The 71,600-nt window shown below is 44.6% G+C and overlaps 2 protein-coding genes across 2 annotated transcripts; one reads left to right on the forward strand and one right to left on the reverse strand.

Annotated features, from left to right (window-relative positions):
• Window positions 1-32,776: 32,776 nt before the first annotated feature.
• On the reverse strand, window positions 32,777-38,179 carry IRX2 (iroquois homeobox 2). Its single transcript, XM_037062966.1, has 5 exons — window positions 37,682-38,179; window positions 35,906-36,308; window positions 34,879-35,592; window positions 34,041-34,116; window positions 32,777-33,377 (listed from the first exon to the last, which is right to left on the reverse strand). The coding sequence occupies exons 1-4, from the start codon at window positions 37,928-37,930 to the stop codon at window positions 34,064-34,066; spliced, it is 1,419 nt and encodes a 472-aa protein (XP_036918861.1). The 5' UTR covers window positions 37,931-38,179; the 3' UTR covers window positions 32,777-33,377; window positions 34,041-34,063.
• Window positions 38,180-38,395: 216 nt separating this feature from the next.
• Window positions 38,396-41,821, forward strand: LOC118998664 (uncharacterized). Its single transcript, XM_037062967.1, has 4 exons — window positions 38,396-39,010; window positions 39,178-39,263; window positions 39,578-39,798; window positions 40,216-41,821. Exons 1-4 carry the CDS (start codon window positions 38,622-38,624, stop codon window positions 40,261-40,263), a joined length of 744 nt encoding a protein of 247 aa, XP_036918862.1. The 5' UTR covers window positions 38,396-38,621; the 3' UTR covers window positions 40,264-41,821.
• Window positions 41,822-71,600: the final 29,779 nt, after the last annotated feature.

Below are 71,600 nucleotides of genomic sequence, written 5' to 3' on the forward strand. Positions count from 1 at the left end.
AACCACAGGAAAATGTCTAATAGGAAAGTGTTCCTATTAGACAGGGTTAACGGGAGGAGTGTGTGTTTTGCTGGGATAATCTGGGTTGTGTGCGTTCATCACTAATGGGTTTGAAGATGCTTGCGGTTCCTGGGGAACGTTTGCTTCTTCCGTACCTGGGTGCGCCCTGGTGTCACACGAGGCAGTTGGGGGGCGGGGGGAAGGCAGTGCAGGCCAGGTGCCTTGTAGATGGAGCCTTGTGGTATGACAACACCTCAAACTTATGTTTTAAAGCTTAAATTTTGATGACACAGAAGCAAAATGGGTCTATATTTTTAACAAATGACTGGGCCCTGCCTAAGACAGCCTCATGGCCATGGTTAAAGTCCCTTACCAGGCTCTGTGACCTGCTCCCCCACTGAAGCGAGCACTGTCTCAGGGCACACAAAGTGGTCCCCACACCACAGAAGCCCCCAACCAGCCCTTGGCCAACACGGAGGGAGGGGACAACACATGGGTCTCAGCTTCTTTGCTGGAAGGACATGCCTCACAAGTAGCCGGGGAACCAGATAATACGCACAAAACCCTGAGAGAATACGTATTCTCTCAGGAGGCATGGGTCTAATGCACACATTCAGCCATGTGGAGGCAAATCTGTTAATGACATGAAGCACAGGCACTTCTAGGGACAGCCTGCCCATCGGGGAGAAGGCAAAAGAAGCCTGGCAGAGAGGGCTGGAAGGAGTGCAGAGCAGGAAGAGGGGAGGAATCCCGGAACTGCCAGTGGGCAGCCCTCAGTGGGGCGCTCTGCAGACAGCCGGACACACTGCAAATGGTGATCCCACTGCACAAACTGGGACACCCTGTGGATGTTTCAGATAGAGAGAGAAGCAGCCTCTAGACTTCACAACAAAGCAGTTCAACAGGGAGCAGGATTGACTTGAGGGGACTAAGGTGTCGTGGGACAATGAGGGTCCAGACATCAGTGCAGACCACCCCTTCCAGGACCTGGCAGAGAAAGGAGGGAAACTAGGTGGCAGTCTGGGGCATGCAGGGCCAGGAGAACGTTGAGGATAACTGATCCTGCTATAAGGTAAGGACAATAACTTGTGAAGGAAGGTGGCATACAGGGACAAGGTCTATGGGAGCCTGGGGACAGGGGACCCTCAGCCCACTTTGGAGGCCACTTGTGCAGGAGGTTTTGTTCTTGCCAAAGGCTTCAGGCCCTTTTCTTTCTTCCCACAAGGTGCCTGAAGCCAGTGGGGTTGGGGATCCGTGAATAAATACCCCAAGTCGCTCACCTACTGTGGGCTCCACAGAGCCTCATCCCCAGGAGAACCCTTCTTGCTCTCCTGAACATGCCTCTGGGGCCACACCCTAGACAAACTTCCCACCCCCCAGCTCTTTCTCAAGCTGCTTTGGGGCAGCCCAGTGTGAGGTTTTGAAGCAAGGATGAGGGCATTTGTGGGAACTGTTGTTAAAATACCTGCTGGGAAAAAACCCAAAAGGGTCAGTACAGGGAGTATAGACACAGGGTGAGGAAGATGAGGGGTGTCTCTCTGGGGAGAATTCAGGGGTAGCCCTGGCAGGGTGGGCGGTCAGAGCAGTGGGAGGAGGTCGGAGCAGAGAGGACCTTCGAGAATACCCCTTTTGTGACATTTAAAGAATTACAATAATGATGATGATGAGAAGAAGGTATGAGAAATGCTATTGAAGTAGTCAAGATTACCAAAACATGATCTTATTAATAATAAGAAAGGAGTTTGGGTTAGACCAGATTCAGGACACGTAGCCTTTTATGACATCTACACACTTTGACTGGTGAGTAACATACTTACTCTTCCATCCAATCACCCTACATGTTAAGAGAAACAATCACTGTTTCCCCCTCTCTCTGGATGTATTCCTAATGAGTTTGTTGTTGTTGTTTTGTTTTTTTAATTAGAAGACACTCTCAACCTCCACATCATCCCCCAACTTAATGAGCTCCTCCAGATGTTTAATGGGAAACAAAAAACCACAGGAAAAAAAAAACAGCTGGACATTAAATAGAGCGAGAATTACCAACAGCTTATTTTGGAAACCAATCCACATTCTCACATTTTCTAAGTAACCGCTGGTGTGACATTTCCCCCTCTAGCCCTCATCCGCAAGTGGCCTGGGCACGTGGCAGGAAACCCGAGCGCGGTTCCTGTGTCTCCTTCCTGGTGGCGGCATTCCTCCGCCCGGCCGGCAGCTGCCCCAGCATGTGTAAGACCTGACTGCATTTCTGGCTCCGCTGATGATGTTGCCCAGATTTCTCCCTTTCAGTCACGAACACTGACCTCCTTCCTCCACCAGGCGTAGGGGGATTTGCCACGGTTTATCTAAGAATCTCAGCTCTTTTGGGTGACTCCTCCCTTCGAGAAAAGAAGGGCCAGCGTGTGTGGTCAGTACTGATGACCAGCTTGCGCTGCTGCGAAAGTCTGGAGGGAAGAACCCCTGCAGCACAGGGCACCCCAACATCCACGCTGCAACCGCGACAGCTCTTCAAGGGTGCTCAGTGACTGCCAGTGACTGTGTGAGTGCGGGACCTTCCTCCTCCCCCTCAGATGGAGACCAGCTGGGATCCACAATAGATGCGCAGTGCCTCTAAGGCCTTAGTGACTGCTCACATGGAGCTTTCTATACCGAGAACCCCTGGTCCAAGAAGACAAGGAGTGCTCTGGGGGTTACTGTTAATGTCACTTCAGCAGATACTCATGAGGCACTGCAGTGCCAGCGTGGGGACATCACAACATGTGGACACCTCGGCCAATTAGGGTACAAAAAAACTCTATCGTTCATAAGATAAATAAAGCAAAACATATGACAAATGCAACCAAAAACATATTTTCATAGTTTTCACATATATATATATATATTAATAATAAGTATGTGTACATTAGCCTTGGCTGGTGCGGCACAGTGGGCTGAGCGCTGGCCTGCAAACCAAAAGCTTGCTAGTTCAATTCCCAGTTAAGGGCACATACCTGGGTTGCAGGCAAGGTCCCTGGTTTGGGATGTGTGAGAGGCAACCACACATTGATGTTTCTCTCCCTCTCTTTCTTCCTCCCTCCCCCTCTCTCTAAAACTTAACAAAATCTGCCCTGGCTGGTGTAGCTCAGTGGATTGAGCACGGGCCTGTGAAGCAAAGGATCGCCAGTTCGATTCCCAGTCAAGGCGCATGCCTGGGTTGCAGGCCAGTTCCCCCTTCGGGGACACACAAGAGGCAACCACACTTTGATGTTTCTCTCCCACTCTTTTTCCTTCTTCCTTCCCTTCCCTTCTCTCTAAAAAATAAATCAATAAAATATTTTAAATTTTTTTTTAAATCTTTAAAATACATAAATAAATATGTATAAATAAACATATAATAAATATGTATCAAAATGTTCAAGTTTCATTGAGGGCATGGTCATAAATAAAGCCATTCATTACAAAAAAATTGAAAAATAAAATCACTTGTGTGATTTGACTAGGTCTTAATTTTAATGGTTTAGATCAGTAATTTTCAACCTTTTGCATCTCATGGCACACATAAAATAATTATTAAAATTCTGTGGCAAACCAAAAATATATCTTTGCCTATCTGACAAAAAACAGGTATAATTTTGATTCATTCACACTGGACGGCTATTGTTGCGTTGGCTGTTGTCATTTTTTTTATTCGACAGTCTCAGGGAAAAGAGGTCAGTGCTCCTGAATAAATAGTCAGACATTGCATGGCTTAAATTTCTTATGGCACAATGATTGAAAATCACTGATTTAGATATTCTACTTCAGTCTTTTTCTATATATGTACATTCTTTAATGAAATTAAGTTGATGGTTTGTATGATTTCATGTTTCATTCCTTTTACTTACTCTTAAAATAAAATTATATGTTTGGCCTTGGCCACTTATTTTTGACTTAAAAAATGTCTGAAGTTTGCTGTCTTTTGCTATCTCAATAATTTTTAGTTTACTTTTTTGTGGGAATCTGCAGGATATATTTATTCTGCCTTCAATTCTTCATATGATTAAATTAAGAGATTTCTTATTTCATATTTTTATTATTAAAGTCAAAAATTAAAGTGAATAAAATAAAAAAATTATTGGATTTCAGGAAAAAATAACCTTATTCATAACCATGACAGAATCCCACAGGAGTACATGAAATACACCTATGTGCACACACACAAATGAACCTGTGAGGTCAATACCATTCCCCACTCCTGGCCAGAGCGAAGCTCTCTCTGCCCAGTCTGCACCCCCGTCACTGTGACGTCGTCCCCTAAGCCCCGCTGCCCCGCCTTCTTGGCCAGCTTGTTGCAGGCTGCTTCATAGTGGGCATCGATGCTGGGATTCTCTTCCTGGCTCTAGATCTTCCCATCCTCAAAGCAGGACAAGGTGAAGTTCATAGCTTCTTCTGGTGTAAAGACATTGAAGAGATAAAATCTCAGTCTATTTTTTGCCATCTTCCAACATCCTAGCTTTTCCAGATGAAACTTGAGAGCTGACACACATACCACCCTCCTTTGAAAAACCAGGTTTTCCATCTCGTTGTGTTGGCCACCACCCCTCCAGCAGCATTTTGTATTTACTTGATGCTACTTCCTAATACCTTCTGCAGAGTCTTGGCCTGTCCACCCCAATCCAGTTGGCTGCGATACCCACTCTTAGGCATGTTAAAGAGTTTTGTTTTCAAACAAGGCTGTCAAGTCGCATGTTGTGTGAGCCATGTGTTTGTGTCAATGGGAGGCTTCTGGCTATAACAGCAGAACACCTGACTCCAACAGGCTGGAACAATGGCTATGTTAGTTTCCCACGGCTGTTAGGACAAAGCACTGCAAGCTGGCTGGCCAGAAACAGCACAAATCAAGATGTGGGCAGGGCTGTGCTCCCTCCAGAGGCTTCAGTGGAGGGTCCTACCTGCCTCTTCCAGATTCTGGTGGCCCCGAGTGTTCCTGGGCTGCTGGCCTCATCCCTCCAATCTCTGCCTCTGGCTTCATATGGCCTCCCCCCTGGGCTCACTTTCTCCCCTTTCTGTCTAATCTCCCTCTGTCTCACTCTCAGAAGGACACTCTCAGAAGGACACATTTTTATTTAACTAATGACCCATTGCTCTCTGTCCCTAGATTTAGGGTTCACCCCGGTAATCCAGGATAAGCACCTCATTACAAGACCCCTCACCTAATTACATCTACAAAGTCTCTCTTTCCACATAGGGTCCCATCACCAGTTCTGGGAGAGAGGATGCGGACCATCTTTTGGAGGCCACCATCCAACTCACAACAGTTGGTGATGTTCAATTGCTTGACATACCAAGCTGTGCCTTGTATATGTGGCACTTCACATTTACAGAGTGTTCACAGGTAAAGGGTAGTTGCCTGTGTAGTTTTGCTAGAGTACCCAAACCTCTCCACAGGGTGACATTTCTCTTAGCACAAATGGCATTGAACATCTACGCAGTTTTTAAAAGCAATTTGCATGTGTTCTCAATAAAGTGTCTTTCCTTGTTGTTTGTACATTTTTCCATTGAGTGTTTTGGTCTTTTTTTTTTTCTTGATTGTTTAAAACATCTTGTAGATCAGGGTTTTTAACAGACCATGCTCAAATTAGGGTTTTTAGCCGTTATACTAGGTAAGGTAAGAACTGTTAATATTTTCCTCAGTTTGCCATTGTTTTTGATCATGGTGTTCTGAGAGGGCAGAAGGCAAATATTTATATATTATTGATTTTATTAGATTTTCTTTATTTAATTGCATCTTTATTTCAGTCTTAGTTGGAAGATTTTCACTACTAAGGTTAAAAAATTGTTGATGTGTTCTTGTAATATGCTTGTGGTTTTATTTTAAATTTTTATGAATCTCTTATCCATTTGGACTTTATTCTGTTGTCTGGAGTGAGATATATGTCCAATTTTGTTGTTTTCCAAATGCCCGTTTAGTTCCCTTGATGTCATTGACTTTTGCCTTGATGATACGAGGTGCCATGTTCATCACAAACTAAAGTCCTGTGTTCTCTCCATCTGTTTCTTCCTCCTCTGTCTCACTGGCCCATTTATCCAGCCACGCTCCAGAATCAGTGAGAAAGACTTTATGACATGCTTTTATTTCTGGCTGGCTTGCTCCTTGCTCATCTTTTATAGAGATTTTATCAATATTCTTGCACAATTACTTGTCCATATAAACTTAAGGATCAACTGCAGAGCTGTGACAAATATTTACTGGCAGGTGTGTTGTGGTCATGTTCAATTCGTATGTTAACTCAGATAGAACTGAGTCTTCCTGTCCAAGAGCAAGGGGCACCTTCCCATTGGTTCAAGTCTACCCTGTAGATTTTTAAAAGTATTTGAAACTTTCTCCACATAGATTTTGCAGTTGATTATCAAGTTGATTTATAAGAAGTTCATGTTCTTCGTTGCTGTTTTAACTGATTTTCTCTTTTCTTATGTGTTCTAAGTGGTTGTTGTGGGTGCATAGCAAGACTGTTAATTTTTTTGTATGTCACTTGCACATCCTCCTAAATGTTTCTAGAGACAATTTTTAATTATTTAAATACCTTCCTCGTATCTGAAGGACATGTTGATGAATGGAGTTCTCCTTAGAAGCAGTAGACACATAGGCACAGACACCAAACACCAAAAACAATCTCTATAATTTACATTTTAGACTAAAAAACAATTTATACTCCTCCTTCTAAAAAGTGTATTTTATCAGCTGTTTTTTGAAGAGCAAAACAAAGAAAATATTATGCAAAAAAAGGAGAAGCACAATTCTCTTTCATTGTTCATGCATAAAATATTTTGTGAAGGTGTGTGTGTGGTAGGCAGTGCCATTAGCATACTTAAAATATGCTTTTTCAGAGGTGGCAACTCAGCCAGGGGCCCTCCTCTCTTCCACAGGCACTAGAGGACCACTGGCAGCAGAATCACTTGGCAATTGCTTACAGACTCTATTCAAGAGCATGATATTAAAGTTGAGATTCTGCCTCTGCCCTTAGTGTTATTTGCAGATTTAAAATAACAAAGTGTTAAAAATATATATTATAACAAGTAACTCCCAACCATAAATGCATCAAGGCAACTGGAACTGACTATATTTAAGGAATTAAAATTGAAGTTGGTGGTGACGACCCCACATTATTCATTACATCAAATGGAGATGCCTTTAAATTTATATTAAATTCAATTTAAATGCCATCAAAACCATGGTTGACAAAGTCCTGACAGATGAATATTTTAGTGTGATTCAACTGCAGTAAACTTTATTTTCTCACCTCGAGGCAAGGTGATGCCACTTTAGATGCAGTGGGGTGAGCTGGATTTGTAGTGACACGGCTTACGATTTCCATAAAATAAAATTTTATCTTTAAAAAGTGATTTGAAAGGGTTTAAGTCTTGAACTCTGAAAACATTTCTTCAGGGTGCTTCTTGCTTTACTCATTACTTTATCCTATGAAATCCAATAGCTCCCTTAGACCACTTTTCAAAAGATCTTCTCATTTAAAATGAACAATTAGTTGTTTTAAAGATTTTATGTTTGATGTTGACATTCAGTAATGTTTCACTTTGACTTTTCCACTTACAGATCTTGATCATACAAAGAAAACTGCCTTACTCAGAAATTCACTTGTCACTGGTGTTGAATGCCTAGGTGTTATATGAATGAATGAAATGATTAATTAATTGGTTAGGAATCTCTGTAACTGTTTCCAAAAAAACAGCCTCCTATCTGTCCACTAGAGTAGTTCTTGGCATAAGAGTTTACAGGCCTCATTACAAAAGGACACAACCAGCCTCTCTAAAGTTAGGGCTACATATTGATTCTATATCAATATAGGGCAATAGCTGACCATCTCTGCAATGAGCTCTCCAGCCTGTGGCTCTAGATGTTTCCACTGAAGCTCTGAGACTGCAGTCGAGGATTTTCTCTCGATAACTGGTTCCTAGAACTGAGAGTTCTGACTTTCCAGTCTGTTGTCTTTACTGGACATTTTCAAAAGCTCCCAGGGTAGGATCACATCCTGCAAAATATACTTAATGTGCTGTGATTTTTGTTAGCCCATGGTATTTTCAACTCCTGTGCATTTTTATTTAACTAATGACCCATTGCTCTCTGTACCAAGGCAGCTGCAGTGTTAGTCAGGACAAAGTTGGAAATCAAGAAGCCATTGCTTACCTATGACTTTCAAATAGTTTTTTTTTTAAGTTCTTGAGGAAGAAGAGGATTTCATGAACTCCAAAGATTTCCACGAAACACCAAGGACCCAAGTCTTGTGGCACAGGACACAGAGGGCACCCCAGAGGTGGACACAATGCAAAGTATCTTTGCCACCAACACAGGGAAGAAAAAGGCTGAAGTTAGGGGCCCTATGCAACCCTGGCCCCAGCTACCAGAGATCTCCCCGGACCTGCAGACAGGAGGGGACAGATCTGGAGCTGCACAGCCCAGAGTGCCCTGGAGGGAGCTGAGAGCCATAGCTGGCCCGCTCACCTACGTTGGGATGGGCTCTGAAGTCAGGAATCCCGTGTACTCAGAGGTTGGCCAAACAGAACAGCAACCTGAGTTAGGAGGGATGAGTTATGGGTGAGATGTAGGGGACGAGATGTGAAGACACACATGCCAGCTGCAGAGGCTTCCAGGACAGAGACAGAGAAAGCAAGGGGAGTGAGAAAGTGACAGACCCTCTGAGAGTCTCTGATGTCCTAAAAGAGTCTGGAGTCTTGGTTAACCCAGCAATGACTGAAAACAACCCACACTCAAAAGTTACTCTCCCACCTACCCACCCATATTTTCTGGCCCCCAGCAAGAGAAAAGCAGCTCCTAAGGCAGTTGATCTGCTACCGAGAGTGAAGCTCCCTATCTGCTCAATGGGACAGTGACTGCTAATTTTAACTAAAAAGCTGAAATGTGAAAAAGAGATGGCTCCTTGCTTTTGGTCTTATCTTTCTCGTGAAGGTAGGCAGTACAGAGGCCCCCACTGATGAAATGTCAGGTACAGGTGGAAACCAGAGTGAAAGAGGATGAGCAGATACCTTCATACCCAAACATTCCTTTGCATTTGTATCATGACGCCCAGCGGCCCATACGTGACACGCTGGTGGTGTGCCCTGCTCACGGATGTCCTGGCCTCATCTTAGAGGAAAAGATTTCCCCTGTGGGGGCCTCATCACCAACTTCAAACAGAGCTATTTCAGAGACAGTAGAGAAAAGGAGGCAGAGCTAAGTTTGTTCATTTGCTCAAAAGTATTTCCTGAACACCCTTGGGCAAAGCGATGTGTGAAGGGGACAAACAGAGCATCAGACCACGTTTCAATTCATCATATACAGGATGTGCCATGTCCTCTACCTGTTCTCATCAAGGCCCTTTCATAGTGACCTGGGACTCAGCTTTTGCAGACTCTATGGAAAGAAGGGAGGGAGTCACTGAGGATAAGGAGGTGTCTGATGATGCCGGCCACAATACTCTTGCAAGCTGTGTGTGGCCCTGTAAAAGTGCCAGCCCAAGTAGTGGCCACAGGTGCCTGCCTAGGGTTCAGCCAGTGCCCCAATGGGCCTGGCACCGTGTCTCTCCCTGTGCCACACGGACAGCCTCCCTGGTAGTGAAAGTCTGACCACTTTATGGAGACACTAACAGAGTGGCTTGTATTTTAATCCTTCTCTGGACTACTTAGGAACGCCTCCTCCTGCCAATAAGTTATCAAGGTCATTGTTGTAGTTAGCATCATCCATGAGTTCATCTCCAGAATGGAGAGGTGGGTGCTGGTGGCCCCAAGGCAGATTTTTGGTTCTCAAGGTCGATACTGTTTTCAGCACTAATCCAGAGGGCTGCCGGGGCAAAAGAGCTGCTGCTGATCCAGCACACCTCCCAGTGGTGCCCATTTCCAGGGCTTTATTTTGATTGTCCTATTGTTTTTATAAAAAATTAGAAATTTTATTCTAAAATATTTTAAAATTAATCCAAAATGGGTCAATTAAAAAAACTGTAGTAGGAGAGAAGAATTCATGTGGAAAGACGTTCAGTTGCCACACAAAATCAATCATTTCTGGGGAGAAGACCAAGATTTGTGTCCCAGTCAAAGAGAGAAACAGGAAAGAAATTTCATAATGTGTTTTGTCTGCGTCTTGGCTCTGCAGTACCCAATGGAGACTCTGAAATGAAAATAACTTCATGATGTGATGCTTTGCCTAAAATATTGCATTTCGCAAAGTTTCCCCTGATTAATTTAGAATAAAGTTACTATGTGATTATACATATTTACATATTATTTGTCAAATCAAAATTATATCTATTTTTAAAGGAATGTCTATCTTTCCGTGGATCAGAATCAGGTATACACACTTATTAAGTTAATTACAAATTTTATTTCATACTTTTGAATCATCTTAGTACCCAAAGGCTATAGAGAGACTCAGAAACTTAATGATTCTGGGTAGAATGTCCATGCTTGTGCATTTAAAAATAGAACCCATCACATTTTCTAAATTTTGTCAAATTGCAAATAAGTGAGTGGAGTAAAGCGTGACTGATGAGTCAGTGCTGACTCAGCTCCTAGAACATTCTCAACCCCAGCACGTGTCAGAGAGCTATCTTGTGGCCGCACCCTGAGTCAGACACATGCAAGGGGGCACCCTCTGGTCTGGCGCAGAGCTCCCAGCCTCTGGTAGGCACAGGGTGCTCAGACCTCACTCAGCTGGGCAGGCACCTAGGTCAGTGTCATCCACGCATTCTCAAGTATCTTTGGGAAAAACCAGCGGTGCCTAGCCCCTAAAGATTCCTAGTTGAAACAAACAAACAAACAAATCCTCAGTCATATTTAAGTTGGTTACCTACCATATCTCCCTGCCCAGGCCCAAGGGAGGTGGCCTTTGGGTGACCCAGCACTAGGAAGATTTGCTTTACACATTCACACTCTTACACAAAGAGAGGATGTCTCCCTCCCAGGCAGAATCTTAAGAAAACCAAAGGCTGTTTGCTCCACAGCCAGGGCTCAATGTAAAATCCCAGGAAATGAAATTTTGTGAATTATTCTTATATCATAAAACTCCTAAGTCAGAAGACCACAGGCAGCACTGCTCTGTATTATTCAGGAAAAAACCCAAAGAGTTATTATTAATTACATAATTAATCATTTCTTCTCCGTGTTCAGATTCATTGGCTAGTTAAGCTCCTGTGGTCACAGTAGTAGCAGAATCCTAGCATTGCTGTTGGGAATGTGACCATGAGCAATTCTGTGACTGCACCTGTGGCAGTGGGTGTTGGGGACAATCACGGAAGGTGGCAGGTGAGATGAGCGAGGCACTGCTGGCTCTGCCTTTATGGACCCTGAATTGCCGCCCCTCCCCACGCACCTGCTCTATCACGTTTGCGGTTCAGGTGGGGCTGAGCCCACTCCAGGTGTGACACATGTGGCGGGCATGTCAGCCCACGGAAAGGGTCCCTTGTTCAGGGGCTGGTTTGTGGCTTGGCACATGGCACAGGCCAGGTGATCAGCACAGCCCCATCTCTCAATGACCACAATGATTGTCCACAAATGAGCGTCCCCAGGACAGCCCACTTAGTGACCATAGCTGGATGCTTGCTTCAACCTCCTCTCCACCATCTCTTATCCCACCTCTCTTTAAAACATCAAGGAAAGGTGGACCATGCACCTACTTCCTGTGCAGACTAGCAGACAGATGCATGTAAGAAATGTCCTTCCTTTCTGCTGGAGGGACCAGCACTGGGTGCTAAGGGGCTAGGTCAAGGAAGGAAGCTGCCACCTGAGCAGTGGGAAGCTGGGCTCATCCCTCATCCAGGAGCCACGCCCCCTGACTAGATGCATCAACACCTTGCCCTCCGCAAGATACCCCATAGTCAGAGCCCCATGCAGTCCCCACCATCCTGTTCTAAGTGAGTGACCTGCTCTTAACCAGCCAGGTGCTGAAGGCCCAAGAAACATCATTCTCCATCTGGTGGTTACTGTTAGGACATTTATTGGGTTTTTAGTTGTAGGTAATTATAAGTAATTATAGCCTGCTCCTCTTTCACTCAGAGTGAGAAAAGTCTTGCCTGCCCCCATCTTCACTAGGGCATCACAAGTCAGGCAGGAGACCCTCATTTACTTAATACTGATCCCTAATTCAGAGGAACAGCCAGGTTAAAGAGACGTAGCCTTCACCACAGCAGCTCATTCCCTATTAAAACAGAAACAGGGAGCCAAGGTCCCCTGCACTAAGGTCATTCCCTCTTGCGATATGCATAGTGCCCACTAATGGGTCTGAACAGGAGAAAAGAGTGAACAGAATTCACCTGTGGAAAATAAGATGGGCACCTATAGGCAGGGAGACCTGAGTCCCATCACTCCATCACTCTGGGATGAGTCCCTGCCCTGGGGAACAGGCCTGTCTTACATCCTGATTACCTCTGGGTTCACAGGTACACCAGCAACACCACGCTCCAGTGCATGTGAGCCATTGATTTACTGCTTTAGACAATCAGAAACACCCTGTTCAGCCATTCTGTAACAGTAGCCAGAGATAAAGTCCCACTGCACAGTGAGCATCAGGGCAACATTTTCGGAGGGAAAGCATCTTCCACATTCTAAAATAAAGTGAAAGAGAAGATTCCACCGCCTCTCACAGACACAGGACATGTGAAGGAGTCATCAGTTACACATGTATTTAGCTTGCTGGTTGCTACGGCTTCTCTCTCTAACCATCCCGGGACTTCAAGTTTAATGGACTTTAAATGTACTTGACAAAACAAAGACTTAGCTGGAAATAATTTGCACAATCTCCAGAACTTCATTGTGCGTGATACGCATTAAAGAGTGTCACATTAAGCCCACAAGTCACAGACGTGCTCCTGGGTGCAGGGTTTGAAATGAACCAATAAAAGTGTGATTACATGTCAAAGCTGCACTACAACCATGGCGAGGCCTGAGCTTCTTCCTTGTCACCTTGTCCTCCGCCAAGTGGCAGGAAACAGCTGGTCGGAATTTCTGAGTGCCCTTAATGAAGAGGGTTCTTCCTTGTTTGGATCTGCTGATTAAATGGAGTCAGACTAATATTCCTTGGTGGTCTCCTGAAAGAAGCTTACCTGGGAAGACAGTTGAGTCTCCACACAGATCCAGGGTCTCTCAGGGGGCAAGGGAAGAAACCACACTTGGAAATTAAATTTCGAATCACTTTTGGTCTTTGTGTGCTGTTTTTTTTTCTTCCTACATATCTTGAGCGTGTTTCTTAGACTCAACTCAGAGGGTCTGGGCTATTTTACTTGTTGGGACTTCTGTCCTCAGGACACAATGCCAGGGATTTGTATGACGGTCTCCCCTGCGGCACTCGAGGAATGACGGAGTGAACCCACAGAGTGCTTGAGGTGGAAACGGGCAGTCTGGAACCTTCCAGAAACAAGGTCTCCCACAAAGGCACCAAGAAGACATTCCCAGGCCTTGTCAAACATGGTTTGGACACCAGAAGCCTTCTCTCTGTAGCAAGAAAAGACTTGATAGTCATGGGTTATTGTTAGCAGTTTGAAACCCTTAACCGTCTGCTGAGACCAGGAACCAATCACCAAGGCCCCAGCTTTTTCACCTGATTAGTTTGTTTCACTCATCTCTTTGGGAACATTTACTCTTTTTATTGATAGGCAGGTACTATGCCCACCTCCTGGCTATAAAGGCAGAGCCGGAGACCAGTAGGGGTAGACGGGCTGCCCACCACATGCAGGAAATGGCAGAAGGTAGACTTGTCTTTAGGCTTGTTGGCCCTGGAGCCTGGCATGCTGGCTTGCTGCACTGAGTCCCACAGAAGGGAGGGCCCATGCAGAGCACGACAACGTCCTGACCAGCTATAGAGAAGCCCGAATAACTGGTTACTCGCAGATCCACCAATGGCTTCCAAAGCGTCCACCACAGCCCTTGGAAAGAAACATACTTTATAGCTACACGCACACATACACACACGACTGAAATACAAGTTCACAAACACTCCTAGCTGCCCAATTATATTTTCTGTTGTACCTATCTTATCTAGCGAAAATTGCCGATTGATCTTATAATATGCTATGGGTTTCAACCAACAATTTGAAAATAAAACTAAATCACCAAGTCCATCTCAAATATCTACAAACACTACAGACCCGTGGTCAGAGCATGTTTCCATGCAGCAGTTTCTACAGGGGGAGGAGATAATTCTGTTCTTACAGCTACACCCTGTCTTATGTCAAGAAGACACACTGACTGGATCGCTATGTAAGGAAACCTATGACTTGGCCTGTTATCCAAGGTAATTTAAACAACTTAATAAGACAAATGGGTGTTATTGGTGAACTTCATACAGGGCGTTCTTTGTTGAAGGAGCTTTTACTACCTCAAAAAATCACCCAGAGGACCTTGAGATGATGAATTCTTGGATCTAGAAGGGATTGCATTGATCCTCCTTCCCAGTTCTTATTTACTAGACTAAAAGGAAAACACCTACTAAAGGGTTAAGTTGGACTCCAGCATCTGAAGCACAGTAAGTGAAATAACGTGAGTTGGATTAACGAATATGCTGACATGGGCAAGGCCCGGGCCACACTGTGGGCCCTACACTGAGGACAATATATCTTACCTGAGCTGGTGCATGCGGGGCGTTCTGTGTTTGTCCTCTGGGTGTCCATGTCCAAGTGTGCCTTCACCCCCAGGAAGGAGCTGCTCGCCCATGGTCAAAGGCACTCCTAATAGAATTGGTGGAGTCACGGCTACTCTGGACTGTCTGTAAATTCTCACTTAGTCTCCAGACCTCTGTGCTGAGAGATAAGGTGGTTATCAGGGCTATCAAAATGATTTCATCTTGTTCTAAACTCAGAAAGAAGTCAAACCCACAAGCTTAATCTCATTAGTTCTATGTTTTAATGAGGCTAGATTGGGACAAAAAAAAGCAAAACAAGAAACAGTTTTTTTAAAAAAAAATCTCAGTTCACACCCATAAAATGGCATCCCCAAGGAAAGTTAAAATAAGACTTTGAAATTAAAATTGCCTAAGAAGGGCCATGCAAATTATATAAAAGGGTTGGAACCCACGGGGACCCTTCTGCCTAATTCTCACCCCTGGATGTGGTTGGGACAATTGTTCATTTGTAAAATCCAAGGTCATTCCAGTCATTGGTGACATGCTTGTGAAGGATTATTAATAAAATTTTTGAACAACACTGCTCAAGCAGAGTCGTGATCTATATGCCCAAGACAAGTGCTGTGTGAAAGATTCTGAGAGGTTTGGATAACAATAGCTGGTTTTCCTCATATAAATGGAGCTCCTGTCAGCTCTTCCAATAGAGAACTTCCACTCCGAGCATACTAAACTCTTCCTTACCTGCCTGCCATCGCCCTGCCATCTGGGAAAGGTATTTTTAACGTCTTTCAATCTGTTTCATTCCTTCCAAGCGCAGCAGAAACAGTCTGTCCATGAGTGAAGTGCTCCCTCCTCCAACCTGACGCAAAGTCCGTGAGCATTTTAGAGGTGGCAAGCTATCACCCTGATCCCTGTTGCGTTTTTTCTTCAAAATCACTTCATGAGCATGTTGCAGTATGGGAAAGGGGGGCTGCTCTCAATGGGGAAAACGTAGGATTCTTGTTCAGATTGCACAGTATACCCTGTGACCCCATGTGCTGTCAGGGACGGCAGTCATGGCTCCTCTCCAGCTCCGTGAGAGGTGCCTGTGACCTCAAAGAAATCACAGCCTCTCTGGGACACCGTTTCTGGAAGAGCCCCCCATGGCTGTTGGTACACTAATGAATTGATATTTGTGAAGTACAGTGAGGGTCTCAGAGGACGGGAATCCCATTCCCCCCCTCTCAGACTGCAGACACATGGAGAAGGGGCATGTAGACACAAATCTGGCCACCACACTGCCCTTGCGTTGTAAGCTACAAATCCCCACTGGTGCACTTTCTCCCTTGAGATCGGCACTCTCAGATGGCCTGCCTAGAACAGGGACATGGAAATTCATGGGCCCACCTGGGATATCAAAGCAAACAATTCGCTAATATTGCATTTCTACTGTGTCAGCGACAAAGCCTCTAAGTCAATGGAGCTCACACCAACTTTCTTTCCAACACTATAGCATCTTCTGTAATTTCTCTCTTCCTTTCTACGTTAGAGAACACACCACTGTGGGAGGGTTGCACTTCTTTCTTTTTTAAACATTTCCTTTTAGGTTTGGAGTCACATTTATGAACAGTATACCCAACAACCATTTCCAGTCTAGAAGCTTTGTGAACCATTCTAAGTTATTTCTCTAGTAAAAAATTCTATAAGTAGTAAATAGAGTTAATAGTATTTAATGATTGAATAACATATTAAAATTGTTAAAAATATTATCAAAGCTGAGTTCTGTGTGTCTCACATACACATCGTTTTAAACACAACATTTTCTAAAGAAAATGATCCTAGATTTGTTACAACAATGCTTACTTCTCAGCTAAGAAGGTCTGCAATTAAAACATTTCATTTAGATAGTAAATTAATTGCTTCGTCACCCGATATTTTTTAAGTTTTGTAGGAGTGTCTAGCAGCCTACCCTGAGAAAGAAATAGAGCTGTAGAGCTTCATTCCGAATACAGCTTTAGGGATGGTTCTGTGCAACCCTCTCCAGGCACAGGCGAAGCAGGTGAGGCTGGGGAGGTTAAAGGACATGGCCTCTGGAGCTGAAAGGCGGGCGGTCTGACTCTACGTCCAATCTGCTCTTCCCACAGCTTCTTAGATTACAAGACACCAATGAATATACATTGAAAATTCAGTGTTCAAAATCTTCACTCTAAGAATTTTTTCAGAACACATATGCCTGGCACTGTGCAGAGAGTGGAGCCATGTGGCTGGGTCATGGGCAGTCCCTTCTGGACACTTAACAGTTCAGTCAGAAGGAGAACCCTGCACAGAGGCTCGCTGTCACCTGGTGGTGACCAATTGAGCTATTACACAGGCTAGGCAGTGCAGCAAGGGTCCAACTTGGTGAGGGTGGATCCCATGAGAGGCCTGTGAGAGGGGCAGTGAGGTCACACAGCCAGTGGTGGGCACACATCAGCAGGAGAACATGCTCAAGAAGAACCTCCCACATTGCTCGTCACTCTGCCAAAAGCAACTTGCTTATTGACCCTCAAACAATAGCTTTACTCTTCATCCTAAACTTGACCTACTTACTTTTCAAAACCTGGAGATGTGCGCCCACTGCAACTCTGCATGTGGGTACCTCTTGACCAGCTCTAGGTGTATTTGAGAGAGACGGACTAACGGGGGGAAAGAGGCTCCACTGTGCCTTGCAATTTTCTCTAGGCAGCTGGTGCAAGACAGAATGTGCCAACTTGCTGACTGGTGATGAGTGACAGTCCCAAAATATTCCTAAAATACACGGTCAACTTGATACGTCTTGCTTAAGGGTTGTTAATCCATGAGAAATAACGTAGACAGAACTCCTGCTCCAAAATTAGATTGTGCAGGCGAAGCAGGAATCACAGGAGATGAGCCTCAGTGTTCAATTAGGGGGAACGCTGGGGTCTCCTCCAGGAACTGCGTGTGTATGTGTGTGTGTGTGTGTGTGTGTGTGAGAGAGAGAGAGAGAGAGAGATAGAAAGAGAGAGAGGCAAAGGGGAGCAGAGAGGGAGGGAGAGAGGGAGAAAGAAAGAGAGCAAGTAAAAGGCAAAAGTACTGTGCATGATTTTTAACATTTAAGTAACTTCATCGTTTGAGCCAAGCGAGCTGAGTTGAAAATAGGGAAAGGAGTTTGATAGAAAGTGCGAGACAGGACGTGTTTACTGTGGGGTGTGTCCTCAGTTCAGTGTGAACACAAGAACCTGGCTGATGTCCTATAAAATTTGAGGCAGTGAGAAGCCAACAGTGCACTCATTACAAGAGAGTAAATGAAAAGAAAGGTTGGCATAGACCACTGCTCCATAGCTCATCTCCCTTTCAGATTTTCAGAGTTATTCTCAGAAATTTAAATTCACTGTGGGAGGGGGAAGAGAGAGAGATGAGAGAAATTGAGAAGTTAATAAAAGCAGAAAAGGGAAGATCTCAGGAAAGAAACCAAGGGCTGAGATTTTAGTTTCAGATTCCAGAAGAACAAAGGCCAGAGCACTGTCTCACACTTCATTCTGGCTGAGCGTGGGTTCTCTCCCAGCAGCATCCCTGCCCCAACAAGCACCCCTAAAGGGCAGTGATGGCAGCCACCTTGGCCTGAGAGCTGAGGCAACCAGCATTGCTACCCTTTTGCCCGACAATGGTTTTGTATGATAAGGTTTGTCTGCGTTTTTTAAAAACTAAACCCTTCCTGTGAAGTTGCTGTAGAGTAATTTAAGAAGAACTGATGCCAGCAGCTAGCTACTGCACTGGAGTCAGGATGGACTTTCCACCATTCTCAATCTGTAGGATTGAGCCTGGTTCAATTTCCTTTGCTGTAAGTTCACACAAATTTATAAGTGAGCATTTACTAAGATAATTCCCATTGGTCCTGAGAGCTTGGGGAATCCTCAACTGCACAACCATAGGCTGGGTCAGATCCGTTGCCTTTGTATTCGTTACATTCACTTGCCCAAAGGCCCATTAGCAGCAAGGACAGCTGAGGATGGGGCCATGAAGAGTATGGCACAGAGGAGAAATTAGTCTGGAGGAGCAGACTTTGGGTGGAGGACTGGCTGGGTTGTGTAGGGAGCCTGGGTACTGTGGCTGCCCCGCAGCAGAATCTAGAGCACGTGCCTTGCCCTGGGTTTATCTGGGCAAGTGGCAAGCCTCAGTTTTCTCACCTGGAGAATGGAGATGATAGCTATCACTGTGTTGTAGCATTGTTGTAAAGTGAAGATTAGATGAGATAATCCATACTAAGTACACACAGTAATCACGAAGTGAATGCTGCAGTTACTGCCTTTCTTACAAGTTAAGTGTCCTTAATCACTCAGAGCTTCAGTGTTCTCCTGCGTGAAAGTGAAGTAATATCAACTCAGACACATAATGGGTTTGTATTAAGTTTAAATCAGATATGGATGTGAGATGCTAAGTAAATAATCTACTGCTAAATTTTGGCTAATCCCTCAATTTGTATCAACTCTTGCTCTTTATCAACACTGTTGTGAACCATCTCAAGCCAAAAGCCCCCTCCCCAGTGTAAGTTACATGAGGGACCCTGCTTTTCCAAAATGCTGAACAAAACCCAGCCTTCTCAACTTCATTCTGTACACTGGAATTAACTCAGGTCTCGACATAGCCATAAAAGGGGTGTGTGTGTGTGCGCGTGTGCACACATGTGCATGTGCGTTTAAATTAATGAACCTGTTTGTTTCACAGAAACTGTGACAAAACAAATGATGGAATGGCTGTGCCCCACTGTGATGTGACCATGATGCTGAATGAACACTTTCCTGCTTCACTGACAGCTGTCCATCAATCCAATCTCTGTCCTTAGAGACTCCTCCCACCCCACTTACTAAGTCAAGGAAGCCTGGGGCCAACCAGTTAGCAGAAGCACAGCTTAGTTTCACCATAATTATGCCTTCCCATACCCCCAACACAACCATGCCACCATCATCACCCCAAAACAAAATGTTCTTGGAAACCAACACCTAAACACGAGTGTAATCTATTCCTTTCCCAGCCCACAGAATCTTGCCTCAGTTATGATGCAAATGATATTCAGAGCCACTAGTCAAACAAATAAAATATTAGGTTGAGAGTAAATTTTTCAAATGCACTTACTTATTGAACTCTTTCAAGGCCACTCTTTCATTTGTAAAATGAACAGCAGTTAATGCTAAGAAAAATGGTTTTGGATTTCAAGAGTTTCTTTTTCTTCTTTGAGTCTCCTACCCAATCAAAAAGTCTCTGTGCTGAGTCTTATGAGCTGGGAAGAGAGTATGGAAAATGATACCGTCTTTCAAGGGGAGCTCACAAGCAGACATGCTCATGCTTGCACACACATCTGCACACAGAGACATGCACACACTGCTCCCAGCCATTTAAAATTTTTGACTATAACATATACATAATGCATTTATAAGCACAGTTGTCAACTTAATTGATGCCATTGCTAAAAAACCATCCCTTATTCTGTGGCAGTTAAAAGCTCATAAATTCCATGAAGTAGTAATTAAACTTGTTCTACCAACCTAAGTTCTCTTTGCATTTGTACCTAACAGGGATTCAGCACTTCTCACAGAGAGAATTACTAGAAGACATCCAGTTAAGGAGGCGTGTTTTCTGCACACTCCCTGCATAACGAAGAGCTGGAGGCACCACAGTGATGGCAAGTTAATTAACTGTGAGGAGCTGTCAGCGAGTGGAGGGATGGGGACTCGAACCCCAGCTGCTGTTTCCCCTTCCCCATTGCTCCCTGGCAGTACGTCTTCTGCTTCTCACCCCACACATATTTTAGCCAGAGTATGGTGTTTCGAAATGCCATGATTATTTAACATGTATTAATATGAACACATACTTAGAATAAACTCTAATCATCTGCAGCTAATTTAAATTGCACAAGAGAGCAGTTGAGGCAGTTTCATGGGAACAGGGTCCAATCATATTTAGGTTGGAGTTGCACAGGTTTCTTGAGAAAGAGAGAGGACAAGAATCATGAGTATGAGGGTCCAGCCGCCTGCACCTGACTGTCTACACAAAGCCCCTGAAGGTTGTTGTCTACACAAATGTCTCAAAGCCGTCTGTCTGTCTTCACAAGTCCTCAGAAGACCGCTGTCTATGCTGAGTACGTGCTGCTAGCAGTCTACACAGTACCCCGACACAAAGATGTGTTTTTGAACAAGAACCAGCTAGGAAAGACAAGGGCAATTATGCGGGAGTTTGGCAAGCCCCATGTCCTTCAGCTGAGGGCTGAGAATCTCTGATTCTGAAGGCAGGGGGGACCCCTGTGTCCCCTTGATCAGGCCAGTGTCAGACATGCAAACTACTTGAGGAAGACGTTTTGGAGTCTTGGTGTGGAATGGCTCGGTGACGCGTCTTGGAGGCAGGAGACCAGTGTTTGGAGGGTATAGTGGGGAGGTGGCAGAATGAGGGCCAAAGGGAGGCCGTAACAGGAGATAGGACAGGCAAGGAAAGAGGACAGAGAAGGAAAACATCTAGGCATTGCTTTTTTAATTATCATGTGTCTTCCCTTCAAAACAATTAAAGTGAAAATATTCAATTTTATGTGTGTTCATGGCTTAGTGCATCTTCTGTTTCTTCTTAGTAGAAGTTTCTGCTTAGGACATAAATTACTATTTAAAAGTCACATTCTCTATGAACAAACTCTGGTGTTTTTCCAAAGACCTATGTAGGCCACAGTGCAGGCACAGTCAATGAGGAATGAGCAGAGCAGTGCGCTGCATGGTGGACCAAAGACCAAAGTTCAGTTGTCTTCCAATACACAACCTCAAACATACACAGTGATTCAAACCCACTGAAGCTAACAGGAGGCTCCTAAGAATATTGTATCCCCCATAGGATTTTAAGGAGCTCATTGATAACACACCTGGATTCATGAGTGGGGTTGCACAGCATTATAATGGAATACAAGAAAAAATTATTGAAAACCTCAGCATCTCTGGATTTCAGTTACTGTTGAACTGAAAAGTAGGCACCTAAAAGGAACCCTAACCCATTACCAGCACCTGGCAACTTCACACAATGGATTAGAACATAGCTTGTGTAGGTGACTACACTTCAAGACTACACATCTTGAGGAAAACCTCATGATCAAAACTATGGCTTTGATTGCATCATATTGTTTCTCGACATCACTGCAAACCCAGCAGTGTTTCTGCCACTAGGACACATAGTCTGGTAAACCAACCCAGCTCCTGAGAAGAGGCCAGGGCCTGGATTTGGATGTTGTTGTCCTTTCTTCCTGCTGAGTGTGGGGAAGGGTGGCTGTGGGCCCATCGCTGAGTCAGGGGTAAGGAGGTTTTCAGCACCAGGAATCGCAACCTGCAAGAGGCAGACATTTCTCCTGCTCCTGGTAGAAACCAAAGGGCTTTCTGACAACCAGTGATGGCCAGGCTAAGCCACCTCAGCCCCAACTGTCAATGGATACCTCCACTGGCAGGACTTTAGGGTTGTCTGGAGATTTCTGGCTCTTTCTAGAGGGTTCAGGTCATCATATCCCAGACCCACCCTAGAAGTTATATTACCATTGCTGCAAAGGCCCATCTCTAATCCATTTGATTCCACCACTTGAGTGCTGTCTGAATTTTCACTTCAGGCATTTAGTTATTTTCTCAGCCTCAGTCCAGAGCCTTTTTAGAAAATACCATTATTGCCTGAGCCTGTGCCAGACCGACTGACCCCAAACCTCTCTTCAGGTGACTCTGATGCCATCCTGACTTAAGGACCATTGAATTAAATATCATAAAGTCACTTAACATGAAATATAAATGCCGTGAACATAGGTGACTATCAATAAATCCATGCTAAGTTAAAGTTGGCTATTTTATTTTTCTTTCTTCACAATAAGTTTTGTAGTTGTAACTTTTGTTCAAATTATTATATGATCATAGTTTGTAGTCTAACCAATGTGACTTTATTAAGCCTTCTTAAAGTACCATTAATGTCAATGTGGCTCAATTTCTGCTTCAATTTTCCTTTGCTCATATCATCTGTTGGTGCCCCAAACTCAAAACCATGTTCCTCAAAATAATCAACATGCAGATCACTTATTTAAAACAAAGAGTTTCCTCTTTCAAATGGCTCAAATATTTTGTATTTACTATAAAATTGATTTAAAAATAGAATTGTGAAACTTCCCCTGATGAATCTCTATTATAGTTATTTAAAGAATATATATATATATATTCTTTATATATATATGTATATATATATATATGTATGTATGTGTGCATCTATATGTGTGTATGTATATATGACTTTAACATTGATGTGGGCATAAATCAGTCAGTTCGGTGACAGACTCCATGTGAATGTTCCCCAGATCATTGTCCCTACTCTGTGCATCTGTCCCTCTGTGGCTGACTGCCTCCTCTGTCCCCATGTCTCAGCCTACAGCACTTCTCTCGCTGAACCATCTGCCTGGCGGTGAAATGAGCATTTACTTATGAGACAAGTATGTGGTTTGAGAACAAGTTTTCATGGAGAGAGGAGAGATGGGAAGTTTTAGAGAGTGGTCAAAGCAGAGGAGAAATCTTGAAATGATTGTTGGGGTTTCTGTGTAAAGGCAAGTTTCACCCACTCCCTGTCTTATCATAGGGTGACAGTGACTTGAACAAAAGCCATCTTACACCCACAACTCCTTCCATGAACAGCCACTAAACTGAGTTGTGTGAATCCAGCCTCAATGTCTCCCTCCCACACTTTTCTGTTCCGAGCCATAGATGAAAAAGAGGTTCCATTTGACAAATGTTTCTGTAATGTGTCTTATCAATATTAGGGTTGCCAGGTTTAGCAAATATAAATAAAGAAAGCCTAGTTACATTTAAATTTCAGATAACTGATAACACGTTTTAGAGTAACTATGTCCTAAAGATTGCAGAGGACATACTTATTCCGCAAAAACCAAATTGTTTATCTAAAAATCCAAAGATAACTAGATGTCTTGTTTTTTATTTAGCAATTATGTTATTTGACCTATTTATATATTCATGTGTTCATTCTATCATATTTTATTGTACTTATTGATTGGTTGGAGCAATTATTTTTCTCAGAGGTCTAAGAGACACCTCTGAGGTCAGGAAGAGGTCTATTTTTGTACAATATGACATCAAACAGCATGACATTGTACATTTATCAAAACCCATAGAATGTGCAATGAAAGAGTGAACCCTAATGTAAATTAGGAACTTAAGTTAACAGTAATGGGTCAGTGGTGGATCACCAGGTGTGACAAATGCACCACACTAGTGCAAGATGTAAATAAGAGGGAAAACTGGGGGTTGGGGGCAGAGAAACTCTCTGCATTTGCTGTGCAGATTTTTATAAGCCTAAAACTACTCCAAAATACAGAATATATTTAAAAATCAAACATTCAAGTTGTACAGGTGCTACATTGATGTAGCACACCTTATCTATATGATGTGAACAGCACAATGTGTGAACAGGTCTAGCTTCCTGTGTGTGAAGTTAGCAGAAAGTTGAGAATTTGGCTATCAGAGGCTACCTTTCCACTTACACCCCTGATCAGCTGGTGATAGGTGCTCCTGCAGAGGCAGTGGTATTTGGTCATCATGGGTGAGGCGGGCTCAAAACTCAGAAGCCTTGAGTGTCCCAAAAGGTGCCCCCGAGTGTGGCTATACTGTGGCCGGGCCAACAGCTGTTGACCTCCAAGGAAAAAAGTGAACTCGAGGCCCTCTCCACAGGACCCTTCCCCCTTGTAGATCATTACTGGGGTCTTTCTCTGCTTCTTGGCCTCAGATTACCTGAAATTACCTGTGGCCCACCTAGCCCACAACCCACTGATGTCCAACACCAGGTATCCTGGAAGCCACTTTCCGGGTCTTGCTCCCAATATTCCTGCTACACCTTGGCATTCCATCTTCCCCACAGCCCCAGTGAACTGGCTTCCCATATGCAGAAGGGCACAAGGAGGCTCAGCAGGGGTAACCATAGACTTGCTCTCTGCTGGGCCCTCCCAGAACGCCTCCGTAGGGCTGAGGACCAGACCCCAGACCTTCCACCCTGCCTTCTTCACTACCTCTTCTCCCACTGTGGGCTCCTCAAACCATTTCCTCTTGGGGATCAAAGTTTACATAGTACAACCTTGTAGTTTCATTTTTAATGTTTTTATATAAAAGTTTGATATTTATAAATTATAATGTATACTTCGCCTTTCAATTTTAATAGATAGCTTAGAATATTTTAGAAGAAGTTATATCTTTTGGAAAAAGGTCGCTGTTATGCAGCCCACTGTCTGATGCTCCTTTGCCCAGCTGTCCCCACCTTCAGAATGCCGCTTCTGCAGGACCACTGCTCAGGGACAGGGGTAGGGCCTGGCCAAGGAAGCCACCTGGCCTATATACTCCATCTCACTGAGACATACTCCAGGCGATGACCTCACTGTAGAAGCCAGCATCTGCCCCCAAGCATCCTGGCTCAGGCTGCTAGTGTCAGAGGGACATGCTTCTCTGGGCCTCCTAACACCAGATGATTTAGGACCATCACTGGTTTTCTACCAGTGGCATTTTCAAGCTCAGAGTAACAGACTGAATGTCGCAGGCCTGAGGACAGCAGCCCTGCAGCCCCAGCCCCTACCCTTGCTCACTGTGCCTGGTTTGCACCGTGCACCTGAACATTTGAAGATTATAAAATCAGTAGAAAGTTGACCCTGTGTGGATTTGTCTTTAACCCAGCCCCTTCCATTACAAAATGTCCAGTCCCACTGAAACGGTAAACTGAATCTCTCATCAGGGCTTGCGCTCAACCTTAAGCTCCCTCCCTCCAGCCAGAGGAGTCCTTTTGAAGGAGGTGAATGAATACACACGGTTGGGCCCTTCAGTAACCCCTGTTTACATCTTTGCCCATTACCACCACCTCACTTTTATTTGAGGGGCTGAGTATCACATAATCATTATGAAACAAATTGTTTTTCCACTGCTTGAAAGCCAGGAAGAATAAACCTGGAACTGGCCTGTGCCTCCTGTTTAAATAAACTACCCTCGTCCCTTGGTAGGCCAGGAAACTGATCTGCCTCTGCATGGGAGCTGAGCAGCCAGGCCAGCAGGCCTTGGGGAGCTGGTCCCAGAGCACCCATCTGTCCCTCATTCTTCCATCTTGGCTGCCCGGAACTCCGGGATCTGTTGCCCCCAGGTATTGTTGGGAGGGAGGATAGAGCTGAGTTGCCTCGGGGCCACAACTTCCCACAGATCAACAACAGAGCTCCAACCCCCAAAGGTTACAAAGCACATCATCAGTCCTCATCTGCCCCAGTCCTACCCCGGGGGCCTCCCCTGTGGCCTCTTACAGGTTCTTGGATCAAAGATGCTATTTGGCCTGTGGGAGGCAGAGGCTCCTGGGGTTCTGCACATGAGATACCAGACCTGACCCCCCAGGTCAAAACCACCAGTGGCTGAATGAGGACAAGGGCCACAGCCGGGTCTGCCAACACAGGCCCCAGAAAAGAAGGGGTCTGGGCAAGGCTGGGCTGGAGAATCTCCCCTGATTCTGTAACCTGCCCAGCGGGGCTGTAGTAGAACAAAACCCTGGCAACCTAGAGTGCTCTCGGGCGCCCCCATCCAGGCCTTGGACTGTGCTCGGCCAGGTTGACTCAGTCACCGCCTCCAGGCAGCCTTCCTGCCGGTTTTTTAGGAAGAGCGTGTGTGTGGGGGGGGGGGGGGCAGTGTCGAGGAGACTAACTTCATTGTCGAGCCCTGACTTGTCTGCAAAATTTCCTTAAAGAGAGAAATTTCGCAGATCACTTGCCTGAGGGAAGTCGTGCGGAGACACCACCGGCTTCCTTCTCGCCTGTCCCCGGGACTATCGCTCCATTTGTCCACGGGAGTCCCAGCAGGTGCAGTTCACTAGGCTGGCCGGGACGCTGGGCTCCTCTGGGGTTCCGGGGGCGGAGGCTGGACTGCGGGATCCCCGCGGTCACCGCCTGCTTGCGGGCCCATTGGGGCGTTCAGCAAGGGAAAGTGCGACCCGCAGCCAGCCGCGAGAATGTGTTGTGCCACCAGCTCCACGAAATGGGGTGTGTGCAGAAGGGGGTCCGGGAAGGAAGGACGCAAAGGGGAAGGGGGGAGGCCAAGCATCTGGCTCCTGGACACTGTCAAGTCTGCGGAGGACAGCTGCCCCTCCAACCGGCGTGACCCTCCATGTCCCAAACTAAGAGACTACGCTTTCGGTTTGCGGATGCGGCCTCACGGGGTCTCCACGCCGCGTACCCCACCCTTTGCTGAGCAGGGCAGGCTTACTCCACCAGCACTAACGAGAGAGGGTGCAGACCCCCGAGCCTGCTCCAGGAGCCTGGAGGCCGGGAAGCTGGAGAGACTTGCTGAGCGGAGGGAACAGGTGGGGCCGGGGAGAGGGGAACATGGAAAGGAGCCTGCCTGGGGCCAGGAGCTGGGGTGAGGAAACCTGAAGAGGGCCGGGATGAGGCCACCTGAGTGGGGGGATGGGCCCTCATCCAGGGGCTGCTGGGTTGTTGCTCGGTCCTGGAGGCTGGTCAGTGGAGGGAGCCTGGGCACCTGAGACACTCTCTCCCCTGGAAGGGAAGGCGCCTGAAAGTGGCGGGATTACGTTAGCAGGAGGCTGGACCTGGGCCTCCCTGTCCGTGGAGGGATGGGGGCGCAGCCCCGTGAGGATATTCCCAGGCTCAGGCTCTTCCCTCTCCTCCACGCCCCACCTCCCCTGGCCAAGTGCTCCCAGCTCTGACCTTGGGCCGACGAGAGTCAGGTGGTCCACTCTCCCTTGACCTGCTGCAGCTCTGGTCACCCGCCTAAGTCCAGATCGCTGCCTTTTAGGGCCTCGGTATAACCAATGAAGTGCACAGGTGGTGGCGCTGCACTGGAGGAGCGCAGGAAAAAAATGAGTCTGGGGCTGTCCACTGAAGGATGCCCCATCTCGGCTGGCCCAGGGAACTGGAGAGAGTGGGGGGAAAGTTTCCTGTAGAAATGATTACAGTTGTGCCAGGGCGAAATACGTGTGCTCAGATCTGAGACTGGCGGGGCCTTTAAGTGCAGTAAGAGCTTCGGGCCCCAGGGCTCCCTGGGAGAAGGCGGGCGGGGAGCAGACCCACTGAGGTCCCAGGGCTCCTGTGGCTGGCACACCTTTGCCCAGGGCCTCTGGCGTCCGAAAGGCGCAGGGAGATCGCAGTGACAACCCGGTTCTCCTTCCGCGCGGCGGAGCGGTTCCCCGGCTGACACTGACTCTCCACTCCACACTTCTCGGGCACTGAGCAGCTGCTCCGCTTCCAAGGCCACCTACTAGTTCCCACCTAACCTCCTAACTCATCTCCCAACCTTTCGGGGCCAAGGAATCCCTGCCCGCTGCCCAGAGCAGCTGCAGGGGTTGGGAGTGGAGTGCACTCCAGATCCGCACCCGCGCTGGGCGAAGGCGTAGCGCCCTTCCCATCCCCAGGCCAGACCCGCCGTCCTGCGGGTGCTGGCACAGCCTGCAAACGGGGTTCTCCCAGGCCCACCACTCCCCTGTTCGAACAAATCAGGCGTTAAATGTCCGCTTTGCCCTTTCTCTTGATCTTGGAGGGGAAAGCAAGAACTGCCGGCAGCTTTCTGGACCTGGGACCTGAGCTGTTGCAAGCAGTCTCAGTCCCTCTAACTTTGATCAGTCTTATGAATCCCAGCTGCGCCCTGTTTGTTTGTCATTTTCCCCTTTTCCTCTGGAATCATCATATCTGGCAGGGTGCGGGGCGGGGAACGTGGTTGAACGAGGCCGGCCGGCCGAGGATGTCTGAGAACAGGAGGGGAATGTTGAGTGTTGAGGGCTCGGTCTCTGAGTTCAGTACTCAAGAGCATTAACTAATTACCGGATCAGAGAAATGAAAAATAAATATTAAAATAACCAAAGGTAATTATAACCCTGTTGTTGACACTAAGGATTAATAATTGATCAAGACTTACCCGAGATAAATTGACGGTTTATCTCCCCACAAAGACGCATGTGCCGGTGTAGCGCTGTTTCGCGTCTTCCCTGTGGGCATGTCCCACGGAGATGGACTCTGTTCCCACTGCGGGGAGGCCCCAAACCTCCCAGTCACTTTTTTAAGAGCATTAGGTTTAATTTGCCTTCAGTTCGACATAGAACAAAGTACTTTGGGACACCTTAAAAAGAACTTATCCTTAATATCTTGGGGCCAGACTTACACAAACAAAAACATTCTTCCTCTTTCCTTGTACCTGGGATTGCAAGGAACAGATGACAGAGATTTCCTCACTCACTCCATTTTTATTATATTACCAGGACGTCTTCCTTCGTAACACCTTCTGTTTCTTTCTTAGAAAGTGGGGGACCGCTCTGTCCTCTGGAGAGGGAACACAAGCCTGTTCTGTGTAAGTGGGGGTGGGGTCGGAAGTGTTCCACAGGAGATTCAGGTGAAGCGTGCAAATGGGGGGGTTGCACCCATGGTAAAACTGGGGTCAGAAGTTTCTTCTCTTCCTCTCACCAATGGCTGAAGTCCAAGTGTGTACCATCGGATACCAGTTACCTAGAGTTCGAGCCAAACCGAAGGTGAGGGCTGGCCTGTGCTGTCATTGTGACCAGTAGAAAGTAATTTTCAGCAACTGGGAAATTATGTTGTCATAGATTACTTCTCCTTCTACTAAGTCTTGAAAATATCAGTAGGGATTTGTCACTTACTTAAAGTTTTGAAAATACATCAAAGGGACGTGTTCCCTTTGCAATTTGTAGAAATCCAAATGACGTTAATCACAACATCCACCTTATCACCGCAGATGTGTGTTGTCCCCAAATTTGCCTCTGGGGTTGACAGATTTTTAAAATGTTTAAAGTGTTGGGGTTTTTGTAAAAGTAGTTAAAAACATATTTACAAGATCTACTTACATCCTTAATTTGGAGTTAAAATGAATGTTTTCCTTGGAAATTCAACGGCCTGTTTAACAAAAGAAAAACTGGGTGGTGGATAATGATTGTATATTGTTACCTGGAAGAAACTTCCTAAAAATTCCATGTATTTAAATTTTAAAAGGGTTGACTCTAAGTCAACTTCTAAGAGAAGTTGGTTTTGAATGATTTTTTCAAACTTTTTTTTCTGTCTACTTCAACCCTAGCAGTGGAAGTTTAGAGCACATTTAAACATCACGTTAAAATAACGAAAGGTCCACTTCACTCTTAGCTTTTTTAACAAACAACTTAAGGCAATTTTAAATGACCCTGAAACGCACGCGGGTTTCGCGCGCGGCTACTGCATTCCAGTGTTTGTGTGCGTTGGTCTGCACGGCGCAGTCTGCAGACGTACGATGAACGAGTGCAGCGCGCAGCCGGGTGCAGACCCGGCCCCTCTCACCTCCGGAACGAGCTCGGGCGGCCCGGGTGGGGGTGCAGGCGGGCGCCCCCAGGACCGTAGGCAGCGCAGCCGAAGCCCACGTCCTCGCCCTCCGCTCCACCCCTCCTGCCTCACAGCAGACAAAGGTGGATGAAGTTCTTTTCAAGTTTCAAAGGCAGTGGCTGGGCAGCTTTGCAGAAACAATAACTCTTTTATTGGGAACAAATGTTGACATTTGACGGGCACTGGAGGCCCGGCCGCCGGGCAAGCGCTCCCGGTGCTCTCGGCAGTCTCCGGCCTCCCGGCCCACCTGAGATTAAAGCGCGAATTCCGATAAATCAGCTCTAATGAACCCCGGGCCGAGAGGGCTGCGGGGCCGCCGCGGGGCCGCGGAGCCGCGGAGCCAGGAGCGCGCACAAGCCAGCACCCAGCCGCTCGTGTGGCTCCGGGGTACCCCCTGTGCCCCCTCCGGGAACAACTGCACATGGCTGTTGTAGGCGACGACTTTACTTTTAATTAACTAGATTTTAAAGCAAAAAGAAAATCATGCTCCATTAAGTCCTTCCCCGATGAAAGATACCTCCCCCCATGTCATCTTAACTAACGATCTGCACGATGAAGAGCTCATAAATCATTCTGCATTTCTTTAAAAAGAAACCTCTAAGCACCTGCAGGTTTTCTGTTCTCAGTGTACATTTAAAAATCTCGTTCTCCAGAAATAAATCCAGGTCGGGAGGCAGCGTGTGTAAGTTATGGAAATCTTTGATAATTTGTTGGGCATCGCAACATCAAAGAAGATTCGTGAGCCCGGGCTAATCTCCTGAGCTGCTTTGAGTTTCCACCAACTGAAAGGTGCAGGTTGTCCCCGAGACCCGGTCTGTCTGGGGTGTGTGCCTGTGTGGGGGGATGTATCGCATGTCCAGGGAACACAATCTTCCGTTCCACAGGGAGGCAGCTTTTATCCAGGCTTCAATTTCTGAACATATGCACGGAGATCAATTTTTGCTTGGATTTTGTCCTCACACACTTTACACTTTACAGGATGGAGTGTCTTAGGTGCAGTATCTTAATTGGTGTGTCTGGTCTTTCAGTGTTTAATTTGTTAAATATTGTTAACTTTCATCCTTTTCACTGAAGTCTTCAAAATACAACATATAACTGATATTGCTGCCATGTGCGGTGCATTCCCTGCTGATTTAGGGAACGTGGCGTCTGCTAATAAAAGCAAACGATCAGCTTCACGTTGTAATCTGAAATGCTATCTGCAGGTGAAAAAATCATTACCTTCACAGCAATTCTCTGAGGTTTCATGTGTAAAACAAAAAGAAGCAAAGAAGCTCCCGGCTCCCTTTCACGTGCAGACTGGCATTTGTTTTCCTCCCGACTGGTGGCCAGTGTCCAGGCTCCCATGAGACAGAGCTCAGCTCCCAACCCCACCGTGTCTGTTACTGAAGGAGGCAGGAAGGAGAGGAAAACAGTTCTCTACCCCAAAGACTCACTGTAAGTCTGACCTCCAAATGGTTACATATCTGAAACCAACAAAATACCTAAGAAGTCATGGGAAACCACAAGCCGAATCTGCTCCTTTTCACCACAACCTCTGCACCCCACAACCCCACTGTGTCCAGTTTACAGCCCCGTGGCGTTGCCTCAAGTACCTAAGATTACTTTCAAATACCCTTCCTAACAAGACCCCAGCAAGAGGCCACTAATTTCCACGGCACAAAAAGCCACTGGAGAGAGATCCGTTTGTCAATATCAACTGGTCCAGCAATTTCCATCCTCAGACACATGGGCCTATCTGAGCTGGCAGATGTTTAGACAAGATTTTATAAATTGTTCAATATCAGCCCATAATGAACCCCAACTGACCATTCCAAAGCAGCTAAAAGCAACCGGGACGTCCCCCGCTGGGATGCAATAATGTGCTCATGCTGCAGCATTATTAATCACGGGATAAAATAGATGAACCTCTTGAAAAATAAGTGTATGATTGATTAAAGGGCAATCTGAGGAGCTATTATTCTTGTTTTATAACCGTAAGTTATATTCACTCAATTTATCTTTGCAGAGGAAATAAATGATTGTTCATTTCTTTTCTGAAATTATATTATATGGATATCCATATAATTTTGCTGAAAATTAAAGTGACAGGTTTCCTGCTTTTATGATACTAATCAAAGGAAATACGTTACTTGACTACAAATTCTAGACTTGTCCTATAATTAGATAGTGAGTAACACAGTAACGAGGCAATAGTCTAAGGGCGTTTAAGCTTTTCTTTCCCCCAGGGTGAGGGTGAGAGCCACTGAGAGGAAAATAAATCTCTCCTCCCAGGTTTTGCCTTGTGTTTAATGTGAGTTATATGAAAAGGAGAGTTAAGAAGTCACTCGATAAATCTGCACAATCTATGCTAATTTGGATAATTCAGGCTTTAACATAAACAATTATTTCCATCAGGAATTTATGATGGGAGTGTAACTCTCGATTACCCATGTTACCACAATTTTCCAGTTTACTTTGCTGAGAAGGTTCAATAAACGAGGGTCAGAAATAAATGTTAAATGGATTCTAAAGCATAGTGGTGTCAGGTCATTTTATTTTGTTGCATTTAAAAAGAAATTACACTAACAAGAATTTTGCATATGTAGGACACAAAATTTTAATTTTCTTGTAGTATATGTGTATATAATCTAAAGTCATAGCATCTCCCTTATTGCTTATTTCTCTTCTATCTTCCCTTTTTTTTAATGAGCAGGAGGGGAGATTACTTTACACATTATCATTAAAAGTCCTGTTTGAAGTCAGGTCACCTGGGGGAGGGAGTGCTCTCACTGGGCTCTCTACCCAAACCAGTCTTTTAAGAAAAAGGAGCCCCAAACACCGTATTGCTGTAGTCTAGTCGGTTTTTATTTACAATTTAAGATATAAATTAGTAAAGAGTTATTGTTAAACAACCAACAAAGATTGTATAACCAGCAATGTTCAAATAAAAACCAGGCAGAATTTATTTACAAAAAGTTTAGATTCCATTGCAATACAACTTGCATAAATTACTAGAAGCTTTATATCATTATAAAAATAAATATCAAATTTGTTTCCACTTTTTAAGTACTCAAGTTCTTCAATCACGTTTTATTTCTACTGTGTACATCTTTTACAAATAAATTTTACAGTAAATCCTATCACACCTATAGCATATATACCGTGGCAATGAAGTGATCAATTCAAGATATCCTGAGAAAAAAGATGGTTTTCAAAAGTCACACATACATTGGGGAAGCTATACTATGCCAACAAATTCACGTACATCCAACAAAAAGTCTGTTCCGTTAGTCTGGGTTGACAGTGCTCTGTGGCTCCTTCTTTAACAGTGGCACGAGATGCGGTCCCGGTGAGAGAGCGGCTTTTTATATCTGTGTATTTATTAACTTGGGAAGAGAGAATGGCCTGCTGACTTTTTTTTTCCAAAGCAATTGTGACACCTACCTGTGGACCAAGGAAAAAACCAAATCATCCCAAATCCTTCAGTTCCCCACCAACATCATCGCATTATAAAAAGGTTTCAGCCTCTTTCCCACCTTCTAGATGGGTAAGAAGTGACTTTGTCTATTTGTAAGACAGCTATTTTTTTGAAATATTACTATGAGCCAGATGATCTACAGGGTCCTATCTGGTCCATCTGGTCACGGGGGATGGGCCTGCTAAACAGTGAGTGCTTCTTGTCTATCAGTCTGACTCTGCAGGCACCAGCAAGAAAGGCTTCCGGTACCAAGTTTCAGCCACACGAACTCATCACAGCAAGTGTGTTCTCTGTGTTTAGCAGAGTAGAGACACTTCATATTGCACACAAATTCCAAAATCCCAGGTTGAGAAAACAGTGTGTGTGTGTGTGTGTGTGTGTATACTCATTCCATTCCAGTTAAAGAAGTAATTCTTCAAAGCAGAACTTGAAGAAAAAATTTTTAAAAACCCTCTATAAAAGAGATCAAATCCTCTCCCACTTAAAGGAAAGAAGACCAAGAAGACTGCGATGCTGTCCTCAGATCCCAGGACAAAAAGCAAGAAATAAGACATCAAGCAAGTTTACAAGGGCAATTGGTGCAGGAAGGCTCCCCCAGGGTGGGCAGAAACACCGAGGTGCCCACTTACTTGCATTGCTGTGTTCGGCCCTTCTATAGGTAGGGCTGGACGCCCCCACCAACCACGGTGCAGCCCTCACTGGCATCTGTCAGGGGAGGGGGCAGTTAGTCAGAACCAACCCCACAGCCATCTGTCTCCCAGACAGCAGCACAGCCACCAGCCCGCACACCCAGGAATGCTCCCTGCATCCGGCAAACAGTTCGAGGAGCCCGACTGTCCACCCGGCTGTCCTGAAGCAGACTTTGGCCACACTTCTTACCCCGATGAGCTCCTTTTACAGGTCTTACCAGCTCAAGCCCAAATTATGAGTAACAGAGGCATTATAGAGAAAGGGAGAGAAAGGAAAAAGGTTCTGGTTTTCTATTTTGGAGAACTAAAGCCTCTGGGAATAACTGGAACGTTTTGTTTCCCTCCAGTCAAAGGCAGAAGGAGAGACTCTATTAACAAGAAAACACAGGAAGCTGAAGCTCAGTCAGTGTGGGGACAAACTGTAATTTGCATTTTGTGGCAGTTTGTCTTTGCCAAACTAAAACTGCCATGAGAGGATGGAGATCATAATAAATAAATAAATAGCGGGCACATAATAATGCGGTGGGTCTCCTGGCCAGGCAAGGGTCTCCTCGCCCATCCCACCCCTCTTTTTGGAGTCATCATTCCCATCACTTATAATTTTTAGGTAAAGCATGGTGCACTCACTCTTTTTTCGTTTCTCCTTTAAGTGACAAACATTTCTCCCGCGTATCCATGGGTCAGGTCTCCAGATCCCTTCCCCGGGTTTCTTGGGAGTGCTGACTAACTAGCCCTGCTGGCTGTTCCTCCCAGAGGACCCGAAGCCGCAGCAGCCTACCTTTCTTGGGCTCGTAGCCGCTGCCGGGGGGCCTGTAGTGGGGCTCGAGTGGATGCGTGCCTGCCTTGCCCGCGTCGCTGGCCGCTTTGGGCGCGGAGTGCAGCGCCTCTCCAGGGCCTGCCGCAGCTGCGTTGTATCGAAGGAGCCCCTGGCCCTGCAGTGCTGCGTTCAAGTTCCCGTAGTTTGTGTAGTTGCCATAGAAGGGAGACGTGTAGTAGAGGTGGCGGCCGAGAAGCGGGGACGCAGGATAGGGCGAGCCGCCTGGAGGAGCCCCATTCGAGGAGGGAGCTGCGGCTGCCGGCAGCCCCGGTGGCATGCAGCCCGGGCCCACGCTAGGTTGCTTGAGGTCCGAAGTGGCGATCTCGGCCAAAGACCACAGCTTGGGTTTGCTGGCGGGCTGAGGCGTGCCCGGGGACGTCCGGCTGCCCAGGGGCGTCTTGCCACTGCCGCCAACACGGGGCACAGCATCGGGCTGGGGGCTCAGCAATGGGGCCTCCACGCCAGTGAGTGGCGAAGAGGTCACGGCCTTGGATGGCGCCAAGTCCCGCTCGCCCTCCTCCTCCTCGTCTTCGTCATCCTCCAGGTCGTCATACTTATCCTTGCACTCCGAGCCCGATTCGCACAAGGGGTCCCCAGCACGGCATGGTAGCTTCTCCCCATCCGACTCGGCCGAGCACGAGTGATCAGTGAGCGAGTCGACATGCAGGCTGATCCCTGAAGGGGCGCGGGCACTGTCTTTGGCGCGTGGAACAGCGCAGGCACCCAGGGCCCCTCTGCCCCACATCGAGGTATACCAGGCCCTCCCTCACCTCCACCCAGAGCCTGCCACAGCCTAGGGGGAGCATGGCATTCCGGGAAGCACACCGAGGAGTCTCTAGGCCCACTCCTACCAGGAAGGCAGAGGCTGTCCAGGCTGGAACCTGGCCTGTGGGGCCCAGAGCGTCCTCCCCTCCCTCAGGTCTGCACCCCGCCTAGGAAGAAAACTCCCCGCGACCTAGAGCCAGCCAAAGCCTTGCTCACAGCTCACCTTCGTCCTCTGCCGATGTCTCTGTGCCCTCCTGCGCTTTATCCGGACTCTCCTTGCTTCTTGTCGCGTCACCTTCCTCCTCGTCCTCGTCCTCACTTTTGTTCCTCGGGGCCCAGGTCATCTTGTTCTCCTTCTTGAGGCGCCGGCGCGCGTTGGCGAACCAGGTGGAGACCTGCGTGAGGGTCATCTTGGTGATGATGGCCAGCATGATCTTCTCCCCCTTGGTGGGGTAGGGGTTCTTGCGGTGCTCGTTGAGCCAGGCCTTGAGCGTTGCCGTGGCATCCCGTGTGGCGTTCTTGCGGTACGCCGGGTCGTTGAGCTGGTAGGGGTAGGCCGCGCTGCCGTAGGGATGGTAGCTGATGGCACCGGTCATCCCAGTAGTGTGCGCGTCGTAGGGCGTGCCCTAGAACCGACAAGAGCCTGGTGATTGAGGTACCCGGGTACCTGGCAAGCAACCACCCGAAGGAAACCTCTCGGACAGTCAGCGGCCGCCTTTCCCATGGCGTCTCCCTCGGTGCAGCCGCGCTCCCCACAGCATCGGAACGGGGTTGGGGGAAGACACTCAGCGGATTATTAAGGCCAGCTGTTGATCACACACACACACAGCTACAGCTTTATTCACAAAAATGTGAACTATTTCACTTTTCTAAAATGGCATATCTTCGCCTGCAAAATCCCTAGGCCGCGAGTACAGACGCACCCAAACATGCAGGCACACAGAGGCCCGAAGATGGTTTCTTGATATCTAAATTTCTCTGGATTCTCAAGCGCTGCGGCCTCCCCCTCCCTCCCCCACCCACTCCCCCCTACCCCGCCTTTACATGGTTAAAAAACCACCCGCGCCCCCGCTCAGCTATTCAGGGCTGCAAAGCTCCGCAAATCCAATTTGCAACTCAGAAGCCAGTCACCGTTTCGAATTCTTCAAATACGCGGTAATTAGCATTTTAATTCAGCTTTTAACGTTTAAATTCGAGGCATTTGCAGCCTTCACCAAGGCCCCAGCTACTCAGTCGCTGCCCTGAAATTCCACCGAGGGCAGGCCGTGCCGACAACCCCTAACGGCCTCAATCGCCCGAAAGGCGTTCCACCAACACAGCCGCCGGACCCAGCAGCAGACCCAAAACGCATTGGCCGACCCGGGACTCGAGAGCAGGAGCTGCTTTCGGTGCCCAGGGGACCGAGAGGGCGCTTGATGGGCCACACGTCGACCGACACATTTTTCGAAAGCACAGCTTGCAGTATTGATAAAGAACCAGACCAAGGCGGGCTGGGCCCGGCCCCAGAGCCCTAGCTTAAGCTTCGCTCCCTTCCCCAAACCGGTGACCCCTCCCAATCCCCGCAAGTAACTGCTAAGCGCCCGCAGACTCCCCGGAGGTCCCAGTGGCGCCGACCCTCGCACGGCGAGCGGACAGAAGCGAGTCCCGAACCTGCTTAGGACCCCTCGCCAAGCCTTGGTACCTGAACGAAGGACAACCCACAACAGAACCCAATACCAGGGTAGTCGTACTTTCCAGGCTCTTTGGAAAATTTTACCCTCTGAGCCTAAGGGAAGCGGCGCGGGTCTCGGCTCGGGCTCAAGAACGTCGCCGGCCGGCCGCCCTGCCTCTCACCCCGGCCTCTGGTCCCGCCAGCGGCGAGGTAGCCTGAGTCGGCGACTCCGGAGCCACAGCCCACAGCACGATTCCCGCTCTCGGATCCCCAGGCCCCCTCCGCCTGAAGCCCGGTCAGGGTGCCCACGCCCAGGCGTCCCGCGTCCCTTCCCGCCCGCGCGGTTACCATGTAGGACGGGAAGCCGGCGGCGGCGGCGGCGGCGTCCGCCGAGTACTGCAGCGGGCTGCCGAAGCCAGTGGCTGCCTGCGCCGTGAAGGCCGCCGAGCCAGGGTAAGGGCTGAATGCAGAGCCCGACGCCGAGCGCGCCAGCTCCTCGCTGCGCGGCGCTGCCAGTGCCGAAGCGCCGTACGCCGGGCACGAGTAAAGCGCCAGCGAGCCGGGCGCCTGGTACAGGTAGCCCTGCGGGTAGGACATGGTGGGCGCGGGGCCCGCGTCACGCCGAGCTGCGGGCAGGGCTCGCGGCGCCCTCCATCCACGCCCGGCCGGGGCGCGGGGCGGTGGCGGGCGCAGAGGCAGCGGGCCGAGGCAGGCCGACCCGCGCACTAGCCCGCGCGGCCCGCGGGCCGGGGGAGAGGTGGGACGGCGGCAGTGGCTGCAGTGGCGGCGGCAGCGTGGAGCCAGTGGGCGCAGCCGCGCGCCAGGCCGGCGGTCGGTTTTGGGGGAGTCTGGAGTCGGGAGTGAGGAGTTGAGGAAGGAGCGCTCGAGTTTCCGAGGGACATTGGAACGCAGAGCTGTCCGTCACGCGCTCATCTGCATATTCGGGTGCCCGCCCCCTCCCTGGCTCCGCCTTCTCTTCTCCATCCAGCAGCTCCGCAGCAGCTGGGGGAGGAGCCCGGAGCCGAGAAGGGAGGAGAGGGGAAGGCAGAGCTGAGGGGCAGGGGGGCCGAGCAGGGAGGAAAGAGGAGGGAGGGCCGCGCAGGCTTTTGTGGCGCAGCCGCCTCTCTCCCAGCCCTAGCCCCGCGGCCCTCCACCCCACCAACTGAAGGGGCCAAGCCGCGCGGCCGGACGCGCACCCCCTCCCCTGGCCTGTACTCCCAGCTGGGCCCCCCACTCCCGCCCCAGCCACCTTATCACCTCCCCCACCCATCCCGGCCCCTCGGTCCCAATGCAGCCACTGGCCCGCCCCCTGGCTCCGCACGCGAGGACTAGAAAGAGGCCTCCTGCAGTCCGGCCAGGCTGGCAGGCTAGGTGGCGGAACAGTCCGAGCCCCCCTCTGCACTCGGAGCAAGCCAGCCCAGGTGACTTCGCGCCGGACCCCAGTGCCCTGCCGGTAGCTTGCGGGATGATGGGGGGTCTGAAGGCACCGGCAGCCCGAGTCATCCTGGGGGTGGCGTGCTCGGCTCTTACTTCCACCTTGCTGGGTCTACTCCGCTTCACTGTGGGAGGCGCCCCGCGTGGCCTCGCGTCTGGTCGCCTGCCCCGTGCCACTCAGCGTGTCCCCGTGGGACCCGGATTCGGGGCGCCTTGGCTGCGAACTGCCGGGAGAGCCCTGAGGTGAGCCTTCTGCCCCGAAGTCCGTGATGAAGACCCGGGCCCACGGGTGTTCGTACTTTCCCAGGTTTTGAATGTTTTAAAATGCGTTGCTAGTGCTTCACCCCCAAAAGGGTTTTTGTCTTTTAAAACTCGAGTTCTTTTTTGGATTTGTGCTGTAATACACTCAGGGGAATGACTGTCGCTGGACAGACAGACCGCCTCCGGCCCGACGGGAAGCTAAGGAATGGTGGCTCTGGAGCAGTCCGCAGCGCAGGTAGGTCAGGTAACTCGGGTCTCCGGGGGGTACTTCGCGGGGCCTAGGTAGAGATGCGTACCTATGGAACCCCCAAAATCTCCCAAACCTCATTCCTCGGGGTCCCACGGAAGTGGAGGCCGGGAATCACGGAAGAGGAACTCTCGCTCCATGGGGAGTTTGGTGTGTGTCCGCCTGAGTGGGGCACCCACCCAACAGGTGCCTCTTCCTCAAAGGCTGTCTCGGGTGTGCAACCTGTAAGGTGAGAGCACCTTAGGTGGCAACCTGGGCCTACAACTCTCGTTCCCCCACACCTCTTCCACCCCCTCACCCAGGCCCCTTCCCCAGCCCTGTGGGCTCGGCAACCCTCTTAACGGCCTCGTTTATCGTGTATCCACCGGGTCGCTGGGGAGGCTGCAATGCAGGATCGAAAGACTCCAGCCATCAGCCTGAGCTCCCGAGGAACATTCAAAAACACGGGCTGAGTTTGATCGTGCCGGATCCGAGGGAACCAGGTGCAAATTGTGCTCCTTGGCCTGCAGGCATGTCACTCCCGGTAGGTGCGGTCTAGGCAGCTACACTAGCCCCCTTCTCCAGCTAGAGACCAACCCCTACGTCCTTCACCAGCCCTCACACTCCGGCATGCATTTCTCCCCCCAGCCACCATTCCTGCAGACCACAGCCCTGCCCCCTCTATCCATCAATCTTCACCACCACCCCAGCACAGCACTCCCCACCACCACTCCCTTCCCGCACACACCACTTCCCACGCACTTGGGGCCTCTGCAAGGACCCAGCAAAGGCGGTTTAACACTGCTCCCACCCCAAGTGGGACGTCCGAATTCAGTGCAGGGCCGATATTTTAAATCAATTATTGTACAGAGAAAAAAGGAAAAAGAGCAGGAGAGAGGCCCCAGCTGCCCTGTGGAGTATGCCGGTGTGGGATCTATGACAGTTTGGGTCTTTCTGGCAGGAATTTGGCCGGAAAGAAGCTGTAAATGAGTCGCGCACACTTGGATGAGGAGCACAGGCAGCAACAGATTGGATTGCAGTCTTCTGATTCTCTTCCATTTAAATGGTTTAAGTGAAAAAAAAAATCAGGTCTAATTTTTTTATCTCCTAGAAGGAATGGCCTCGAGAATTTCCATTTCTAAAGACCAGTTCCTGCTGTGGTTTCATTAGCATTTGGGGCTTAGCCCCTCACCCTCCCTTTCCCCCCACTGATCTCTGCCAGGGGCAGAAAAGAAAACAGCGAATTATTACAAAAACATTCCCAGTTTGGAGCAAGGGAGTTCTCTCGGAATACACTCGATTTTGACATCAATTAAGTATCTAACCAGACAAGTGCACGTGGCTTTGGAGGGTCTCCCCGTTGCCCAGGGTGCGTATCCAGAAACACTGCCTGCTCCCTCTCTGCTCAGCACTGCTGATTCTAAAGACAGCCTCTTCCTGAGTGTATTTCCCCCCCAGCAATTACACTCCTCCACTGAAATCTAAATTTTCCATACTGCTGCCTGCTACTAATAAAAACCGTCTACCTTGCACTATTAAACAGTCGAATCGCACTACATGCCGTTTTTATTGGTAGTGACTGTAGCAAATTAAAATGCCTACGCAGAGACATTAAAACTCACGGTCTGCATTGTTACTGGAATATATAACTCCGTTTCGATTTAAAGCTCCCTGATTTTGTAAAGTCACTTTTCCTTTTCTTAGATTAAAGTTGGCTTGGCCTTCTTTTTGAAAAATCAATCGAAAAGACACGAAGCAAGGGTCGAGGCCAAACGCAGTGGCTCCTTGCGCGGCCGCCTGTCAGGGTGGACTGAGCTTCCTTGCACCGCGTGTCAGGCCACTGCGGGAAGAGCCGCTCCCGGGGAGCAGGGACCTGGACTCGTTGCTTACCGGCGCAAAGGCTCATTCAGGCTTGCGGAGCGCTGGGGTGGGTCAGGCTTTTGCCTTCTGCTTCTTTCCAGTTACCGTCCGAGCTGGAATAGTGGAGAACAGGCTGGCACACGAGGTAAACCGAGGAACTGCTTCGACAGTGCAATTGCGTGGGCCATGTGCGCTTCCCGATTGACAGTGGGCCCTTCCCACCTCTGTATGTGCATTTTTTAAAAGGAGTTTAACACGGTCACATTTTTGTTTTCTTGTCCCCACAATGGCCGTTGCACCTAGAACAAGGTGGTAAGAACGCCTACGTTTCCCGGAGCCGGGTTCCCCGCGAGGCTAAGCACTAAGAAATGCCAGAAATGTGGCCCGGACTCCAGGGTTCTCCTGGACAGCGGCGGCCGTGGGCCCAGGCTCTCTCTAGATACTGCAGGACCTAGCTCCTCCAGCCGCCGCGAGGCCGGATAGGCGCGGGCCGAAGTCGTGCTTGCGGGCGGCGAGGGGGCGCTGTGGCCCGCCACTGCGGCCCGCCGCTGCGGCCTCGTCCCTGCAGCAGTGGCCCCAGCGACGTCCCCAGCGACCGACGGGTGGCGGGCGCTCCTGCCTGGACGAGACCTACCTCTTTCTGTGAAGTTTAATTCGGGGAAGAACAATTTTATCAGATGTTGCAATAAAACCTATTCCGCACACGACATTTTTCTCATTGTCTCATTACCCTGAGCTTCGCTGGACTTTGAAAGACCTTGGTGAATATTTGGGGATGTGTGATTTTTTTTGTCAGTTGGGATTAATAATAGATTTTACATGGGTTCTTCAGGGGAATCATTTAATACGTAAGAAGTTTCAGTGTTTCAAAGCATACTCCTATTGCGTTCCTAAAGAAGGTCCCTCCTGTCCCAGGACCTCCTGTATATTTGTGGAGGGCGTGACAGCAGGAAAGAAAACCTAGGAGAGTGAGAAGTGTGATAGTGCAACTTCCTTTCTTTTCTCTTTTATTTCTTTTCTTCGCTCTCTCTGGAAAACAGAAAATATAAATTGTACAAAATTTAAGTCAAAATGAAAAGTATCTCTTCCGCATGGTGTCGGCCCGCCCGCTCGCCAATTGATGAGCAGGTTTTGTAGGGTTTCTAATGCAGCGGCGTTCCCAGAGTCTCCAAATGGCTTCACACGCTGCGACGCGCGCCTGGAAAACACGCGCAGGGGGGACACTGCACGGGCTGAGGGGTCCCAGTCGCTCCTGTTCTGAAACACTGAGCAGAAATGCAGCTCCGAGTTTTTATACGGGCTGTAAGGCCTGGGCCGTTCGGGGATCCCGGGCCTCTCGGAAGGGACCCAGAGAGAACGGGGAGGTCCCCGGATGGCGGGCACGCTCCTTCTTTACGTTCTAAAACCGGGGTTCTCACTTTCTGGGCTCTTCCCCACTTAACTGACTGTAGTTCGTAATTGCAGCGAGGTCTCTTGCTTGCTGACTTGTTCCTCCCGATTTCCTTGGGTGGGAAGCACGACTCTCATCTTCCCTACCAATGACCCGCGTCCGACGTGCTTCCTGAAGGTTCTTTCCCGCTACGCCCAGAGAATCCGCACCTCGCCTTTTCTCGGCATCTACGACTCTCTATCCTCTCGCCTCTGCCCTTTTCCTCCCGTCCCTCCTCTCCGGGTGCCTTGGCCGACTCCCCCTCTCCGTGCAGGCCCAGGTTGCTCTAGCCTGGGGCTGCCCCTCCGCGTTTGCCCCGCGGGCAGGCTCCCGGGGCTTTGAACTGAGAGGGAGTGCGGTGAGGAGCAGGGCAGCGTCGAGGGAAGAAAGGGGAACCAGCTCGGAACTGGACAGGCCAGAGTTCTTTTAAGGGATTGGCGTGGCAGGAGACCCGTTTCCACAGCAGCGAAGACCTGAGTGCACTGTTCTTCGCGTGTGGCTGTTTGGAAAGAGAAAACTTGATAGTATGCAGCCTTTTCACCTTTACACTCTCACACTCAAACAGAGAGACCCTCAAACAGAGGGACGCAGACACAGGCGCACGCGCACGCTTCCCAGACAGGTCTGCGCAGCGCCGTTGCAGCTATTGCGGACGAGTGGAAACAGATGAAGAGTTGTCAGTTTTTCTCTCTCTTTTTCTTTTCTTTTCTTTTTAAATGTTTCTGCAAGACATCCTTGGAAGAACGTAGCTCACCCCCATCTCTCTCGCCCCGCGTCTCTCACCCCGCTGGAGGCTGCTCCGTTGCTCTGTGCTCACTGTTTTAATCAGCAGAGCGCACCTCCGAGGTGTCCAGGGCATTTTCGGGCTCCAGCGCTCAGGAGTGCGCAGAGACCGCAGGAGGCCGCTCTGACCCGGTGGGAACAGTTAGAGCTCCTAGCCCGCCAGAAAACATGGGAGAAAGAAGATATCCTCCATCTTTTGAAAATTATATAACAAGTGAGGCTCTCCAGAGTCTGGGGCCATGTTTCACATCCTTCGGCTAACATTGATTTGTTTTGTGTCCCCCAGATTACCAATTAATCCCGCAGCACTGCGGTCGCGCGCGCTTGCCGCCGTGCCCTTCCTGGACACTCTGGCACTTTCTGACGCGCAAGGGATTGTGTATGTAAGGAAAGGGAGGGTGCTTTATTTATTTCTTTTCCTTTTTAAAAACTAGTGGAAGGCAGAAAGAAAAATTTGACACATTTGATTGAATTAAAAGTAAGTAAAAACTTAAGTTGAACAGAAAGTAACTTTCAGACCCTGACCCTGAGAGAAGATAGCATGCAGCACTTATAAGTAATTAAGGCTGCTGGGCTCATCACGAAGAATTCCGACAGCCAGTGCGTGAAGACAAGGCACCCTTGGAAAACGGGTCAGGGACAGGCACAGACCCCTGCACTGAGAACTAAAACGCCATGTACCAAAGCTGCACACCCTTGCTAGTGATAGGGAAATATGCAAACAGTATACAAGATGCCACTTGGGCGTGGCCCCAACCGGCCCGGGCTGTGCAGAGCCCGGCAGCTCTTGCACTGCTGTGCTAGCTTAAATGGCTACAAAGAAGTTAGGGCGATGTGGCAACAAATGAAAGAGCAGGAGATGCCCACATCCTGTCACCCTGCAACCCCTGGGCTCATTGTCCGCCACAGAGAAAATGCCAGGCCCAGCGCGTGCAGCATTGTTTGCAAAGTGCAAGACTGGACGCCTCCTGAATGGCAATCAGGAGAGGCCTGGGTAGAGAATGGGGCATGTTTCATGGAGCAGAATGTTCCCTGGGGCTGCAAGTGAGGGAAGTAGCTCCACTTGTATCAACAGGAATAAGTCCTGTGGGTGTAAAGTTGGGTGGGAAAAGTAATAATTAAAAAGAAGGATGCAGAGATGATGGTTCTGCTGATGAGGTTTTACAAACAACCCTCTTGTGCTCTTTCCGGGCGCAGGGAGGGGCTGCAGTAGGATGCGAAAGGCCCCTCGCCCCTTTTCCGCACACGAAGGGCCCCTGGGGAGTGCTGTGGCAACAGTGGGGTGAGCTGTAGTAGCCATATTTTATTTCTAAGGAATATATCTGAAATCAATGGCAAAAATATTCATAATTATTAACTTTGAATGATGATTAGCTGGAATTGTATTTGTCTCCATATTTCTATGGTATGAAATATTTTATGTCTTGCATATTAAAATAAAAAAGTAAGTGCTGATGTTTAAAAGGAGTGTCCTAGGGCAGAAGTGTGAGTGCTTCCTTTTAAAAAAAAGTCTTAAAAGTTTACACTTTCGTCTCTTTCTTCCTCTCTCTGTTACCCCACCCATCAAAAAAACATAAATAGTGCCCTGAAATCTGCAGTCTAGCCCTTTAACTGATAGTCACTTGTGTGCATGTCCTGTACCATTTATCCAAAGCAGGCAGGAAAGGTAGTTTCCTAGGCAGGATTCAGGGACCCGGGCACTGGCTCTGTTCAGGGATGGTACACCCAGGTCCCTCAGGAAGTGAAGGGCAGGCCTGGGTGCAGCCTGGCTTCCAATGGGCCACCGGAACATCTCTGTCAGGGAGTGGTATGCCTTTACTCTGGGTGGAATTCTTGCACCTTTTTATATCACGGTGAACATATTTTACAAATTTGAATCAAGATCAGAGAGAGGGCCTATGAGGAGACAGAAATAAAAGGCTGAGGAGAGGGGCCGAAAGCAGCCAGGAAGGGAAAAGAGAAGAGGCAGCAGGGACACCTGGGAGGGAGGAGGCGTCCAGGCTTGTGGCAAGCCTTCTGGCTCACACCTTCTCTCTCTCAGAGTTAAAGGCTGTGCCTTTCTGGCCCCTGAGCTCTTTCTAAAACCAATTCATACCCTGCCCTCATTCTCCCCACTGCAGCCTGGGAAATCCGGATCTTCAAATACAAATCTGCTTAGAGATCCGGCACAGAGGAAGAGACCTAGAGGCCGAGGCCTGTGGCCAGGCCTCATTACATGATTACATGGTCTCTGTGTGTCATTCTATTTCTCAACCTGTTCAGAACTAGGCTGAGAGAAGGGCAACATTTCCTTGCAACCAACAAGCGTTCAAAGATCCCTACATGGCCAACAGCCTCTGGGGCTTGCTTCTACCAGCAGCCGTTGGGGTGGCTGCCCCCTACCCTCTGCCAGGGGTAGTACTCTGGCCCATTTGCCCTTCCAATAGCAGCCACACTTTCTCCCACTCTTGACTTCGGCATGTTGCTTCCCACCATCAGCTCCTTCTCTGTGGTTCTCATTCACCCCTTGTCCTTGGAGCCCAGAGCTGTTGGTGTCAGTCTGTGATGGTTCTCTGGCCTCGGTTCCACCCCTGACTCTAAGCCTGGCAAGTCCTGAGCACTAGACAGATACTGATTAAATGCGTCAGTAAATGAATGAATGAATGGCTTGCTCTTGGTTACTTGCTTCTACTTGTAAAAGACACAGTAGCATGTCAAGGGAGAGAAGAAAACAATGAGGTCATTCATCTTAGCCTTGCTTGCCCCCTGGAGATACCTCTGCACCTGAGCAGCATGGATCACACATAATCCAGGCAAATTAGATCTCTCCCCAGAAACCCTGGCTTCCCTGTATAAAGCACCATCTATTTCAGATGTTAAATTTTAAGGTCTAATAGATACACACACTTAAAAAAGCATTGCGTTTTTAAAATAAATTTCCGAGTTAGCAATCAGCTCAAAACCTTGCATTCCTTAAAGAAAGTGAGCGTGCCTTTTCATTATGTTTGAATCTCAAAAGACCTACCCAGTTCCCAGCACATAGCAGGTGCTCAACATGATTAGTCCAGTGAATCAATGAATGAATGCTAGCATTTGGAAAATAGGAAACTGGAACAAACCCAAACTGATAATATTTTCAGAAAAAAATCAGAGTGGGAATTATAGAATTTAAAACATAAGTTAGATTTTAGCAAGATTTCTATAGGCATGGACAAGCTCGCTCTAAAATTTATTTTAAAGACATGGGCCTTAGCATATCTAAAACAGTTTTGACCAAGAAAATCAAGTGGGAAGAATCTGTCTACCCTATTTCAAGACAGTACAGAGCTCCAGGAATCAAGAGAGTGTGGTGTTGGTGGAGGGATAGACATAGAGCATTGGAACAGAAGAGAACCCAGGAACAAACCCGTACAAATATTCCTGGCTTGTTTTGATGAAGGTGCAAGACAATTCAATGAAGAAAAAATGAATTTTTCTGACAAAAGATTCCAGAGCAATTGAAGTTTAATAAGCAAACAAACAAACAAACAAACAAAACTACAAACAATAAACCTCAACTCAAATTTTACACTTTATGCAACAATTAACTAAAAATGGGTCACTGACTTAAATGTAAAATTATAAAACTTTTAGGAGAACGTGGAAGAAAATTTCAAAATCTAGGCTTAGACTAGGAATTCTTAAGACTAGACACCAAAAGCACAATTGACAAAAGGAAAGTTTAATAAATTGGACTTCATCCAAATTTAAAACTTTTGTTCTGTGAAAGATCCTGCCAAGAGAATGAAAAGGGGGCTGGCAGACTGAGAGAAAATATTTGCAAACTGTATTCAACAAAGGACTAGTATCCAGAATATATAAAGAATATTCGTATTACAATAGTAAAACAAAACAACAAAAACAATCCCATTAGAATTTCGGTAAAAGACATTTCACCAGAGAGGATATAGAGATGGCAAATAAACAAATGAAATGATACTTAACATCATTAGACATCAAGAAAATGCAAATTGAAACCGCAATGAGATGTATGCTCTTATCCAATTGGCTAAAAAAAATAGTGACAATACTAAATGCTGGTGAGACTTCAAGGAAACTAGATCATTTGTATATTGTTGGTGGGAGTATAAAATGGTACATTCACTCTGGAAAGCAGTTTGGCAGTTTCTTATAAAACTTGGAACCACAATCTAGTGATTGCATTCTTGGGCACTGGTTCCAAAGAAATAGAAACGCGTGTTCACACAAAGCCCATTCATAGCAGCTTATCTGCAATAGACAGAGACCGGAACCAACGTGAATGTCTTCCAGTGGGCCAAGTACTGAACTTCTGCTCAGCTGTGCACGGGAGTGAGCTATTGGTCCAAGCAACTTGAATGAATCTCCAGAGAGTAAGGCTAAAGAATAAAGACAGTCCTTGGCCTTGTGTGTTTTCAGAGATCTTCAAGAGATGAATAGGAAATGATGGCTATAAAAGATGTGAGGTCTATAAGGTACAATATGTAATGCCCTCTGAGTACATGGACAGAGGGAACATGGCTAGGGGACAGTAGAGATGAGCCCTCTGAAGATGCAAAGCCAGGATCTACCTCAGTGTCTGTGTCTGAGGGGACTGTGGTGCCAGCAGGAAGCAGCATAAATTCAAGTCAGACACAGTGATGCATGGGTGGTTCTAACAAGGAACATTGCTTTCAGCTTTCTTTTCTCTTTCTTTCTTTCCTCTCTCCCTTCTTTTCTTCTTTTTTTTTCAGCAGAGTTTGCCCTTCCTTCCTCCTTTCCTTCCTTCCTTCCTTCTTCACTGAAAGACGATTTTCCACCATTTTCAGAGAAACATTAATCAGTTGCCTCCCACATGCACCTGGACAGAGATTGAACCTGAAATCTTTTGGTTCTAGGGCAACACTACTAACAATTGAGACACACTGACCAGGGTAAATAGGGACCGTTTCTGCATTGTTTTTATTTTATTTTATTTTATTTTATTTTATTTTATTTTATGTTATTTTACTTTATTTTATTTTAAGGGAGGCCCAACGAAGAGATGCCCCTTCCAGGGCTTTCCTAGTTTTTAGGGCAGAAACTTGGCCAGAAGCACCCTTGCTTGTTGTGCAAACCACCCCACCCCACCTCCTTATTTGAAGCTCACACACCAAGTCAATGTTGCCTGGTCCTAGGTCCTAAGTTACCCTGGGGTCTGGCACTTGGCAACTGGAGATCATTCCTGTGCCCCAAAGCCCATCAGAATTATTCAACCCAGATAGTCCTAAACTGTTGGCCCTGCCCAGCCCAGCTTTCCCACAGACATCCCCATAGGATCTCTGGCCCAGGCCCTCTCCTCATTCCTGCTTCTGCCTCCTGACCAGAAACTGCCTGGTGTGCCCTCCTTTCTTAAGGAAAGGTGAGTAATAGAGTCTTCTTTCAGTGACATTAATCCCTTCGAATTGTTACTTGGTCAGCTCCATAAGTTAAAATCCCACTGGTATATTGCAGAACAGAGTGGTATTTCATTACAGTTTAATTTGAATTTTAGAAAACAGCTAATGACCTTGATCATCTTTTCATATGCTTGTTGCCTGTCTATGTATCTTCATTTAATATACCTTTATTTAGTATATATCTTTATTTAATATATATGCTGTCTTTTGAAGTATCTGTTCGATTCTTGTGGTTATTTAAAATCTGTGTATTGCTTCAAATTATTTGTTTATAAGCATTATTTATATATTCTGTTAACAGATATTTTCTCCCAATCTGTGGCTTACANTGGTCAGCTCCATAAGTTAAAATCCCACTGGTATATTGCAGAACAGAGTGGTATTTCATTACGGTTTAATTTGAATTTTAGAAAACAGCTAATGACCTTGATCATCTTTTCATATGTGTGTTGCCTGTCTATGTATCTTCATTTAATATACCTTTATTTAGTATATATATTTATTTAATATATATGCTGTCTTTTGAAGTATCTGTTCGATTCTTGTGGTTATTTAAAATCTGTGTATTGCTTCAAATTATTTGTTTATAAGCATTATTTATATATTCTGTTAACAGATATTTTCTCCCAATCTGTGGCTTACATTTTCAAACTTTTCATTTTATTAAGGGAGTTTTCAGGAAGAAAAACTTTCAATTTTGACAAAGTCCAATTTAAAAATTCCTAGTTAGAAAGTGCAAGCGTTCTTCACTAAGTGTAACATTGCTGTAAGTTTTGACAATGGCCTTAACGAAGGTGAGAAAGTTTCCCCTATTCCTAGGTAGGTGTGCGCGTGTGTCTTTATAATGAATATTTGCTTAATCCAAGTTCATAAAGGTTGTGTTTTACTACTTTTTACAAATTTTTATGGTTTTAGCTCTTACATTTAGGTATATTATGATCCATTTTGGAATAATTTTCTTAATGACGTCTAGTAAAGACCGACATTCATTTTCTTATGGAAGTACCTCCTTTTATTTATTCTTCACAAAGAATTGTGTATCGTTTTACAGAACAAATTTATAGAAACTCTTCAAACTCACAAAAATGAAACCTAATGCTTTATCATCTGAAGTTTGCTATTCCATTTTTGTTTCATTAGTTTTTAGCTGAATTCTACCAAGAAACTCAAAAGGAAACCTTTGGGACAATTGAGTGGCGGGCACTTGGACTAGTAGAAACCCAGGCTTCGTGAAGGAATTTGAACCACTTCACTAATTGTATCACTCTAAGAAATTACTTAATCTTATCCTTTATATTCTCTTATGTAGACAATAATATCTTCTCTAAGGACTCTTCCTGAGGGTTAAGTGAGATAATATATTTCAGACACCTGCCAAACACTTATAGCTCACTAAATTGTAGCTATTTATTTTGGGGTCTTAAAAATATTTTTTCATACTTAGTCTGTGATGAAATCAAATACTTTTCAGTAGAACTTAATTTGTTGATCTAACCTGAATTTTGTTGATTGTTTTGGTGTTTTCACTCTTTTATTTATTTTTTTAATTGCCGTTCAAGTACAGTTTTCTGCCTTTTACTCCCATCCCAGCCCAGCCCCCAGCCCTCCCCACAACCCTCCCTTTTCCACCCCCTCCTTGTTATTGTCCGTGTGTCCTTTTATTCGTTCCTGCAAACCCTTCTTCTTTTACCCTGAAATTCCCTCCCCTATCTCATCTGGTTACTGTCAGCCTGTTCTCTGTTTCAGTTTCTTTGGTTATATTTTGCTTGTTTGTTTTGTTGCTTGGATTCCTGTTAAAGGTGAGATCATATGGTATTTGTCTTTCACTGCCTGGCTTATTTTACCACTGCTAGGATTATATCCTAAGAACCCTGAAACACCAATCTAAAAGAACCTATGCACCCCAATGTTCATAGCAGCACAATTTACAATAGCCAAGTGCTGGAAGCAACCTAGGTGCCCATCAGTAAATAAATGGATCAAAAAACTATGGTACATTTACACAATGGAATTCTAGGCAGCAGAAAGAAAGAAGGAGCTCCTACCCTTTGAGAGATCATGGAGAGAACTGGAAAGCAGTATGCTAAGTGAAACATTCATTTTTTTCTCCATACAGTATCTCTTTATTTCAATGCCAGTTATTGAAGATATACTTTTCCCAGTGAATTGACCCCTTTGCTAAGAGCCATTTGACCACTGAGTATGGGTTTGTATCTAGCTTCTCAATTGTGGTCTGTTCAGCTTTATCCTTAGATCAGTGCTATAGTACTCTGTTTATTTTCTTTTTTCCTGAAAGTCTTAAATTTTGTAGTATAAATTTTCCAACTTTATTTTTCTTTCATAGTATTGTTTGGAAAATTCTAGGTTCTTCATATGTTTATGTATATTTTTAATTAGCTTCTCAACTTCTAAAACAAAGAAACCTGCTGTGGTTTGATTGGAATTTAATGTATAATATGGATCAATTTGTAGAGAATTTGTTTCTTAAAAAATATTGACTCATTTCATCCATAAACATAATACATCTTTCCTTTTATGTGGGGCATTTAAATATTTTTTCAGTAATTTTTTAGTGTAGAAATTTTAAACAGTTATTAAACATTTTATTTCTTTGTTCATTTCTTTGTTTAATATTTATTTGTTTCTTGTGTGATCATTAAACATTTTATTTCTTTGTTTAAGCTACTGTCAGTGCATTTTTGCAGTATATTTTAAAGTTGTTTGCTGTAAGTATATAGAAGTACAAGTGATATTTGTATATTGACCCTGTATTCTGCAATTTTGCTAACTTCAGGTATAAATTACGTTAGCTTTTATGTAGACTTTTAAAAAAAGTTTACATCAGTGATTATATCTTTAGTGAATGAACAGTTTTGTTTCTCTCTCAACAATGTGTTTGCCTTTTATTTTGTTTCGAAGTAGCTAGACCTCCAGTATCATGAATGCAATAGAAGTGTGGGAGGGGTGTTTTTGCCTCGTCCTGACCCTAGTTAGAAAGTGCAAGCTTTCTTCACCAAGTGTCATGTTGCTGTAAGTTTTGACAATGGCCTTAATCAAGGTGAGAAAGTTTCCCTCTCTTCCTAGGTTGCCAACAGTTCTAATCATGGATGAGGCTGCACTTTTATCTGGAAATTATTCTTCTGTTCTGTGTTAAGATAAACATATTTAATTTTTTTATTTTATTAGTATGGTAAGTTACAATAATTGATCTTCAAACTCTGAACCCACCTTGTGTTATTGAGATTAATGCTGCTTGGTCATGGTTAGATTATCACTTAACGTGTCTGTATGTCTCGTGGACGTAGTAACAGAATCCTCAACTGTATTAGTGAATCAAGTCCAACGAGGATAACACATGACACACAAATGCATTTTGTTCCAGGAATTCAAGATTGATGCAATTGAGGCAAATCAATCAATGTAATTCATCAGAATAATGGAGAAAACGCGTGATCATTTCCATAGATGCAGACAGACTTTTCACAAAATGTACCACTCTTTTATTTAGAGCACTCAGAAAACTGAGTAGCATAAAATTTCCCAACCTAAGACATTAACATGTACCCAAGGCTGCTACCATTGTTAATTATGAAATATTGAATTCTTTTCAAGACTGGGAGAAAGATAAAGGTGGTGAGTTCTGTTTAACCCATACTGGAGGTTTCAGCCAGTGTGATAAAACAATAAGCAAACAAATAAATAGGACAAAATTTGCAAAGGTTTCCTAAGCAACAGTCTACCCATTTGATATTAGAAAAACAAAATACAACTTAGAATTAATATGTAAATTTAGCAAGGTTAGAGGATATGAAGTCCATATTAAAACAATTATATTTTTGCAAAATGACAGCAAATGATAAGGGATTTAATATTTAAAATTCCATATGTGATATTTTAAAAATATTAAGCAAACTGGAATAAATTAATCAACTATAATCCACAAAGTCTTTCCAAGGAAAACTATGAGACAGTGGGGAGAGTAATTAGAGCTGATACAGACAAAATGGGGGCATCACACAGTCCTGGATTAGAAACCTCCACAACACCGAGATACACATTTTCCCCACACTCATTTGTAGATTTGTTACAATGCCCATCAACATCTCATCCCAGTTTTCTGGAGAAACCGATAAATTGATTCTAAAGTTTATGTAGAGCTAAAGAGGACAAGAAGAATCAGAGAATTTTGGAGAAAAACCAACCTGGAAAAATTTTGCTACTTGATTTTACCCAACTTTACTGTAAAGTTACAGTGATTAAGACAGTTTGATGTTGGTAACAAGATGAAAATATAGAGAAAAAACAGAGTAGAGGGCCCAGAAATTGATCTACATGGATATGATCACTTAATCTGACATATAGTCTGTGGTGCAAGAACAATTCAATGTCCACATAAAAAAGAATTGTTTCTCCTACTTACACCTTACACAAATAATTTTGAAATTAATTGTAAACTTAAATGCCAAAGATGAAACCTCTAGAAAAAAGGGAGTAACAAATCTTTATAATTCAGGGGTAGGCAACTATTCCTCAGATAAAACACACACAGCAATATTTTTGAAAGAAAAATAAAGATAAACTGGACTTCAAAGAAGTCTCTTGAAGTTGGACAAAAACAATAAACTGAAAAGGCAAGCCACAATGTATAATTTGTGACTTATGACTTATTGTACATAGAGCACAACTAGACGAAGCTCTTGTAAACACATTTACATTTCAATAAGAAGACAACAGCCTAATAAAAGTGGGTAAAAGTTTTGAACTGACACTTGTCAACAGAAGATACATAAAAGTCCAACAAGCATTTCAAAAACAATCAACATCATCAATCATAAAAGAAATGTAGGCATAAAAACTGATAATATTAAGTGCTGACAGTGATGCAAAGCAACTGAGGGTCTCAGACATTGCTGGTGGGAGTGCAAAGGTGTACTAGCACTTTGGTGCTGAGTGGTTTAATCTAAAGTTAAGCCTACACTTACTACCTGTCCAAGGATTTCTATTCTTAGGAATTTACCCAAGAGACAAGACAATGTATGCCCAGCACACCATTTGGCCCCAATGTTTGTTATGGTATTATTTGTAATAGCCTGTAACTAGAAACAACCCAATATTTGGCAACAGGTGGAGATTTAACTTGTGGTCTATTAATTCAATGGAATATATGCAGCAATGAAACAGAATGGACTGTCATATATAACACATTGAATATCAAACACGTTCTGCTGAACCAAGAAAGCAGGTACAAAAGGGTGTATTGCATATGACTGTATTATATGCATTCCAGAACAGTACTGAGGGATATTAATAAAGAGTAATAGGGGTTGCCTGTGACAGGGGACTAGAGGCAACTTTACAGGGTGATGAAAATATTTTATATTTGACTGACTTTGTGATTACAGAGATATACATATTTGGGAAAACCACTAAATTTCACACTTAATGTCTGGGCTTTTGTTGTATTTAAATTATACCTCAATTGATAAATCAAAAATACATTCTTACTGAAATTATGAATCAATGTTTAAAATACTCCTGAAGAGCTTGTGTTTTCTTTATTGCACCTGCAGTCACCCTGAGACTGCCCATGCTCATCCTGGATGTAGGTTGAATTAGGAAGGTGGACACGAGCTATTAGAGAAAGTCCACAGGAGTTGCTCAGTCTTTTCCAGCAGCACAAAATGCTATGGGTTTTCTGTCATTGAAAGCAAGTTTTCAGTTGAATCAACTGAGTTATTAGAACTGAGGCACTTAGCTCTTTAATGTAGATACTTAGCATTTGCTATAGATTTAATGTGGCTTCTTTAAGAATAAGGAGACTATTTCAGAAGGTTGACTTTTGAGCAACTGTGACAGAAAGCTGTTGTCATAGTGAGGTTTCTGGTGAAAAATGGCCTTGGCCATTAGGAAACAACAGAGGTGAGAACGAATGCTTGGTGACATTCTCAGGAAAAATTATTTCTCCCAAAGAAAGGAAGATGGAGGTCTTTCGGAAACAAAGAGGGCACAGTCTTTCATAAGAACAGTCTAGGGCAAGAGGGCAGAAGGTAAGCAGAATACAAAATATTCCTCCATGGGGAACATCGAAGTGAAAGGAATGTGAAGTCTCAGTAAAGAGAAGCGTGTATTCCCTCAGCTTCTCTGGAGAGTCCTCAGGGATGAGCTGGCAGCCAGGTGTGGGGAACCTGGCAAAGGAAGCACACAGGGAAAACAAACATAGAGGCTTTGATGTGGGGAGTTCAGAGGAAACGGAATATCATTCTGTGACATATCTTTGCAGTCATGTTTTAGTTTATGAAATTCTGGCAAAGAGACAGTGAAGTCTGGGCTGAACTCAAGCACAGTGACCATGTGAAGCTGTGGACAGCATCCACAGTGCACCCGTGACTTTCTACTCATGGTCAGCCCTGGGCAGCACGGCAGCACTTGCCTTTGGGCTGTCCAGGCTCCATCTTCTGCTCCATCCTCACCAGCGTGATACCCCACCCCACCAGAGACCTTCTGTGCTCGGGACTGAAGTCCTGAGAGAATCTGGCATCATGTTTAACTTGTCTTTCATTTTTCGGTCTGTTAGTTAAGTAGCTAAATATGCCAAGATACTTTGAGAACCGATATGGGGTATACTGCATCACAACCAAATTTTTATGTTGATGTCCTAAACTGCAGTACCTCAGAATATGACCGAATTTGGAGATCCAGTATTTAAAGAGGTGATTAAGATAAAATGGGGTCATTAAGGTGGGCCCTAATCCCATGTAACTGGTGTCCTTGTAAGAGAAGATGATCAGGATACAAACACGCACAGATGGATGACCATGTGAGGACACAGGGAGAAGAGGGCCATCTATGCACCAAAGAGAGAGGCCTCAGAGGGAACCAACCCAGTGATGTCTTGATCTCAGACTTCTGACATCTAGAACTGTCTGTTGTTTGAGCCACCTAGTCTTTGTACTTTGTTATGGCCACTGCAGTGAGCTCATACAAGCACCTGCAGAGTAATAATCACTAAGCCTGCCACCATAAATATCATTATGATTTAAAAAGAGAGAGAAAAAGAGAGAGGTTTGGTCTCATGAGGTATATTCTCACCTGGGGGTGAGGATGGACTTTTACTAGTTAACAAAGCGCTCACAAAGCCCAGCCTGAGCTCCTGCCTGATAGTGACTCTCGTCTTCTGCCAGGTTTGCAGCATCCTGACCCTACACTTGACCCCGTTATCAAATTAACTAGACACATGATGTGCCACTTACACTTTCCTGCTCTTTTGTCTCTGGCGATGGTGCTCGAAATAGTAAGAATATAAAACTGGCAGGTTGTGGTCAGACTCTTTGGGGGCAGAAGGTGATGGCAAACAATCCGAGCCAACAATTCTCTGGGCAACTCTGCAGACACCGAGAGTCACAGCCTCCTCGGGCTGGCCCTGGGATGTGTTGTTTACTTATTTGTACAGCTATCGTGTACTCACCTTGTACAATAGAACTCAGCGTTGTGGAGCGGTGGTCAGAAAGCCCAGTTTCTTCCTCTATCCGTTAGACAACATGGGGAGGCACACATACCAAGCTTTACCAGGTTATATAATATATCAAACGATGTGGCACAGAGAACGTTGGAATTTTACAGCTGGAGTTCCCGATCCGTAGGCACCGTCCACAGTGCTGGCTGAGGAATCCCGTGCAGCAGCCAGCTCTCTCTGGATGCATTTTCGTGCGTTCAGGTGAATGCCGCCTTCGTGCTCCATTGCTCACTGTTGATGACATGGCCATTTCCTCTCATTGTCTCAAGTCTTTCTCGTGAGTATAGTTTCCTTTCATTTTTATTTTTCAAAGTGTCACAGGGTCTTCTCTGATGACGTAAGCATGGTTCCTTAACCTGTACCTCAGTCTCCTTTGCTGTTGGGCCAGATCACATTTCAGTGGGCACTGGTCTTCTTAGTCCACTTGAATTTTGAAGCTTGTGCTTGAGGAGCAGCGTGAGGACCTGGGTCTCTATGTTAAGCATTCCCTGTTGGTGTCGCTGGCAGATGTAAAGACATCTCTGTGAAGGATGTCCTGAAATCCAATCAGTGAAAGCTGGGGTTTGTCTTTGTAGTCAAGTCCCACTTGTTATGGCAAGGACAGGAGCAGACCAGGGAAGTATGGGTTAGAGAAGGGCCAGGTATAAGGTCAATGTCAGTCAGGCTGGACCAAGGCCATGAGACGTGTCTGGTGTTAAGAAGACACATATCTAGGGTGATTTTGGCAGAAGAATCTGTCAAATCTATCTTTTTTTTAAAGTAGTAAGACTGGCTGGGGAGAATGAGAAACGAGATATGCCATTGGAAGTCTAATTTATCAGTGGCCATGAGAGATGGAAGGTCACATTGAGGAGAGATATTAGAACAGAAACTAGAAGCTGGACACAGTGAAAGAGAGAGAGAGCGTCTTGAAGATGTAGAGAGGTGGTGAGGGTTTATCCAGAAATGTGGGCACAAGCTTCCAAAGTCAAAGGGAGCAGAACATGTACTCATGTTGTATTCATTTCAGGTGGCTGATGATAAAAAAAAAAGACCAAAAATGAGGTGCCTTAAAACAGCAGGAATTGCCCTGGCTGGTGTAGCTCAGTGGATTGAGCTCGGGCCTGCAAACCACACGATTGAGGTTCAATTCCCAGCCAGGGCACACGCCTGGGTTGCAGGCCAGTTCCCAGCAGGGGACACACCAGAGGCAACCATACATTGATATTTCTCTCCCTCTCTCCTTCCCTTCCCCTCTAAAGATAAGTAAATAAAAATATTCTTAAAAAACAGCAGGAATTTATTGTCTCATAACTCTGGAGGAAAAGTCTGCAGTCACACTCTTGGAAGGGCTGTGCTCCCTCCTGAGGCTCTAGGGATAGCTGGGGAAAGGTCCTTTCTGTCTCCTCCAGCTTCTGGTGCCCCATGTGTCCATCCCCGGCTTGTGGCTGCCTCTCTCCAGCCTCCGCCTTTGTCTTCCCACGGCTTCCACCTCTTCTTGTATCTCCTCCTCTTAGAAGGACATCCATCCTTTGATTTAGGCCTCCTTAATCTAGGCCAAACTTTACCTTAATTACATCTGCAAAGACCCTTATTTCTAGATGAGGTCACATTCCAGGCTGGGTAGAGGAATTTTTGCTGTTGTTGTTAGAGGAGGTGCACTGTTCAACCAACTACCTACATAGAAAATAGAGATTTTAGGAGGGATTCAGAATTAATACGCCACCTTAGACGATAACAGTTACTGGTTGCTTTCCAAAATTGGGGAGCGCTGCTACCCTGAGACAGGTAGACCCAGGTGGAACCCTGGGGACAAGACATTCACACTTAGAGCAAAGCAGCTCTGCTTCTCTCAAGGGAGCCCTGCTGGGAGGGGCACTTGGCAGGCCAAGCATACTGGTCTCTGGTCCTCTCTGACTTCCTCATATTTACTATTCTCAGGTCTCTGGTGATCTTGTTTTCCCAGCTTTCCTTCCCAGGGTCCCCGTGCTGCCCTGTCACTGCCATACTCAAATCTCACCTCCCATGGCCTGGCCCCCTTGGTGCCTACAGCTGACGAAAGGCCCCTTTACCTCTCCCTGTTCCCATCGTCCTGACCCCCAGGCTGTAGCTCAGCTGGCAGTGAGGATGGGACCTGTCCCTTCACTCATTTCCTGAGAGCTGTACTGATGTCCACACTAGGGCACAATCTTGGTTGTGTTTGGGTTGGTTCTGCCTGCTGTGCTGGCCCAGGTGGCCCACTGGCTGTGACTTCTTCTGTCCCTTCTTCTGGCTCCCTCCCACCTCTAATGCTGCTGGAATGTGTTCTCCAGTCTCACACACCTCAGATGCAGGTGAGAGGCGCTGGGAGGACAACTGGTTCGACCTGTTTCCACACCAGACTCTGCACAGGATGAAACATCAGCCATTCCTGCAACAAACTGTTCCTGAGCTAGGCCCAGATCCTTTGTCCTAGCCCCAGGTGCAGTCCTGTGCAGAGGTGCAGGCTCAGCTCCAGCTCCAGGCAGCAGGTGCAGGTGGGTAGGGGGCAGCTCCATACCTGCTCTCCTGAGGTACTCTCACACCCCATCCAGCCAGGTTTCCCAGACATGCCTCCCTTCTCACCGGCAATGCACCTCTGTTCCAGGCCTGCCCTTCCCCAGAGGAGGAAACACCTGATCTCTGGTTGTGTCTGACAGAAGCAGCAGCGTAGCCCTAGTTTTTATGAGTGGGCTTCTGCCAACAGGCAAGTTGTCAATCTTAAGTATCTTGAGAAAGGTGGTGCTGACCATCGTAGTTTTATAAGAGGAACTCATGTACCAGCTATCAATACATTTTAGTGAATATATGCAGTAAATATGCAAATTTTCAACAAAGAAAAATGAATATGTTTATACAGAACGTTTATAAAAATGATGCATATTTTAGACTGAAAAATTATTTCACATTCCAAAATAAAAAATACCTAGGTGACAGTAATAGTATAAATTAACAACAAAATGACCCCCCTAAATATCTACTCAGAAATTAAACAAATTAGCAACACCAATGACAAAAAACTCAGACTACTTGAAAAGTGAATGAGAGCCCTGGCTGGTGTAGCTCAGTGGATTGAACGCGGGCCTGTGAATCAAAGGATCATGGTTTGATTCCCAGTCAGGGCACATGCCTGGGTTGTAGGCCAGTTCCCATCAGGGGACACATGAGAGGTGACCATACATTGATATTTCTCTCCCTGTCTCCTTCCCTTCCCCTCTAAAGAGAAATAAATAAAATCTTAAAAAAAGAATATAATTTACTAAAAAAAGTGAATGAGAGAATGTATTCATGAAGGTGGAAAGGAAACAGAAATCAAATTTTTGGTGCATATATAAATTAAGATGTTTTAGGGGACTATTTTAAAATAATTATCAAAATTTAAAATGTTTGTAATCTTTGCTATAGGATCTTTTTCTGAAAATTTAAACTATGGAAATACCCCAAAAATGTGTATATGAGGGCATTTGTTATTGCACATTTGTAATAGCCTAAAATTGAAACAAATGTCTACTGGCAAGGAGGTTCAGTAAGTAACGGTACATCAATGGGCAGAGTACTTGGCAGCTCTTGAAATCAACGGTTCACACAGGTCACACAGCACACTGAGATATTTATTAATATTCACACTCACTGTAAACAATGTTTAACTTATAACAAATAGAATAAGGGGGCCTAAAAGTATGCATATTTACTAATTTTATACTGTTTTAACTTTTAGTGCAAGTATGAAGCATTTTATAATAAAAGATGGTAGAACAGAGAATAGATCTCAGTCATATAGATTAGGATACATCCCTGCACTGGAATATTGAGTAGATACTAAAAAGGAATGAAGCAGAGAAATGTGTAATAAAATAGAAAGTTGGTCAGTAAAAATTGTCAGATTACATGTATGATAAGGCGAGTGTGACTCGCACATGTACGTATTAATAAAACCATGGAAAACTAAATGACAACTGATTCTCTGACCTAGTAGTAACGGGAGACTCTCTTAATTATTTGTGCCTGTCAGTAAATGAATGGATCAAAAAACTATGGTGCATATACACAATGGAATTTTATGCTGCAGAAAGAAAGAAGGAGCTCCTACCTTTTGCAACAACATGGATGGAACTGGAAAGCATTATGCTGAGTGAAATAAGCCAGGTGTTGAAGGACAAATACCATATGATCTCACCTCTAACAGGAAGCTAAACAACAAAGCAAACAAGCAAGCAAAATATAACCAAAGACACTGAAATAGAGAACAGGCTGACAGTGACCAGAGGGGAGAGGGGAGGGAATTTCAGGGGAAATAAGGGAGGGATTTAGAGGAACCTATATAAAGGATACATGGACAACAACTGAGAAGGGTGGAAATGGGAGGGAGGGGGGAGGATGGGGGGTGGGATTGGATGGGAGTAATAGACAAAAAACTGTACTTGAAAAATAATTAAATAAAAAAATGAAAAAAAAATATTTATGCACTATTTGAATGATTTCAATGATGGACTGTTTTGAACTGATTTAGCAAAAACTTCTCTTGGGCCCTCACTAGCAATCCCTGATTCCTTTTTTAGAGCAGAGATGTCCATAGGAGGTGGTTTTCAGTTGTCATGATCGGGAAACTTCTTGTGCTCAGAGCCCCTCCACACAGGAAATCATCCCCCACCCTAGAAATACTTACTGCTTTACAGTAATAAAACCCTGGCTTTTAGCTGAGTACATGATCACCTGGAATAAGGACTACATTTCCCAGAATGTGTTGCACCACTGACCAAGGACTGACCAATGGGGTGCAAGCAGAAGGGACTATTGACCTCCAGCAGATTTCAAAGATGGAAGTCACACTGTCCTCAGTCCCATGTCCCCTTCTCCTGACCTGAGATGAGGAGACACCAAGCTCATAGGTGAAAGTGTCAGGAAAGGGCCCACAAGACCTGTGCGCCTACTGTAGTGGACTGAAACCCATCCCAACTTGCCTTCAGCCACTGCTGCTTCGGTTTTCTCACTTTCCCAGATGAACCAAGTCCAAACCAAAAGAAGTGGGGCTTGATATTTTGTTTGCACACATGAATACATTTTCCTATTAACAACTAAGATTATTGGTAAAGTTAAGATGACCATGGCTGCTGTAACAAATTATTACCAAATGAGTAGTTTAACACAACAGTTCTGGAGGCTGGTAAGGACAGGTCCACGCAGCCTCTGGAGGATCCTGGGGAAGATCTGTTCCAGCCTCCGCTCTTGCCTTGCATCTGGCACCTGCTTGCAATCCCAGGCCTCCTTAGTTTGGGTCTATGATGCCCCAATTTTAGCCTCCAGCTTTACATGGGCATCACGCTTGCTGTGTCTTCTGTTCTGTTTGTTATAAGGACAGTTGTAATTGAATGTTGGGCCCACGCAGATAATCCAGGAAAAATTCCTTCTTGAGGAAAAATTCCTCAAGATCCTTCACTTAATTACATCTGCAAAGAGCTCCACCTGTCTTTTTTTTTTTTTTAAATAAGGTCCCAGTCACAGGTTCTGGGGTTAGACAAGGGCATATCTTTCCGGGACCACAGTTCAACCCAATACAGATCACTACAGCAACACCATTTTCCCTCCTTCCCAGTCTGTGCGTGTGGTCCAGAGTTGTAAGAGTTCTTTCTATAATTTTGATGTAAATACTTGTGAATGTTTCCCCTAGTCAATGACATGCCTTTTTATTTTTTGATATCTTTTCAAGACCAGAAGCTTTTAATGTTTAAGTTCAATTTATCAAATTTTATTTTATGGGGTTTATGCTTTTGTGTCCTAAGAAAGCTTTTTCTGCATCAGTGTTCCAAACATTCTCCATTATTCCTTTGAAGTTTTATAGTGTTATATGTAGGCCTATAATCCATTTCAAGTTTACTTTTGTGTTAGCTTCTATGTGTTTTTTTAAACTGATGTCCAGTTGTCCTAGGACCATTTATTAAAAATGCCATCATTTCCCCATTAACTTGCCTTACCATCTTTGTAAGAAATCAACTGATCACTTGAATGCGCATCTATTTCTATATTATTTATCCTGTTTCATTGATCTACATGCCTATTTTAATGCTGACACCAAATGGACTTTATTATGGTAACAAATTTTAAAATTAGACTAAATCCTCCATCTCTGCCCTATTTTAAAACAGTTTTGGCTATTCCAGGTCTTTTACAGTTTCATAAAAGTTTTAGAATCAGCCTGTCATTTTCTACCAAAAAGGCAGTTGAGATTTTGATTTGTACTGCAATAAATGTGTTGCTTAATTAGAGGTAAATTGCTATTGTAACAATATCAAGTATTCCAATCAATGGATATACCTTACCATTTATTTAGGTTTCTTTAATTTTCCTCAACAGTATTCTATAGTTTTCCAAATATTTTGATATTGCTATTCTTAGATAATATTTTTGAAGCTATTGATAATGAATACTTTATTTATTTTAAAGATTTTATTTACTTTACTTTTTGACAGAGGGAAAGAGAGGGAGAAAGAGGGAGAGAAACATCAATGTGAGGTTGCCTCTCATGTGCCCCCTCTCGTGTGGGGGCCTGGCCTGCAACCCAGGCATGTGCCCTGATTGGGAATCAAACAAGCGAACCTTTGGTTCAAGGGTGGGTACTCAATCCACTGAGCTGCACCAGCCAGTGCTGATAATGGTATTTTAAAGATTTCATATTTCATTGGCTTATTGCAAGTATATATAAATCTAATTAATAATTTATTGTTTATTGCCTTTTCATTATATGACCTTGCTAAATTTATGTTTTAATTCTAGAAACTTTTGTAAACTCCTTAGGATTTGTTACATGCAAGATTATGTTATCCACAAATATATATAATTTTATTTCTCCTCCTGCAATTTGTATTGCATTTGCTTCTTTTTCTTGCCTTATTGTCTTAGAACCTCTGGCACAATGTTGGCTGGAAGTGGTGAAAACAGACATCCTAGTCTGTTTCTGATCTCCAGGGAAAAACATGCAGTCCTTCCCCATTAAATGTGATGTCATTGGAGGTTAACTGCAGATGGTCTTTATTAGTTTGGGAATGTTCCTGCTTCCTTTAGTTTGTCGAGAGTATTCATCAAGAATGAGTGTTGAATTTTGTCAAATGCTTTTCTCCATCTATTGAGGTAATTATGTGATATCTCTTCATTTGATAATATATTGATTCATTAAAAATGTGAACTTAATCTTGAATTTTTGATACGAATACCATTTGATCACAGTATACCTCCTTTTTTGCTGAATTTAATTTAGTAATATTTTATAAAGAAATTGGCATTCTTTTTTATGATGAATTTTGGTAATTCTCTTTTTCTCATGATGCTTTCATCTGGTTTTGGTATCTTGAAATCAAGTTAGTTCTTGATTGGTCAAGTAAATGAACTTGGTAGTATTTTTCTTCTCTATTTTCTGAAAGACTTTGCATATTATTATTGTATTATTTTCTTATTATTAATTTCTCAAAATGTTGATGAATTTTTTACTAATGTCATATGAGTCTGAAATTTTCTTTGTGGGAACATTTTAAATTAAAATTTAATTTTTAGACAGATACAGATCTATTCAGATTTTTAAATCTTGCTTATGTTTGATACCTTCCAAGAAATGCCTCATTTTATCTAAGGGGTTCAATGTGTTGCCATAATGCTTTTTATAACATCTCTTTATCACATTTTTAATGTCTGTGGAATTTATATTAATGTCCCCTCTTTCATTCTTGATATTGGCAATTTATATCTTCTTTTTTTTTCTTGTTCAGTCAACTAAATATTCATAAGCTTTATTATTTTGAAAAAATGAGCATTTGGTTTCATTGATTTTCTTCCCCCATTGTTAGCTCCCCCTCCCAATTGATTTCAGCTGTGATCTTTATTATTTTCTTTCTTCTTTTATTGGGCATTTGCTTTGATATTCCACTACTTTTTTTATGCTTATAAGAGTGGAGCCTTAAATATCAACTTTTAGACTTTTCTTCCTAACACAAGCAGTTAACGCTATAAATTTTTTCTCAGCACTGCTTTTGTTGTAGTCTGTGAAATTGTATGTACTTCATTTTTATTTTTATTTAGTTTAAAATAATTTAAATTTTCTTTTGTTTTTATTTCCTCTTTCTCAATTGAATGGGTTATTTAAACATTTTTCATGCTTTCCAAATACTTCAAAAAATGTAAATATATTTGGTTTAGATCCAATTTAACACCACCATATTAGATATTTCATATAATTCACTCCCTATTATTAGAAGCATACAAATTTAAGATTACTGTATCTTACTGATTAATAGACAAATTTAGCATTTTAATTACCTTTCTATATATATAGAAATATTTCTAATGCTAAAGTCTACATAATCTGATACTAAGATAGTCATTTCACCTTTCTTAGGTTTGTGTTTGTATTATATTCCTTTTCCTTTCTTTTATTTTAACTTAGCTCTGTTTTTATATTTGAAGCTTATTTCTTATAAACAGTGTATAGTTAGGTCTTGCTTTTCTATCCGGTGCAACAATCTCTGCCTTTTAATTGGTGACTTTAGATCTTTTATGTACAATGTAACTATTGTGATGGTTTGACTAAATCTGTCGTATTGCTAGTTGTTTTTTAAATTCTTTTGTATATATTTTTCTGCCTTTTTTAGATTGAGAACTTTTTAAAAAGTTATTTCACTTTGTCTCCTTTATTGGTTTATACATTATACCTCTTTTAATTACATATTTTTAGTGGTTTTTAGCATTTACAAAATGCAACTTTAATTCAGTAAAACCTACCTTTAAGTATTATATCCCTACACATATAACGTAGTACTCATATAATCATGTGAATTCATTTTCCAATGTTATACATTTTATTTAAATATGTGCTATAAACCTCATAATACATGGTTACATTTTGCTTTAAATGATCAATTTTCATTCAAAACTTTTAGCATTGAGAAAAAGAACCTTAGTGTATATCTACATATTTACAATTTCTGAGTTTTTAAATTTATTTTTGTGGATCCGAGTTTTCAATGATTATTGTTTAACTTTAATATAAAGAAAATGTTTAACTAATGTTGCTTGTCATAAGTGTCTGCTGGTGATAAATTGCTTCAGCTTGTGTTTATCTGGAAAAATCCTTATTTTTGAAAAATATTTCTCTGGACACAGAAATAGCCTTACTCTTTCCCATTTGAGCACTTTATAGATTTTTTCCATTGTCTTCTGGCTTTCATTAATTGTCAGGAGAAGTCTGTTGTCATTATCTTTGTTCTTGTGCACCATGAGTCTAAACCACCCAAACTTTGGTTGCCTGTGTGGTTTTCTTTGCATTTATTTCGACTGAGCTTTGACTAGTTTCTTCCATCTGTGCACTGAGAGTTTTAAACAATTTAAAACATTATTATTATTTATTCAAATATATTTCTGACACTTTTCCTCTTTTAGTGAGTCCAAATATATTTATATTGTTTGTTATTTTTCTATACATCACTAAGGCTCTAGTCTTGTTTGTTTATTCAGTCTTTTTCTCCCTCTCTGTGCTTCTTTTTGGATACATTATATTGCTATACCCTTACATTCCCTAGTGCATTCCCTCTAAAGTGTATAGCTTTTTCTCACTTTTTAATGGTTGCATTAGATTCAGTAGCAGGAAAGTAGCACCCCATAATTAATTCACCCACTTTCCTAATAAAAGACATCATTTTTCTAGATGTTTGCTCTTTACAATAATCCTGAAACAAATATCCTTGCACATTAGTCTTAAATTTTATTTCTGTGTTATAGGACCCCATGTCAGGGACTTCTGGGTCAAAAAACATACATATTTTTTAAATTCAAAATCATTACCAAATGCTGCTTTTCAAATATTTTGCCTCAAATATGTGTATTTAATTACAAAAATATGGAATTTACACAAAATAATTAACATAACAATTTCATACACTTTATTTTATTACAGTCTTCATTATTTTTATTTTCCTGTTTGCTTGGCTGTATCCTCCAATTTTTCTCTGCCCTTAAAACCATACTTTACTCTGGTGCTTAATCTGCTAAGTCCATCCAGTGATTTTTCATTTGAGGTACTAATGTTTTACCTTTAGAAATGCAGTTAGGGGACTTCTGTTCAAGATGGAGGGGTAGGTAAATGGACTTTGCCTCCTCGCACAACCACAAGAAATATCACAACCTCAAAACCAATAATACCCAGAACTGCCTGCAAATAGAATGGTATGGAAGTCCAACAACCAAGGATTCAAAGAAGGTATGTACATTCTGGTGAATAGGAGGGGTAGAGATGTGGAGACAGGATGGAGAGGTGAGGACATGTGGTATGGTGCGGAAAGGCAGTGGTGGTGGTGGCAGTGGGATGGGTGCTCCCACATTCATGCGTGATGAATAAAAATCAGGAAGGATACCTTGGGAGCAAGTGATCCCAGCCCCAGGCCAGACTCCACAGTGAAAGGTTCTAGCACCAGGAAGACAGAGCCCGATAGCTTCTGGCTATAAAAACCAGTAGGGATACGGATGGTGGAATAAACTGCCGGTTTCTCAGCAGAGTCTGTTTAAAGGGAAAGTATGGATTTAGAACATACACAAACCACCCATTCTGGGAATCAGCTGAAAGGGTGCCAGTTGCATACAGGGACTGGGTGGAATTACTGGAAATAGGGAAAGTGCTGGGTAAACCTCCAGAAGCTAGGCAGTGTCATTTTCTCTTTCTGAGCTCTCTCCTCACAAACAGCCACAAAGCAATGAAGTAGGTTGTCCCGCTCTGGTGAATACCTAAGGCTCTTTCCCATACAACTTAACAGGTGCATTAAGACAGGGAGTCAAAGCAGCTCTACCCAATACACAGAAACAAACACAGGAGGCTGCTGAATTAAGGAGACAAACAAATATGGCCTAAATGAAAGAACAAAAACCCAGAAAAAGAGCTAAATGAAATAGAGACAATCAATCTTTCAGATGCAGAGTTAAAAACACTGGTGATCAGGATGTTCAAGGAACTCACTGAGTATAGCAACAACATAAAGGAAGCAATGAAGGTTACACTAAGTGAAATAAAGAAACATCTACAGGGAAACAACAGTGAAGGAAAGGAAGCCAGGATTCCAATCAATGATCTGGAACACATAGAAGAAGTAATCAATCAACCAGAATAGAAAGAAGAAGCAAGAATTCAAAAAATGAGGATAGTGTAAGGACACTCTAGGACATCTCAAAAACTGCTAACATCTGAATCATAGAAATGCCAGAAGGGGAAAACAAAGAGCTAGAAATTGAAAACTTATTTGAAAAAAATAATGAAAGAAAACTTCCTAATTTGGTGAAGGAAATAGACATACAAGTCCAGGAAGCACAGAGAGTCCCAAACACCGTGGACCCAGAGAGGATCTCAACAAGATGGGTCATAATTAGAATGCCAAAGGTTAAAGATTTAAAAAAATAATCTTAAAAGCAGCAAGGGAAAAGCAAAGTGTCACCTACAAAGGAGTTCCCATAAGACTATCAGCTGATTTCTCAAAAGAAACTTTGCAGGCAAGAAATATAAAAAGCAAGGACCTACAACTTAAATTACTATATCCAGTAAAGCTATCATTTAGGATGGAAGGGCAGCTAAAGTGCTTCTCAGACAATGTAAAGCTAAAGGAGTTCATCATGACCAAGCCATTAATACATCACATCTTAAAGGGACTTTTAAAAGAAAAAGAAGATCAATACTATGAACATTAAAATGTCAACAAACACAACTATCAACAACTGAATCTTAAAAAACAAAACAAAACAAAAAAAAACCCCAAAACTAAACAAACAACCAGAACAGGAACTGAATCATAGATATGGAGAACACTTGGGGGTTAGCATCTGGGAGGAGAAGGAAGGAGAATGGGGGAAAAGGTGCAGGGATTAAGAAGCATAATTGGTAGGTACAAAATAGACAGACATATGTTAAGAATAGTATAGGAAATGGCAAAGCCAAAAAACTTGTACACACAACCCATGGACATGAATCAACTAAAGAGGAAGATTGCTGGAGGGAATATGGGTACCAGGTGGAGGGGGGCAAAGGAGGAAAATTTAGGAGAATGGTAATAGCATGATCAATAAAACATACTCATAAAAGAGAAGTTCAGTGTGGGTCTCAAGTAGATTGTCACTAAGTATAGGTTAAGAAAAGGACAGTGTAGAAAGTTAAAGATAAAATCAATAACCAAAATCAAACAAATAACAAAACCTGCAAGTGTTTGTACCTAATAATATGTACATATTTGGTGTAAAGTACATACTAGATCAGTGACCAGGAAGAAAGGCATACCACTACCACAAATAATGCTGAATTTAACGTTGATGTATGAGATTTAGGTGCATAAATTTCTCTGTAGATTAGAAGGGAAAATGCTGGTTTTGAAGATGCAACTTCTCCAACTCTACCAGAGCCGAGTGATGGTGATGATGACAGTGAGGCTGGGAATTAGTATTTGACCACTGGGTCAATATTTTTAAATGCTTATGGGTTTATTTATGTTTGTTATTCTTTCTGGCCTCAGTTTTAAAATGGATGTTATTCTTGTAAATTTTCCATTTCTTTCTAGTGTTCTTAACTTTCTTAAATATGCTTAAACAATAGCTTAATCTAACCTGAGCAGGAAAGAAAGAAGCACTAATGGGAAATGTTACCCAGTACATAGATCTGTCCCTGATCAAATACTAAGTTACTAAATATAAGTAGTATTTGTCGTAGTGTAGAGTATATGCTTTACGTGCTGTGCTGCAAGTTCACTAATGAATTAGACTCGAAGAGCATCTTTTCTAGATGATGAAATTGGATACTTTCTCTCTATGAAGTAATATCTTAAACTTCTCTGCATGTCTTGAGATTCCCTCTGCAATGGGAAAAATTATATATCTGATATAGATGAAAATTTCCAAACATTAAATTTCAATCTCTTAGCAATGACAGATTCAAAGAGTTCACTTTCTTTTTTTTCAAAATGAACTTCTTATGGACCTGGCTGGTGTAGCTCAGTGGATTGAGCACGAGCCTGCGAACCACATGATCACAGTTTGATTCCCAGTCAGGGCACATGCCTGGGTTGTGGGCCAGTTCCCAGCAGGGGACTCACAAGAGGCAACCATACATTGATGTTTCTCTCCTTCTCTCCTTCCTTTCCTCTCTAAAGATAAATAAATAAAATCTAAAAAAAAAACAAAACAAAATGAACTTCTTATGAATGTTTAATAATTTTTGACATTTGATTCAGGAAAATATTAATAAAATGTAGTCTTAAAAATATAACTCCCAAATGTCAGAATGTTCTACTTGTATCACTTTCTTAATACCCATTGAGAAGTGTGTCAATGATTAAATGTTACATAAAAGAGAAATATCTAGTGCCATTAGCAGGGAAGGTCCCTCAGATGACTCACATGATTGCTGGGCTCAGCCCCACATGGTAACACTTGGTGGCCATCGTGATGTATGTGCCACCTTCACAGTGGCCTTGGTGACAGGAGCTGTGTGGCAGGATGTGGGATGGAGTTCGGTGGCTTTTAGATGACTTCTTCTGAGTCAGTCTCATGTGTCACCCATTTGGTGATTTGGTATATCATACAATATGAAAGCAGACATGATCTTTCCAAGGATTGGTTGTCCAGTTCTCCACAATCCAAAATTTCGTACTTTAGATTCTGAACCAAGCAAATTACAAGAACTCGGTTATTTCTTTTTTTTTAAATATTTATTTATTTATCTTTAGAGGGGAAGGGAAGGAGAGAGAAAGAGAAACATCAATGTATGGTTGCTTCTCGTGCATCCCCTGCTGGGAACTGGCCCCTGCCGGGAACTGGCCTGCAACCCAGGCATGTGCCCTGACTGGGAATCAAACCGCGATTATCTGGTTCGCAGGCCCGCGCTCAATCCACTGAGCTACACCAGCCAGGGCTCAGTTATTTCTATAAAAGAAAAGTTACAGTCCACAAATGGAGTAACTTTACAGGTGTTCTACTCCCAGCTCTCAGTGCAAACACATGCCCACTGTGAGAGAGTCCCTGAGAGAGAATTAGGAATGATGATGCTTTATGGAGGAATCTAGTGAGCTGGAACAGCAGCCTCGGAGTGTCGATTAATACCAACAAAGCACTGTAGACTTTTTGCTGTGGTTTGTAACTTGTTTCAAATTGAGATTGTTCTTGGAATAACAAAGAATCCTTTTGTGATTCTCTGACATCCGCTCTGGCAGTTTCACAGCCCGTGGAGCCGCCTGGGTGCCTGCTTCGCAGAGATCTCTGCTCTGTGTGCTTTCCCTGCTACGCGCTCTGGAATAAAAATTTATCAGAGAATAGTAAGAAATTCACTACCTGACAGTCAGGATCCACATAGAGATTCCTTCAGCTAGAGCAAGAAGTACAACCTAAGATCCTATCTGCTAGAAAAAAATATGTAACAGCAGGCATCTAGGTTAAAACAAAAGCAACTTCACAATGGCAGGCAGGTGTTAAATCATGAATCTGTAAAAATATGTGAAAATTATTTAGGCCTTTTGATTAAATATAAACCCCCAGTAACCCTGTGATGATAAGGGTTCTATCACAATAGAATGCTATCTGAGTTCTTAGTAGTAAGTACCTGGTGTCTAGACTTGAAGTAGGAGGCTGTGAGTACTTGTCAGACAGTACTCCAGTAATAGGATGAACCTGGGGATGCTTATTTAAGGAAATGTCCCTGGGGATATTTAGTGACTGAAACCAAGAAGAAGGAAAATACTATTTTCAAATAAAATATGAGGATTGCCCCATAATCTGACATAAGGTAGGATTTACTTCGAAAAAGATCTATTTTGGGGTCTCTTCAAAGGATTATTTATTCAAATATAAGGAGCTTCTTTATGAAACAATCTGGTATATAAAAACTGCACTGAGGAAATTCAGAGGAAGCTAGCATGTTGAGCTCACAATGTAGGTAGCTGTAGGAAAGATGTATTGGCTTGCTAGTGCTGCTATAACAAAGTATCATAGCCTGGGGGCTCAAACCACAGCGTTCTGGAGGCTGGAAGTCCGAGAGGAAGATGCTGGCAGGAATGGTTTCTGGTGTAGTGTCCTTTCTAGGGTTGCAGATGGCATTCTTGGTGTTTCTTCCCCTTATTCAGACACTTGTTCTACTGGATTAGGACTCCACTTAATCTTAATTACCTCTTTATAAAGGTCTCATCTTCCAATAGTCACTTTATAAAGTACAGGGGATTTATGTTTCAACATCAGACCTTGAGAGGAACACAATACAGCCTGTAGCGGATGATAGGAGATAGAAATGGTTCGTCAGGATGAGGTAACTCTGCCTCAAGTCCAAAGACTGGAGTCTACCATTCCTGAGA

This window comes from Sturnira hondurensis, unplaced genomic scaffold (assembly GCF_014824575.4).
Source record: "Sturnira hondurensis isolate 20B ecotype Veracruz unplaced genomic scaffold, ASM1482457v3 Scaffold0014384, whole genome shotgun sequence".
Lineage (NCBI taxonomy): Eukaryota > Metazoa > Chordata > Mammalia > Chiroptera > Phyllostomidae > Sturnira > Sturnira hondurensis.

Bases quoted from the DNA above. Each gene is read 5' to 3' on its own strand.
- IRX2 (XM_037062966.1), bottom strand. From the start codon at position 37,930: ATGTCCTACCCGCAGGGCTACCTGTACCAGGCGCCCGGCTCGCTGGCG. The intron at 36,309-37,681 runs GTAACCGCGCGG...TGTCGGTTCTAG, and splicing joins CCGGCTTCCCGTCCTACATG to GGCACGCCCTACGACGCGCA. The intron at 34,117-34,878 runs GTAGGCTGCTGC...CTCCCCTGACAG, and splicing joins CGGCTACGAGCCCAAGAAAG to ATGCCAGTGAGGGCTGCACC.
- LOC118998664 (XM_037062967.1), top strand. From the start codon at position 38,622: ATGCAGCCACTGGCCCGCCCCCTGGCTCCGCACGCGAGGACTAGAAAG. The intron at 39,011-39,177 runs GTGAGCCTTCTG...TAATACACTCAG, and splicing joins ACTGCCGGGAGAGCCCTGAG to GGGAATGACTGTCGCTGGAC. The intron at 39,264-39,577 runs GTAGGTCAGGTA...CCCCTCACCCAG, and splicing joins TGGAGCAGTCCGCAGCGCAG to GCCCCTTCCCCAGCCCTGTG.